Source organism: Physcomitrium patens, chromosome 20 (assembly GCF_059467195.1).
Source record: "Physcomitrium patens ecotype Gransden chromosome 20, ASM5946719v1, whole genome shotgun sequence".
NCBI lineage: Eukaryota > Viridiplantae > Streptophyta > Bryopsida > Funariales > Funariaceae > Physcomitrium > Physcomitrium patens.
In genome coordinates, this window is record NC_143429.1 from 1,748,303 (window position 1) to 1,809,250 (window position 60,948).

The 60,948-nt window shown below is 35.9% G+C and overlaps 6 protein-coding genes across 18 annotated transcripts; 5 read left to right on the top strand and 1 right to left on the bottom strand.

Moving 5' to 3' along the window:
• Nucleotides 1-6,593: 6,593 nt before the first annotated feature.
• Nucleotides 6,594-10,887, top strand: LOC112273550 (uncharacterized). Of its 4 annotated transcripts, none has more exons than XM_090245412.1 (7): nucleotides 6,611-7,456; nucleotides 7,690-8,421; nucleotides 8,696-8,819; nucleotides 9,158-9,345; nucleotides 9,471-9,533; nucleotides 9,866-9,934; nucleotides 10,154-10,887. In XM_090245412.1, the coding sequence occupies exons 2-7, from the start codon at nucleotides 8,230-8,232 to the stop codon at nucleotides 10,214-10,216; spliced, it is 699 nt and encodes a 232-aa protein (XP_090101538.1). In that variant the 5' UTR covers nucleotides 6,611-7,456; nucleotides 7,690-8,229; the 3' UTR covers nucleotides 10,217-10,887. The 4 variants fall into 4 exon arrangements, with proteins under 4 accessions (XP_024358238.1, XP_090101538.1, XP_090101539.1 ...); XM_090245413.1 differs by having other exon boundaries at nucleotides 6,734-7,456; nucleotides 7,694-8,421; XM_024502470.3 differs by lacking the exon at nucleotides 7,690-8,421 and having other exon boundaries at nucleotides 6,594-6,779.
• An 8,796-nt stretch (nucleotides 10,888-19,683) lies between these two features.
• LOC112273534 (putative glucan endo-1,3-beta-glucosidase A6) lies at nucleotides 19,684-21,177 on the bottom strand. The gene has a single exon (XM_024502437.3). It carries the CDS (start codon nucleotides 20,765-20,767, stop codon nucleotides 19,949-19,951), a length of 819 nt encoding a protein of 272 aa, XP_024358205.3. The 5' UTR covers nucleotides 20,768-21,177; the 3' UTR covers nucleotides 19,684-19,948.
• Nucleotides 21,178-22,867: 1,690 nt separating this feature from the next.
• LOC112273598 (uncharacterized) lies at nucleotides 22,868-26,146 on the top strand. The gene is made up of 5 exons (XM_024502538.3): nucleotides 22,868-24,344; nucleotides 24,589-24,867; nucleotides 24,977-25,084; nucleotides 25,294-25,373; nucleotides 25,571-26,146. The coding sequence occupies exons 1-5, from the start codon at nucleotides 23,304-23,306 to the stop codon at nucleotides 25,590-25,592; spliced, it is 1,530 nt and encodes a 509-aa protein (XP_024358306.1). The 5' UTR covers nucleotides 22,868-23,303; the 3' UTR covers nucleotides 25,593-26,146.
• A 9,107-nt stretch (nucleotides 26,147-35,253) lies between these two features.
• Nucleotides 35,254-42,618, top strand: LOC112273564 (uncharacterized). 4 transcript variants are annotated; one of them, XR_016498940.1, is made up of 13 exons: nucleotides 35,362-36,066; nucleotides 36,349-36,642; nucleotides 36,824-37,141; nucleotides 37,572-37,695; nucleotides 38,139-38,217; nucleotides 38,686-38,826; nucleotides 38,977-39,158; nucleotides 39,387-39,489; nucleotides 39,689-40,633; nucleotides 40,799-41,005; nucleotides 41,158-41,350; nucleotides 41,437-42,090; nucleotides 42,269-42,618. XR_016498940.1 is itself a non-coding variant. In XM_024502494.3 (11 exons), exons 1-11 carry the CDS (start codon nucleotides 35,952-35,954, stop codon nucleotides 41,878-41,880), a joined length of 3,231 nt encoding a protein of 1,076 aa, XP_024358262.1. In that variant the 5' UTR covers nucleotides 35,348-35,951; the 3' UTR covers nucleotides 41,881-42,618. The 4 variants fall into 4 exon arrangements, 2 of the variants coding, with proteins under 2 accessions (XP_024358262.1, XP_024358265.1); XR_002967066.3 differs by having other exon boundaries at nucleotides 35,254-36,066; nucleotides 41,158-42,090; XM_024502494.3 differs by having other exon boundaries at nucleotides 35,348-36,066; nucleotides 41,158-42,618.
• Nucleotides 42,619-43,434: 816 nt separating this feature from the next.
• On the top strand, nucleotides 43,435-45,702 carry LOC112273324 (UDP-glucose 6-dehydrogenase 4). Its single transcript, XM_024501962.1, has one exon. The coding sequence runs from the start codon at nucleotides 43,811-43,813 to the stop codon at nucleotides 45,251-45,253; it is 1,443 nt and encodes a 480-aa protein (XP_024357730.1). The 5' UTR covers nucleotides 43,435-43,810; the 3' UTR covers nucleotides 45,254-45,702.
• Nucleotides 45,703-52,244: 6,542 nt separating this feature from the next.
• Nucleotides 52,245-56,913, top strand: LOC112273679 (RNA pseudouridine synthase 5). 7 transcript variants are annotated; one of them, XM_073529542.2, is made up of 15 exons: nucleotides 52,245-52,499; nucleotides 52,792-52,926; nucleotides 53,149-53,206; nucleotides 53,406-53,433; nucleotides 53,532-53,578; nucleotides 54,003-54,093; nucleotides 54,333-54,531; nucleotides 54,859-54,943; nucleotides 55,042-55,126; nucleotides 55,432-55,507; nucleotides 55,643-55,713; nucleotides 55,820-55,889; nucleotides 56,065-56,164; nucleotides 56,488-56,581; nucleotides 56,787-56,913. In XM_073529542.2, exons 2-15 carry the CDS (start codon nucleotides 52,833-52,835, stop codon nucleotides 56,850-56,852), a joined length of 1,164 nt encoding a protein of 387 aa, XP_073385643.1. In that variant the 5' UTR covers nucleotides 52,245-52,499; nucleotides 52,792-52,832; the 3' UTR covers nucleotides 56,853-56,913. The 7 variants fall into 7 exon arrangements, with proteins under 7 accessions (XP_073385643.1, XP_073385646.1, XP_024358497.1 ...); XM_073529545.2 differs by having other exon boundaries at nucleotides 52,245-52,431; nucleotides 56,770-56,913; XM_024502729.3 differs by having other exon boundaries at nucleotides 52,245-52,431.
• The last annotated feature ends 4,035 nt before the right edge of the window (nucleotides 56,914-60,948 follow it).

Genomic DNA, 60,948 nt, shown 5'->3' on the forward strand with positions numbered 1-60,948 from the left:
AATTTAAGAATACCTTATATATATATATATATATATATATATATCACGGATGTTAAATAGACCCATGCTTTTACTAAATAGACCCACCTTTGGTGAAGAATATAGTAATCACTACGAATGTGGTTGGTTTTTATTGATTGTAGATCTAAGAATGGAGAAATGAATCCAAAAATCATTATTCATTTTCATATAAGTTATATATATATATATATATATATATAACTTGAATTAGTTTTTTTTAATTAAAAGAAAAAAAAGAGTTTTCCATTTCAACTAAATGACTGGGATAACATAGAAAATTAAAAGAACTTTGTTTACTGATACTCTAATCAAAGAATGTAAAGTTTTAGTATAAACTGTGAGCCTCAGTAATCTAGCTATTAGATGAAATTATACATACACATTATTTGATAATATAATTGTATAAAAGGGGACACAGAAATGATTTTACTAAACAGAAAAGGAGTAAAGAGTGGGATAAGCGTTTCTATAATAAATATTGATAAACAAATAAATACATAAATGAAATTCTAAATTTTCTTTTCTTTTCCAGCATGAATTTATTCAATGCAGTGGTTGTGATTTTAATTGCCATACATTATAAACAACATTCAAGTCATCTTTCTAATTAAAATTACGTTAATAAATAAACATGTACATATTTAATGAACTTTATGAATTTAGTTATTCATTTATTTATCTATCACAGAATTGAGTGAACACAAATCTCAAAACCACAGCCACCACCACCACAATACAATACACAAAAGGAAAGGAAAGAGGAGGGGCTGCCTGAATAATAATAATAATAATAATAGGAATACTAATAATAAGAACGAGGATGTAGTCCCCCCCCTCTCGTTCAGTACTTCGGTACTGGAACACAGACAGCTTCCTTACTTTTACTTTTTCACCTCGCAATGGTCCTGCTGCCTGCTCCTACCACAACTGTTACAGGACATAGGCTGCATATTCCCAACCCACTCTCCCCCACCTTCCCACCTTCCCTTTCATTGGGTGCCACAAATATCCCCCCCCCCCCCCCCCTCTCCCCGGCATACAGAGAAGTGCTCGTAACCGTCGATCGGGCCATCGAATGCAGGTCGGAATCCACTTGACCCCTCGTTTCCACGGGTGACCAATTCCGCATGGTATTGTCTCCTCGTGGTTGGAAATGTCGCAGGCCGCCACAAAGAAACAAACCCACGAATGGCTGAAGATGAATGAATGTTGATAAGTTTCTCTCGTTGGAATTAGATGAATGATCTCGTACAACTCAATACCTCGCAGGCACTGCTCGTGCCCTTCCGGGGATGATGCCAGCTGTCATGTGGAATGCTCGAGTGCATTCCCTCTATTTGGGCTTTGAAACGGAAACGTTCCCTGTTCCCCGATCTACGTTCCCATGATGAAATATCTGAGATGCCAGGGAAGGGGAGCGTCTGTCGCCCTTCGGGTGACGTGGCAACGGCATTTCATTTCAACATGCGACCCCAAAGTTGCCACTTGAAAGGGAACCAATCAAGGAACATTCATCCTATGGATGAATGAATGAATGTGTGAAATGTGCATGAATGGTTTAACGAATGAATAAGATTTGGAAGTTGGATGAATTCTCTCAAAAAAAGGAAGAATGTTCTTAAAGGAACTTCCTCTTATTTTCCCTTATTTTTATTATTTATTTTTTCCCGTTTCAAAATGGATCCTAATGATGACATTTGATACGTGACCTACCTATTGACATGGCATCTTTTCATTGGAAAGTACGACTAAAAAAACACTACACACACACACACACACACACACACACATACATATATATATATATATATATATATATATATTGTGACATATCCATACCCATTTTAAGGCCTCCTTTCCTTTTTCATTCATTCTCATACTTGAATCCATGTTGCATGGATATAGGATGCATGAGTTGTTAAAGTCTTATTTTATTTATTCAAAAAACAAAATGAGGTTCTTTTTCTTCTTGCTGTTGCTCTTTGTTTTGTTTTTTCGTTAATTTCCTTGTTTAAGGAATCATCAAGAGTTGGAAAAGAAGATGGTAACTTAGGAGGAAGATGTTTTTCAATCTTATGTTTGTGAGGAATAACATGTGTACTTTACATAGATAATCAAACTTTTCTTGTAAGACATATTAAGATTATAACATTTTTTTCAAATTATGAGTACTGAAAAAGTTGCTTTCTCTCCTTCTTTCTTTTTGAAGTTTTATATTCATTTATTGATAATATTGAATTAATTCATAATACCTTTGAGGCTCCTGGAATAAGAGACTAATCTACCAATGTCCCATTATCTAAAAACAAGTTTCCAAGGATCCAAGCAATTAAAATATAAGTTAAAATAAGTTAAGTTAAAATAAGTTGTTAAAAAATAAGTTATAAGTTATAAGTTATAAGTTAAAAAATAAGTTAAAATATAGGTTACTTGAAAGTGATTTAAAATAATGTTTTATACTTCCCAATTATTTTCAAAAATTGAGTTGGTGGATAAGTATGTATATACACCAACACACACACACACACACATATATATATATATATATATATATATACAGGAATGAAAGAATGAATTGTGCCGATCCTGATAAGAATAGGCCAAATGCCTTTTGTTAAGAGTTTATGACTAAGATATTTTGTAAAAATATATTTGTAATTGTATATGTTTCACCCTAATTTTGAATTAAAGAAAAAACCTTGTTTTAAAAAGAACCTTGTCATTACATTCCTTCTCTCCCATATATAATAAATCAAAGTGCCTTATGAAGATAAAGTAATTGTGGAAACAATTACTTTACATAGACTTTGTTTTGTTGATAATGAGAAAAAGAAAATCGAAAAAGAAAAAAAGAACCCGTTTGTAATTGATATTATTTGGATCCAACTAAGATTATTTCAGTTAATAATTCAATTGGATCTAATTAATTAAAATATGCTCTCTGGGGACAAGATAACTAAAATGTTGGTCAATTGTTCAGATTTTGAATTAGCAAATCACTACATGTGAATAACCTATATCTTGTATAATAAGAAAATTTCATGTTTTATGTTTTTATAATTGTGATTGAAGATTTTCAAAGAATTATCTGAAACAGTATTGGAAGTTTACTCATTACTTTAATTAATTCTTGTACAAATAATTCCATCTTAATTTATGCAATCTTACATGGAAACCTATAAAAAGTATATATTTTTTCACTTTAGTAATTTTAAGCATGTATGATTAAAATTTTGGATCACATATACTATTTTTTAATTTTTTTTTAATGCAAGTTTAAACAAACTTATGAGGGTGTTACATTCTGGTTTCAAGCCTTACATGGTCTGTATTACAAGTTTATGATTTGACAAAATAATATGTAACTTAATGAAATACTGGCTTTTAAAGTATTCCTTCGTAATATGAAAAATGTGAAAGGCCGAGTGAACCAAATTTTTAAATAAGATAATCGAACACACGCATGACCATTACAATTGAAATTGTACTTGAACAGACAAAAATAGAATTGCATTATCTTGAGGGCTCATCCTCTCATCCTACGTGGCAGCTGAAAGTTGCCAACTAAGCAGCGAGATACTTGGACAACCCACGTGGATGGAGGTATGGGTGGGGACGTGGCGCAGTGGAGCACTGGGAGTCATCCGTCTATTGATGGATGCGCGGATGGATGAATACATGAACTTTCGTGGATGAGTTAATAATAACCGGTCGGTCATCCTTTGCAGAAGAACAAACCTGTTGAAGATTCGGCTTCGCCCAGCCGGAGATGTTCCCCAAGTGTGAACGTCGTGAGAACGGGGGCTTATAATCTCTGTCCGTTTCTTCATTGTAAAGACTTGACTTGAACAGTTCTCCAAACCCATTATGCAAAATTATCATTGTCTTATCTTTAATCATATCTAAAAATACCACGTATTTTTGTAGAATTTATACAATTTTGAAAGTCACGAATGTTGGGTCCAAAATGGCCCTAAAAAACTACTAGATGGATGGCAAAGTTGAACCCCATAATCCTACATAGGTTGGTGGTTCAAATCCCAATTATAATATTGCAACTATGCCAGAAATTTGTTCAAGGTTAACTTATCTAATGTCAAAAAAAAGTAATATAAAATAAAATAAACTAAAAAATAAAGCCACAATTGTTACCCCTTCTCAATTCCTTGTAAAACATTTTGAATAAAATAGATAAATAATCCATTCTAATGTACTTATATCTTTCTATTTTATTTATTCGTTTAATTCTTTTTCACACTTTTTCTCATGCCTCCAAAAACTTAATAGATCTCCTAAATTATATATGTACACAAGTGTGTTTTAAAAATATATATATATATATATATATATATATATTATTATTATCATTTGTGATTTTAAGCTATAAATTACAGTTTTGTTTTAGAAAACACATAACATATACTAAGATTATTGTAATCAATTCGTTTTAAAATAATATGTCTAAGTTTGTGATTATTATAAATGTTGAAGTTATTTAGAAGAGTGACCAGGTTTGGGGTTTAGGGTTCAAGTTATCAAATAATTCTACAACAAGAGCCAAGTAAGAATACAAGTAGAAAAAAGTGTTTAACGAATTTGAGGGATTAAATTTTTAAATAATAAATATGTCTTCTGTTTTCTTAACAAGGTATATTTGATTAAGTGAACTATAACCTTTGGAAAAGTTATGTGAGATATGCATACACACATATTTCTGTATTTTATATAAATAAAAAAAAGGAGATTTCCTATTAAAAACTTGACATATTACAAGTTGTCATGGTTGAATATTTCATAATTTCCTTGCAACTCATTTATTTGGACATTTATACAGTATGATTTGCAAAGCAACAATAATTTTGATATAGATTTAAGGAACCTGTAGGTAGACACCCCTGTTTTAGTGCATAGATGTCCCCCTTGCCATACATCAATTTAATGAACAACTAAATTGAATGATCATCATTTGAAATTGTGTCTGAAGATTGTTGTACTCTGTTTGTTACCTGAATTTGAAAACAAACAAAATCAATTCTGTTGACACCCATAAACTTGTAATGGAGTTGAAGTTCTCTAAAAAATTTATTTTTAAATTTTCTAAAAATAAGATAGAGTTGATTTTGTTTATATTGGGCTTCAAGTACCAAACTTGTTACAAAAGTCTTCAATCATAATTTCAAATAATGATCATTCATATTATTTATCCATTAAATTAATGTGGCAGAGGAGGGTGTCCACCTAGCAATTCCCTATATTTATTAAATACCAATTTAAAAAAAAAAATGGTCTAATAAGTGTCTCAAGAGAATTTGAAAACATGCAGGGTTTATGTTATTTTGTTTGCTGAAACAAATCCATTAACACTGAATAAATCACAAAATAATTACATCTTTTACAATTACTACAATTTTAAAAACACCATCTGTTTGCATCATTGAAAATATAATGCAACAGTAGTAACTATTGGCTACCCAAATAATATCATTGTATGTAATAACAGATAGTAAAATAAACCTCAAATTTATTTCATATTTGTTTTGTATAACTCATTTATATATTTACTTACTCATTAAATACTTAGATGTGGAGTAACAATCCGATTTAATGTGAAAAGAAGTTGCAATGCAATAATTTCACAGATTTCCCCTAAAAAAACCATGTCTGCATAAATGGTTTACTACAATTTTTTTTCTGAAATTTTAAAAGATATGCCTGTAATATGATAAAAAAACAACAAAGGAAATTGGATAGATGGAAGGACTACAGTATGAAACTAAGTAGAAATGAGGACAAAGAATGAAGGAATGAATGAGGGGAGGGGAGGGGAGGGGAGGAATGGGAGGAGAATGCCAAACAGCGGTGCCCATGAATTCTAGCGGAAGCCATGAGAGTGGGAGAGAGAGAGAGAGAGAGAGAGAGAGAGAATGCAGGATTATTGCAGCCAGCATTGGAGGGTGGGGTGTTGTGGGATAGGTGACGTTGATGATGCCTTTCTCCTCGTCCTCCTCCTCGTCCTCCTCCTCCTCCTCCTCCTGCTCGTCTTCCCACTATCCTTCTGCCCCTCCTCTGCCTGTCTGTGTGTGGGTGTCTGAGTGTGTGAAGGGGAGAGAGAGGGAGAGAGTGGGGAGGAAGTAGTGGGAGTGGGAGTGCGAATAGCAGGCAATATGATGCATGGAATGGGGAACCGCTGGCACCACACCACCCACCACCACCACCACCAGGTGGGCGGGGGAGGGGGAGGTGGAGGGAGGGAGGGAGGGAGGGAGGGAGGAGTCGTAGTTGGAGGAGCAGCGACTGCTGTAGCATGCATGCATCCATCCATCCATCCCCTCGCCTCGACCAGGGGGACCACTGGACCCTCGTCGTCCGTCCGCCTTCCTCCCTCCCTCTTCGTCACCCTCATCCACCCATCCATCTCTCATAAATACATCTATCCGTTCCACATCCATCCATCCCGCACCCACCCACGCCGCTGCTGCGGGTGTCTCCTGGTTTCTCACCCCTGCCTGCCTGCCTGCACTAAGTTAACGAGTGTGTGTGTCCTCGCTTGCTTTCTTGCTTCCTTGCTATTTCTCTTCTTTCTTTATTATTATTACTATTATTTATAATTGTCCCCGCCCCCGGGCTTACTGAGCTATCTCCACAAAGCTTGCGCTTGTATCCTCCTCCGCAGATTCTGTTCGTCAATGGGGTGGTCAACACACACACACAGGGTCCTCTCGTCAGCACACAGCACTGCACAGCACTGCACAGATCTAGTAGGGCTCGATTGAAGCCTTCCTTCCTTCCTTCCTTCCTTCCTTCCTTCCCTTCACAGCTTGCATCCCCCCTCCCATCCTTCGCTTGACACGCTTTATTGCTGAATTGACGATTTGATTCTTAGTTTCGAGGTGGCGTTGTTTGAAGATTTTTAGAGCTTGATCCAGTATGTCCTCGGTTACAGCGTAGTAGATGAGTGCGGGTGTTTGGGTGTATTGCAACAGTTAGCGAGCCAATTGTTTTTGTTTTTTGTTTCGTTTTTCATCCTTCTGTAGTGTTTCCTTTGAACGATCGTTTGTTGGATCGAGTGGAGGGTTAGAGGGGTGCCTGTACGAAGCGGATGTTTCCAGGCCGGAGTGGGTTATATATAATTCGCGAGTGGATCTGAAATGTGGGGAGGACTGTGTTAATGAGGTTTCCTCGGCGCATGTCATTGGCATGCGATGTCTGCGAAAAGGAAGGACCCTTGTTACTCTCCTATCCTGCCAAATTAAAGGTCTCGGGCATCGGTTTCATTTAGATTTGACCGGCGTGACAACGCCTTGGGCGTGTGAGGGAAAAGAAGAGGTGTGCCTTCTTAGAAGGCAACTATCCAAGTCTCTGTAGTGGAATCAAGGCGAATTAGTCGAAGCTATCAAAGAGATCATCAGTCCCATTGATGCAGAACACTCTCCGGGTAAGCAGTAGTAAAAAATTGGCCGTTAGAGACTTCCTTTCAATGGGTCTGACATTGATCCTCTTAATTTCTTTCTCCGACATTTTGCTTGTCATACCGGCTTTGCAATTTGCCAATGCGTGGTTTGCGCTTGAGCACTGTGACAATCCTTCCCTTTCAAGTCCGTCATCTGTTAGTTTCTTCCTCTTTGCCGTAATTGTTGGCTGTTTTCGTTTGTTGGCCGATCTGATCAGTCAGATATCGAGAACTCGGGTGAGGCGAGTGTATACAACGTAACTTCAATCAGAATGAAAGAGGGTGAATTACTGGCCGTGACGCTGGTGGCAGGAAACGATCCTGCGTGTTCGAGCGTTCCGTGACGCGGTGGGACGAGCTTCTCGGTTGGTAAATGCCAGAGGGGTTTCTTTGATCTGAACATACCCAGCCGTCTTAAGTTTTTAACTTTGACTCCATTACTCAACACGTAGGGAAATGCAGATTTGATCTTGATACCCTTCTCTGGGTTTGAAATTCATGGCCGTGACCCGACCCTAAATTGTTTGGACGATTAACGTGAGATAGCATTGAGCACACTAAGATCATGACCGGGGTGTACTTCCTTGCCAAAGGTGGCTTGAGGGTGCCGAGTAACTAAGTCTGAGTGAGTGAGAGGTACAAGGTTTGAAACAGGACAAAAATTTGAAAAAAATAAATACGAACTCTGTGGTCTGGAAGAGTAAGAGCGAAACCATTCGAGCAGGTTTACAATTCTTGTTTGTTCCTTTGAAGTGGAAATGCTCGATACCGAAGAGGGCCCGCCGGCCGTGCACTACCGTTCCGGCGAGGATAGTGGTGAAGAGGGGCTTGCCGTTCTACCCAGACATACCAAGGTCCTGGTCACGGGCAATAATCGCACCAAGTCCGTTCTTGTGGGACTCCATGGCGTTGTTACGAAGGCTGTTGGTCTCGGAGGATGGCACTGGCTGGTGGAGCACTCTTTTCTTGAGAACCAATCTATCTTTGCATACAGCTAGATCATGAAACTCGCTTATTTCATACCTTCTACCATTTTTATAGCAGCTCAGCGGAAAGCATTGATTGGCCTCCGCACTTGCGATTATCTCAACACCTCTAACAATTAATCTTTACATGTTTATAGGATAACGAATCTCAGATTGGTCTTTGGCTCCCTATTACAAGATTGACTTTAAGTGGTGGCGAGTCGTAGTGAGTACTAAGTCACTCTTTCCTGATTCTCAGGTTCTCACGAATGGTGATGAAGTCAAGCTGCAGCGCAATGCGTTGAGTGTAATTGAAGCCCCTTCTGGTCACGAAGAACATGATGAGAACGAAGACAATCCATTTTCTAGTGGAACAAGTTTAGGTGTGTGATTTGGGAATCTATGTCCACCGAAACAGGGTTCTCCTTTGTTATGTTGAGCTGCGCACCAATAGTCCTTTTTTTTTTTTTTATCTTTTCTTTTCTTTTTTCCTTCTTTTTCTTCTTCTTCTTCTTCTGTGTTAGTTATCAGTGTTTTCATTTGTCATCAATTGGAGTCTTGTTAAGTTTTTGGTGGCTCATTAGTTCTAGTAAGTCTTTGTTCTCTACAATTGTCGGGACAAGCGGGGCATTCGCGGAAATAGCACTTCGACGTAGGGTCTGACAAAAAGCATTACTGCACACATTCAATTAACTGAATTTTAGTTTGTATTGTTGTGCAGAAGATAATATTCCTAGGAATGCATTCAAGCCCAGGGTTCAGCCGCGGAAGCCATCCGTGACAAATGCACGCAATGCAAGTATAACAGATGAAGACGCTATGGCAACTGAACATGCCAATTTCAGCCGGATGTTTGAGAGGAGGGACGAGGTGGATGAGGGGTCGAGTCCAATATCTGCAGTTCTACCGGTACGAAAGCTCGAGTATCTATGGCTATGATTGGCAGGTTGAGATCTTTCCAGTTGCTAAGTGCAAGCTACGGGTGTTAACTCTTCTTATGCTGATGATTTGCTGCATGCTTCTTGTGGTTGTAGTCAGTGGATCTTAGCAAGCTGGAAGTTGCTGCACTAAAGAGGTACCGCAGACATTTTAAACTGGTAAACTTCATCGCTCTGGATAATAGTGCTTTCGGTCTGGTAGCCAGGCGTTGGTTTGATTAGAAAGATCTACTACTAGTGTTGGTAGACATGCATTTAAACTTAGTCGATTTCTTGTACAGAGGAGGTGAGTGGACACTTAGGGACGCTGTGATAGCCGCTAGTTGCTGATCTTACAAGTACCTATCAATATGATGAAGAATCAGCTGTAAAAGCTCTTTCTTTATTATTCGCTTGACACACTATCGTCATATTTTAATGAACTTAAGTCCTCATCTTGGTGCATATTCGGTTTATAGGGTATTGATTGCCATCTATACTCTGTCTCCCAGGTGGAAGTAGGTCCAAACTCAACCAAGGAGCAGCTCCTTCATGCTGTTGGCCGGCACTTCATGTCACAGGTGAGAGTTTCTCTTCTGCAGTTACATGCACCTCTGTAAAATTTGCTCCGGTACTGCGAGGCAATCAATGCGGCGATTTCAGTCGAACTTCCTCTCGTTGCAGTTTCCTTTGTACAAGAAATGGGCTGTACATATTCAATCTCCATTGAGTAGGGTTTGAAAGTGTATTGATACGTAGTGTCTAAATTGTGGTGAGCTGTCTTGTTCTTTTCGGAGCAGGAATTGGACGAGACACAGGTCATTTCAGCGTTTATGCAAGCGGCGAAGCGTCCGAGGTCTTAGAACAGCGCAATGCTGCCATGGCTTCTACAATTTAAGCTCTTCGCCGATCTCATCAAGCTTGGAAATCAGGTGGGTGGTGGCAAAAGGATGAAGAAAACGACATATGACGACGATATATATATATATATATATATATATATATATATCTACATATCATGGAGTGGTACGCCAACCCCTGCTGTCGAAGGGACTGTAAAGAGAACCCACCTTTTCTCATCTGCTTGCTCTTGTATCATAATCAAAGGATTCTCTACTATGTAAAGCCTAGAGGCTAATATCCAGTCGTAAGGTTGGAGCCTCGTCCCAAAGGGATTTTGCACGTAAGGATTTCATCGGGTAACCTTTTTTTGGTAACGTCATTTGTTCCATCATTTGTACAGCAGACGAAGAAGAAGAAGACGAAGAAGAATCTCGGACAAATAGATAGGGTGGTCCTAGTTTTCTGGCTAATTAATGCCCTAATTTTTATCCTCTAATTGCAGTGTACAGTATCATTTCATGCTCTTGTGGCACTCTGCTTCACGTATCACCTGTTTCATAGAAGTGGATGTCCCGTACAGGTCAAGCCAATTTATGCCACCCTTGTTCTATTATGGAATCTTATCATCTTGATCCTCAAGGTTGTATATTCTTACTATTTTAAAGGAATACCTTTTTTCCTTCTTTATTTATCCATATGTACGCCCGAGTCTCATTTTCTCTATGTGCACAAAATTAATGGTTTTTAGTTTTCGTTTGATTTTTATGTAATTCTCACGAACCGATATTGTTTTTTGTGTTTTTATATTTTTGTTATAATGGCGAACGGCAGTGCCTACATCTAACCTATGTGCTCCTTTTAAATCGTTCGCTTGAAACTATTTACGTGTGAATCTCTATTTGATTGTAATGTTCCCGAACATGTGAAACTCAGTGTGTTAATGTTGAAGTCCGTTACGAAATCCTGAATTTCTGCACAGTAGGGGGTGTCAGGCTTCTGGTCGCTCTGGCCAATGGTGTCCCTTCTCTTCCTTCCAGCACCTAGGTGATAGCGATCACGCTGAATTCATGCAATAATAAAGAGTGGCTTTTCTTGGAAAAGCGGCCTCCTAGGGTATTGAAAACAGCGCCGTCCTACGTGCGGAAACGATTCCAGCGATCAGATCTACGGTGAAGATGCTAATGCTTGACGTGCCCGGAAGAGGGGGGGGGGGGTGGGTGTGTGTTCAGATCAGGGGCATGTCCCGGTCCAGCAGTGAACGCTGAGAGAAGAGCCATGCTGCTGCAGATTCATGGAGCACAGTGATAAAAATAGTATGATACCCACAAGATTCGAGAACCCATTGCGCCCAAGTTAGTGGGTGAGAGAGAGAGAGAGGGAGGTGCCGAATCCACCCCATCGCCTCCGCATCACTCCCTCCGCCGCAAAAGAATCTCCGCCGCAAAAGAATCTCCGCCGCACTCCCACCACCCCACCCGTCCCCTATCACCGTTGTCCCCTATTACCGCTACCCTACCCATTCATTCCCCTCCCACCGCCAATCTCACGAACTCACTAGTGAAGCAAGCAACCAATTGGTTGCTGACGTGTAATGCTTTGCTCATGCATGTGACTTAATTCTTAGTCACTCATGATAATGGGATATTTAATGCTTGTCATCAAGGGTAGATACATTTGGAGGTGCATGACAAATAGAAGGATGGATTCGCGTTTATTTAGTAAACTTGGCCATAATTGATAAATAATACTAGTATTTTATAAACCTTCTTTTGATCAATCTTATTTGAATTATATATATATATATATATATATATATCACTTGGATAAATCATAATCTTTTATTTTTTTTAACTTAACATAGTAATAAAAACTTATTTAGATTTTTTAATCAACGTTTTATTTTCTTCTCTAAAGCATGTTTCAATTTTTTTACTTCATATGTATTTATATATGTATTCCACTATCTACTCCTAATTTTTTATTCTGTAATTTTGGGGTCCTTATTTGTTTGTTATCCTTCAACTACACGTCAATTCCTTACAATGTCTGATTCGATCTCTAATTCTATAATAAATTAAAAAGAATTAATAGTTTATATATCAATATTTTTTTATTCCTATTTTCAACTGTCTTAAGTACTTTTTTCTTTTTGCCATTGTTAGGAGAATTTTTTTGTTTGGCGATTTTCTCCTATTGTTTTTAACTCCAATTATAGCTTAAGTTAGATAGTCTTTGGCACAGTTGCAATGTGTTTCTTTAATTAATTCGTATAAATTATTAGTTATTACTTTCTTTCTAGCCACAGCAATAACTTCTTTTCTCACAATTTTTTCATTTTCATATTTTTATGTTATTTTTATTTTTATTATCTAGATATGAAAAATAGTGTATGTCCACGAATCAGTGATTGGTTGAGGCGTAAAATCAGAAATGTGGGGAAGGAGGGCCGTGTCCACCACTCTGTGTTCCAGTACCCCACTGCACACGTTCCCACCCCCGTTCCCTGTCCTAACCAGCCTCCGTTCCCCGTCCCAACCCCTCTGTCCCAACCCCATGTTTAACACATCTTCCATGCATATTGTGTACAAATTTGGATTTTTTGAACAACATTTTCTAAAAAATGAATTCATTTTAAAATAAAATAAAATTTATTTTATAAAATTTATTTATATATGTGTGTTCATTCATCAATTTAAATTGTTGAGAAGGTTTAAATTATTATAAAAACTTAATTTTCAACAAAAAATATATTGTAAAACTTTTAAAGATTGTAATAACATTTGGTAACTTTTTTATAATACATTTTCATTACAAAAAAAGCTCTATTATCTCCAACTATCAGTTATTTGGTAGTTTTTTGTTTTTGTTTTTTTATAAACTGAGGTATAAAATATGAGAGATGATATACATTATTAAATGTGCTATTTTTAGGGTTTTTGTATTAATATTTTTTAAGATACCAATATAATTTATATTATTAAATTTAATTTTTGATTTGATTTGATTTTAATTTTTTTATTTATATTTTACATCAGTGTCATGTTGTGAAATAAGTTTTTTGTTGCTAGAAAAGGACATTACTTGTATTTTTTTGTTTTTTAATTTTTAATTTTTACTTATTTCTTATTGTTGTAAATTTAAAAATTAAATTAAATTTATTAATAACCAATAATTTTTGGGATCTTAATTAGAATAATTTTGAGTATTTGACTAAAATTTCAACAAGCACTTGGAAAATGTAGGCCATGGTTTAAAAGCATGTATGATATACTATAATTTAGATTCAAAACATTTAAGGATTTAAAACATTCATGAGAATATCTATACATACCAAATTAGAGGATTAAGATATATATATATATATATATATTTTTTTTGCATACAAAGAGAATTTGATGAAATCTATAAAAGATTAGGAAGAAAGAATATAGTATTGACTTGTTAAATAGGAAGTATAAGCAAGAATCAAGTATTTTATCATCCAAAAAAATAAAAATATGATTAAATGCAGTTACAACACAAGAATAAAGTATTTTGTATCTCATATCTATTAAATATTTTAAAAATCTACTTATTTCTTTGTATTTTGATTAATAAATTAAAATTTAAAAATATACCTTAAAAAAATAATAGTACAAAATTTTATTGACTTATAAATGTATATTAATAGATAAAGTATTTTTTCAACATATGGATTTATAAATTATTTAATAAATACAGCTTCTAAAATATCAATATTATTCATAAATTAATATGACATGAAGCATAAATTCAAAATAAGTGATTTATTTTTTTTTATTTATTAAATTTAAGAAATAAAATCTATAATGTTTTAAAAAATAGTTTTAAGGTCTTAATTAAAATTCAAATTGTTTTTGGATTAAGAATATAGAAGTAATCAAATATCATGGTTTAAAATAAGAGTGCCTATATTTTTTCTAAATCATAGAAATATTTGCGAAAATAATTTTAATTTTTTTATTAGATATATATATATATATATATATATATATATATGTGTGTGTGTGTGTGTGTGAGAGAGTCTTATTCTCTACATTAAGACACCTATTAATTTTGCTCCTTGTCCTTCCTCTGCTCATCAAGTATCCTAATCTTTCTGCAGAGCCCACCCTCTTGATTCAAGTAACTCTTACTTTATTGCTTCCAGATCATTTTGCCGACCCTCTTCATGCTCTCGAATTTCTGCAACAAGACGGCGCTCTTCAACAAAATTACATCTCCATGACATCCAGACTTTCATTTCGTTCCTTCTCAGCTTCTCTGTCAATGCTCAACACTTCAGCTCTAAACTTCGATGTGAGAGCCTCCAATTGTTGTTCTCTAGCATTGAGCTACGCTATCAATTCCCTCTACTTTAGCTTTCAGAGATAATTTTTTCCTGCCTCCAAATTCCTGAATTTTGCGTCAGCCTGCTCTAACTTGTTCTGAAACACAGTCCACATTTCATCAGTTAACGTTAGTGAACAAGAAAATTTTCTCTTAAGTTCCTCTTTTTTCTAGAATGAGATTCTCTATGTAAACCATCCCAAAGTCTGGTCCTGCATCGTGCTCATCTACTATCGCGTCAGTAGCATAGACAAACGTCTCAGCATTTTGATAGCTTTCTCCTTCACTTTCTTCCGAACACATCCCTGCTTTGTTACTCTCTTCTGAAGTATCAGTTTGCCAAAAAGTTTCTAGCATCTGTTTCCACTGATCATTAGCCTACGGAGGTAGATTCTCTAACGCCTGCTTGATAGTTTTCAAACAAGGTCTCCAATTCTTCCAATTCAGTTTTGACAGAATTCAGTTCTTGATCGTTGGGATCAAGCTTCTCCAACACCGCCGTGATCCTCAAGACATTCCCGCAACGCTTCACATGTCCACATTACGAAACGCTCTACGATAATCTCATTACAAGACCAACTCCGGAGCAGGCTTCACAACCTCTACCTGGGCTACCAGCTCTATCACACAATGAGGCATGAATGTCTCCGTGGGCGTGGAGGCTTCGACATGAAATTGTGGTTTGTTTTCACTTATACCTCCTCATAATACCACTCTTGCCTTCTCATTTTTACCTGCAAAACAACAACAACAACAACAACAACAACCACCTGCTGGCTGGCAGTTGTTACCTCTCCTCTCACTGGCACTTACACCCTCTCAACCATCAAAAAACTAATCTAGTCACCAATCCTCCAGCAGTGGGGGGCAAGTTTCCAAGTGAGAACTATTCTTACTGTGATCATGTTTCACTTTTTTCTCAGTTTAGACTTAGTCTAAACTTATTTTTCTCTAATGTTCTTCACTCAATGACTTGTGGAAATCTATTTAATCAATACACAATTTATTTATTTTGTGAAGGTTGACTTGATTTTGTATTGATTTGACCACTAAGATCAATTTTTATCTATTAATCAATTCTTATAATTACCATCAACATACTATTTTTTTAATAATAAAATATTTTTAGTAACTCAATGAGACTATATTAAATTGATAATTTTGATTCTTTAATTTATTCTATTTGTAATAAAATCTTTAAAAAAAACGTCTATTCAAACATGACAACTTTAGATTTTAATAATAATAAATTCTAGTTTACATCAATAAAAGTAGTTACTAAATAAAATTAGTCAAACATAAAAATTTATGCCAATATATATATATATATATATATATATATAAATTATTATTAAAATACAAACTTATGCAATAGATTTACTTTGTTGTATATGATTATAATTTTTAATCAATATATTTATAGTAATACATGCAATAAGCTTGTTGTAAATTTGTTATAATAGTTGATTAAAGTCTAATCGTACTTAAAAACTTCACTAAAGTACTTACAAGTATGTATGTACATATATATATATATATATATATATAAATATTTGTTTCTTTTAAAAGATCAATTCTTCTTTTATGTTAAAAGTCTTAATGAAAAACTTGTCAATTTAATCATCAAATATGATATTTTAAAAACTTGACAAAAAAATATATTTGCTCAATTTAAACAATTTGAGGATACCACTTTGATGTGGTAAGATACATCTCCCAAGTAAATATTACTACTAATATATTTTTATCTATAATACTAGATTTTAGTTTATGATAGTTTAAAAATAATGTCTTTTGAAAGTTATATCTTCATTTATAACTTTGATAATTCAACAAGACTTATAACTTATTATATTTTTTTTTAAATAATTTTATTTTTTACTAAATATTAAGAAATATTTAGTTTTTTAGAAATATTCTTGTATTTTTGAAGGTTGATAATTAACTACTTTTGAACTATTTTTAAAAAAATATTTATTTCATTCTTAAAGAAAGTCGACTACATTTTTTAGTTAAATTTTTATTTATTTTTAGAGGTTGAAAATTATCTTCTTTTTATTAAACTTGTATGTATATATATATATATATATATATATATATATATGACTGTATGTGCGTTTTTTTTTTTATTTTTTTTTATTTTATTTTTCTTTCAAATAGATTTGGATTTGTTTTTTTTTTTTTTTTTTTTATATTTTTATCCATGATTTGGATAATAAATAAATAAAATAAAATAAAATTGATGCTATACTTAATTAAAATAAGAATTATTTTCAAGTCTTGTAATTTTTTATTTTTTTTAGATAATATTATGTAAAAAAAATGTCATATGTTAGCAATTTCAACCATAAAATTACCATTGCTATGCCTGTAAGAAGTTAATAATATATTTTAAGATATATGCTAAGAAATTATGCAATTAAAAGAAAAAAATATAAATAGATCAACTTTCAAGAAAATTTTAAAGTCCTTGCTACTACAAATATTTAAGAGCCAAGGATCGACTTACTAGAGAAGTTTGATGAAACAAAATCAAAATTTTAAGAATTTTATAATTCTTTTTTATAATTATATTTTTTTAATACTGTTAATATTTTTTATAATTATATTATAATTCTTTTTTATAATTAAGAATTTTATAATTCTTTTTTCTAATTATATTTTATTTATCAAATACAAATTTCATGCTACCCTTAAATTCTACACCTTGTTCCAATCTTCTTGTAATTTAAAAAAATCTAAGTTGCAATATTTTAACTCAAATGCTTTTAGGTACTAGAGCCTCAATATGTTTTATAAATATAGACTTTATAATAGAACTGAAATTGATATTTTAAAGCAAAAATCAATCAATTATGAATATTTAAGATTCAAGTTTTAGAATTTAAAACTTAAGATTTTGAAATTAAGGTTGTAAGATTTAAAGGCTTAGGTTTTAGGATTATGTGGATATTCTCAATTTTTTAAATATTATAGGTTTTTAATTTTGTCTTTACTTACCTCTATACTTTTAGGATTTAGGATTTCAATGGTATAAATCATTTGTTCTATAAGCTTTTAGTTTATAAGATATAATTACTTTGACTTTGACTTTGATATAATATTTTTGACTTTAATATATGGTGTCTTTTGCAAGCTCTAGATAAGCCAAGTTTTATAATTTATGATCACAAAATCTAAATATTTATTTAAATTTATCTTAAAATATATACATATAAAAACATTAAAGATTTAATTAATTTACTTTTTGAGTCAGCTATACAAATAGTAAATTTTTTATAAGTTTTGATTTAATCTATTCTTTTATTTTTGGACTCTTCAAATCTAATAATGTACTTAAAATACTATACAAGTTTTTTTAATTTTTAGATATACGAACTTTGACTTAATATATTTTTTTGATTTGTTTACTTTGTCTTTTTTAAGTTTAGGATTGACCAACTTTCTAATTTTTTGTGCATTACATTCTAATAATATGTATAAAATCTTTAGAATTTATTTTTGGATCAAATATTAATAAGATATAAGTCTTTTAAAATTATAAAATAAATATTTTTATAAAATGTGAAAAAATGAAATCTAATCTATATATAGACTTTTAATACTATTAGATTAAAGTAGATAATTTATGTAATAAGATGTTTATATTGTGGTTGCAAATTCTCAGAGTTAAACTAGACTTCAGCATTTTAGATTTTAAAATTTAGAATTTGAAGAATTTTGGATTTAGGATTTTTAGAATATAGGATTACAAGGGAGTCCTTGGACATTTTGACTTCTTTTTTTCTGATTTTGAAGTGAGCTACTTCTCGCTTCCCCTTCTTCTTGATGTCTACAATTCTTGTAGCGAGTTTAAAATGTCTTACAAGTTGTACAAAAAGTTAGTTTGTTTTTTGATTTATGATTAAGGATTTAGAATTACATGGGTGTATAAGGTTATTTGAAACTCTTGTTTCTTTAATTTTTACTTGTACTACTTCTCTATTTTTAACATCTTTTTGAAAGAGTTTCTAATGGTCTACATAATTTGTTTTGTAAGTTTTTATTTAAAATTTTAATGAATTCCATAAGATATTTATTACAAAGCTGAGAAAATTATAAAATATAAGATCATTATTTATTTATTTATTTATTTATATTTAAAACTTAAGTATTAATGTAATCTTTTATGCTTTATCATTGTACTTTCAAAGTCTTTTATATGGTAAGTAGTAGTAACATTGCTTTGTTTATATAAAAGAATTAGTATCTCATAATTTTTTAATATTTTTTACTTTTAACTTTTAACTTTTTATTTTTTTATTTATGATTTTTAAAATACATAAATAAAATTCTTTAAAATCTATTTTAGATTACTTAATATTAAAAATAAAATTTACATCTTTAACTTAAATTTAAACATGTGTTTTAATTCTTTTAATTTATTTATATGATGATTTTGTAAAGTATTTAATTTTTATTATATTTTGATTTTTCTAAAAATATCTAAATTGGATTATTAGGTAAATGAGTTCTTGAACTACAATCAATTAGAACAATTAGTTTTACAACTGAAAGTCATAATACACAAAATGATCTATAAAATTATAAGAGAATATAATGATTCGTGCAACGTCTTCGCACACAAGCTGAGACTCATTTCGAAAAAATGCTGACTTGCTTATTATAATGCTGACTTGACCAACATAACTGGACAGACTTTGTAATATTGTTTCGTTGGAACTTGGCACGTCAGCCCAAACAAGATGAGATTGAAATCAAACTGTTGTTAAATGTCTTAAGATGGACCCAAGTCCTGCTTGTTGCGGCTACGCATTGTGTTGCTATCGACTTGTCGCAAAACTCAACATCCAAACAACTTGAACTTGTCTCTGTCGTCCTGATGGATATGGCGACTTAGCAGGGAATCTGATCGTGCGGTCTAAACCTGATCACTCTAACTCTTACCACTGGGTTTGCACATCTCCACTCACTCATGGCTACGGAAGCCCAACTTGACAAGCACAGCAAAGCTCGCATACACCATTAGGCAGTGGATGCAAACTCACTGCCGCTCTAGAGTGGAACCGATCACGATCACATTTACGCACTCGCAAGTATGCCATCATTCAAAATATTCTTAGACAAAGAGCAGCAGGCCTGGGTACACATCCAACTTTATTCACACCGTTAAAGTTACTATTGAATTTTTCGTTCATTACCAAACCACTTTTCAGCTCTTTGCAATGTTCTACAGCACTGCCTCGACTTCCTAATCCGACCTGCATCCGATCGCAAATGAAAGTTCTCGGTTGAAGTCTTGGGCGGACACCGAGAACTCATTATCATTAGCTGCACACGGCCTCAACTAAACAACCGATATCTGCCGAATGTTGCAGAATCGCTAGGAATCATTGACAGAGGTCCTACACGGATAGATTGATACTGTAGACTGGAGTCATGTTGGGGTGATACAAACCCCAGTTGTTCTCGATCCCGCCACCTTTCAAGTTCTCGTTGAAAAGCGCGAAGATATACGTCGGCATTCTGACGTTGCGACGCATCGGGGTACCTTCGCTGCTCAGCTCATGCTTCACCAAGTTGTTGTTGTATGTCTGCGCATCCTGGATGTTGACTCCACGAGCGTTGCTTCCGGCACTCGGCCATCCGGTCTCCCCGATGACGAGAGGAAAATCGGGGTAGCCAATAGCGGCCATAGCGCTCCTGTGAGTGTCCACCTGGGCATCGAACAAGTTCGTGTATCTCCTTCCCATGTCTATCACATGGTTGCTGTTTGGGTTGAAGACTGCATATTCCCTGTTTACGTTAGCATTAACCTTGTAAGCGAAGAATGGGTAGACGTTCAAAGTGAAAGCAGACTTCGTGGTCTGGAGCAAGTTGAGGATGCGTTTCATGTCCGCGGGATACGGGAACCTGCCCTTCGACGGGGGAAAGCCTATGGCGTCGAAGGCGTGGGGTGTTGTCACTTTGATTTTGCTAAGGCTGAGTTTGACCAGCGATCGATGGATATTCTGCATCGCTAATACAAGTGGAGACACATCTCGTTTGTGTCCATGAAGCCACTCGTTTCCAACGGCTATTCGGTCGATGAAACTGACGAATGGCTTGACGTGGGTGCGGACCCACCTGTCGGCCTCTTGCTGGCTGCTGGCGACGGTTGCCACAGCGTCGTTCGGAACCGCCACAGTGACTTTAATGCCGGATCCTTTAAAAGCGGTCAGCATCTTTAGATCGGCATCGTAAATTCTCACCTTGCGGCGTTGCAGCAGTTCGACGATCCGACCCGGGCCCGGCAAGTTATCCCCAACGCGTCCAACATTGATCCCCCCGTTGCAGCCGCAGTGAAAACGGGTGCAGCGGCGACCACCAAAAGAGTAGCCACAAGCACAATCCCTCTCACGGTACCCATGACGGTGATCTACGACAGACAGTTCACCGGTATCCAAAACTCCACGCTCAATGAGCAAGCAGATACGGAGCCAATTCAATGAGCGCAATCGACACCACTGTCTGGTCTGTTCCACATTGAAACCAGATCAACTTATATACATCCCCCTCGAGACCAGCGCACGTAACGATTGACTTGCTGGAAGTAAAGTATGAAGCAACTGTGCCGATGGAACTGTCACGACCGAGTGAGCATTAATGGTTCGAGGAAAAATGTCGCCGATTTTCCTAAACGGAGGCATCTGTCGGCTTGTAAGACATCTGAGGAGTTTCTGGAGAGTGTCGAGTACGCCGGAGATCGTCGAAGAGCTGGTTTAATCTTTTATCGATTCGCCGAGGAATAGCGAATGACTTCGATCTTGACGTCACATGGCTTTGACGTGAAGAGGGCCACGCAGCGGCTGTGAGGTGGGGACTTTGCCACTCGGTCTCACTCTCAGTCTCACTCCCGGTCTCACTCTCGGTTTATATCGCTACACAGTTCCTCGCGGTTTCTGAATCCGGTCGGCGACCCTTTCCAGGGCATCCAGTGGACGCCGACCAGAGATGATTCCAAGCAAAGCGATACCAAGCCACCAACCTTCACATTTGTTGTTGTGAATTATCACATGTAAGAACAAATGAACAGCGTGCTCTTGAGTTTTGCAATGGAATATTGGGTGCTCAAAAATAGTAGAATTGCGTTTCCAAGAGAACGTTTGATACTTTAAAAGCTGAAATGAATTTTGCAGGATTTTCAGACAAGAATAAGAAGGTGTGATTCCAAATGTTGGATTCCAGTGATATTTTATTTTATTTTTGAAATACTTGAAGTTGTAGAAAGTCACGAGTGAAATTATTCAGAGCAATAAGTTTTCGATTTATCTTTAGTATATCATTTAAATTTAAATCAGTGGTACATAATGTCACCAGATCAAATTTTGAAGGTTGCATCTTTGTTTTTAGGGATTGAAACTTGGTCAACAGAAGTATTTGTAGAAAATATTGCAAACGTCTTCACAAATTTTTGATAAAACTTTGCACATTATTAGTGTCCACCTAATGTTTTTTTTAGTAAGCATGAGAATAGCAAACACGTTCTAATTTATAGAATGATTTTATCTGTGGAACAACAAATTTAAAGTAATGTACCACTGTAAAGAATTATCCTATTGCCATTAGAATTAAAATCTTAAGTGTGTGTGTGTGTGTGTGTATATGTTTTATTTTTTATTTTTTATTTTTTATTTTGTTATCTTTTTATATTTTAATATTAGATATATATATGGAAAAAAAATCAATGTTTTCATGTACATCTGTATAATATGGTAAAAAATAATATCCTACAAGTTAATTGTGCTTCATTTATTCACTAAATCCATGCAATCGTTGTTGTTGTAGGTAATACTTGGGCTGTGAAGTTGATGAATAGCAATATAACCAACCCCTCATTCTAAAGTTCACCCCCTAATTCCAAGTCCATGAAGAATTCACCCCCATTTGGATTGCGTGCATGCCTACGTGGCACTACAATCATTGGATGATGACATGGCAATCGAAGAAAGCATGCTCAAATGGATGCCCATCTCACGAAGCCCTCAAAACGCACGTGGGCACTCACCATTGTCCAGCTGTATTCATCCCTTGTGGCGGTACTGTATTTGGATGAGGTTCAAGATGATGGATGACGAGGAAGAAGACAGAAACTTCCATCTATACACGCATGCATGCATTCATCTATAACTTCATCCATCCATGTGCGGGGTGGAGAGAGAGCGAGCGAGTGAGCACGAGGGCGTCGAGTTTCAAACGAGAGAGAGAGAGAGCGAGTCAGAGGTAGCGGGGAGGGAGGGCTTTGATTGCGCGGGGTGCTTGATTGGGGTGGTAGTTGGCGACGGGCTTCGTCGCCTTGCAATGCTGCCGTGTTAAGCCCTCTGTCGATACCAGACTTGCGATCTGTCTTCTGGAGTTTTTCGCGAGGGGAAGGGGTTGAAGCGAAGGGAGTTGGGACTCGGAGAAGATTAAGAAGTCCTGTTCTGTTTTCTTATTTCTTTCACGCGTTTCCACTTTGCGCAGAGTCTGATTGGGAGCTTTTTGCTTGGTCTATGAGGTAGAGAGGGGTCAGCAGGGATGGACAGGACTAGAAGCAGCAAGGAAGCTGAGGGGAAGAAGGCTTTGAGGTGGGAAAGCATATTACGAAGTCATGAAAGCGAGAGTACTTCATTAAACAGTAGATTTTGTTGTCATCGTTGTTATTGTTGTTGTTGTCGTTGTCGTTGTTTTCTGACATGTGGTTGAGGAGGTAAGTGTGAGGTAAGAGAGAGCGAGAGGAGGATGAGAGAGAACTTGGCGAGAGCAGTTGTGCGCGATCTGCGACACCAAGGGCATGAGCATGTGGTGCTTCGGCGGGACGGAGTGACCGCGGTTCTTTACTGTTCCCTGTGTGATACAAGATGTTACAATGAAGCGGCTCTCTGGGATCATCTGAACGGTAAGAGCCATTCAAGGCACTATGAGTCCGTGCGCGCGAAGGGAGAGGCGTGGGGGAAGCAGGCAAAGAGAGAGTTTGTTGATGTCGATGCGGACGACGACAGCTGGGCCACGACGGCGACAGGGGCGAGGGAGAGGTGGGATGCGGGTAACAAGGGATCGACCCTGTCGGATGAGGAATCGTGTCTGGAGGGAGAATTTGAGGGACATGGTGTGTCTGCAACGTCGTCGACGACGTCCTTGAAGTGGATTGGCAGCGGGGAACTTCTTCTTAAAACCAAAGCCACGGGTAGTGCTTACGTGGAGGCTTCTTGGTTTTTCTGGCAGGGGATGTATAAGCTTACAGCGAAGAACTGGAATAAAAGCGGCGGTCCATCCGGAATTGAGTATGCTTTGGTTGTTTTCCCCTACAGTGATGGTATTGGCAGGGGAGGCAACTGGCCGTCCTTGAGCCGCTCTGGAACGAAAGGTTCACGGGTTTTGGAGAGCATAAATTTGCGTAGAGGACACAAAATGTCTCGCAAAGTTCCAGGGAACTACAGGTTTAAGACGCAAGTTTCTCGAGAAATTATTGCTTCAACGGGAACTTCGCCCTCCACGGCTCGGCACAAAGCCCTGTCGCCACTAACATTGACAATCAGAACAAACCCCACGAAACTGGTGACTCCAGAAGTGCTGGAAAGTGACGGCGACCCAGCGAAAAGCGGTGTCGAGAATGACGGACCAATAACCACTTATCGAAGAATATGGAAACAGAAGCAAGTTAAGAATCCAGATCGCATATGTTTCATTTGTCGTCAGAAGCTGCTCCCGATCCAGGATGTCGCTGCTTTGGTGAACGTAAAATCTGGGCAGATGATCTGTGGAAGTCGGAACAGACGAGGGGTGCGTGTTTAGAAACACTTTATGATTACCATTATCTTCTCTAAGCATGGTTGTCTATTTGGAAATGCAGATAATTCATGGGTCGTGACTGCATTGTTAACTGAGAAGTAAGGCGTGGATTTTTCATCTCATTTGAATTGACAGTCAAGCATCTGTCCATCATCATGTACATTTACAAGAATGTCATCTTGCTTTAGCATCGAATTTCGTCCAAGATGTGTTTAACAAGTTCCTACATTTGTAGGTTTTTCATGTTTTTCACAGCGCCTGCTTGATAGAGTGGATTGCATTTTGCGAAGCAAAAACTTGGAATGCTTCCCTGGCTATGAGTCGAAAGTTGAAGCGTCGCAAAACTGTGCATCCTAGTGCGTGCCAGGAAGGCCACACTAACGACAGACATGGCGGGTTTGGGAACGAGACTGAGTTCACGTCCGAGACGGCCATTTTTTGTCCTGAATGTCAAGGCACAGGTGTAAAAATACATGGTCCTGAACTCGAACGTCCCCGCTTCCGTCTGAATCAAGTAAGACGGCTTTGGATCCATAGTACTGTCATTTACAGATGAAATTAGTGGTATTGGTATTATTTCGCTTCACAGCATTAAATCTAATGAGATTTTTTCATGGACTCAGGTCTATGAATGGGTCATGGAACTCATTGAGGCTAGAAAAGCCTACATGGAAGATCATGGGAACCCATTGGGGCTGTTATTTGTGAAACCAGCCAACTCTAAATCCCCGGTACTTTCCTTGCACATCATATCTGATGGAAGCATAATTGAGTTTGTTATTTTTAGTTTACCTTGGGCGATTCATCGCTTGGGATCTGCGTACTTAATTGATGTTATAATTTATTTGTATATTCTTGTTTTCGCATCATCCAAAGTTTAAAATGGGGTTGTTCAGTATTTTAATGTTTTTGGTTTGCCAATGTCATATTGTGCTGATAGGGTGTTGTTCAATCAAGAGGTTTCATACATTGCTATTCCGCTCGAGGCTATCCCGACTTGATGGCTAACGCCATGAGCAGGTGATATTTTATGTTGCAGCTCATGTTTTCATACTGGAATGGGTCTTTCAACTCTGAAGCAGGGAGGTTTTGTGTCTTTGGATTAATACCTTGAGAACAACTTCAATTCTTTATGGGAATTTTATGAATAGTTCGAGTCGTAAAGAAAAGTTATGATTGACGGACGTGGCTAAATTTATTCTTTTTTGATTTTCCAGGGAGGTAGAATCGCGCAAGTAAAGTGTATGGGTATTCTTCTGTACAGAGCAGTATTCATGTACCATACTTTGATCCTATTGTAGTTCCAAGCCTGCCGCAGGACACTTAGCATTATTTTTATTCTGCCAGAGTCCTGGCCTTTGCAGTGCCCCCAACCTCTAAGTACAGTCGATGCGAGTTACAGTTCATGATGAAACCAATCAGTTCAACGCATAGGGTATTCTCTGTCGATTTTTACGTATGGTTGCATCTGCGAAGCATGCAAGTGGGGTTTGGGTGCAAAGATGCAAACGCTTTGCAAGGATTTGGTAGCCAGTATTGCGAGGGCTAATCTGAAGCCCCGTTTATTTGGGCGGCGAGATCCTCAGATGACAGTCATTGTGTACGTTTCTGTAATGTCGATCGGATCAGATAGTGATACCCTTCCATGTTTAGATTGCTGTGCGTATAATTACTGTTTCTGAGAACTATAAACTTCGATGGTATGTTCTTTCTTGCATCAAGAGAGAATCATCAAAACAAGTTGTGAAGCGAATTGCAGAGGCAATATGAACACATGAACAATATACAAGGTCTCTGCTGTTTTGGAAGCAATCAATAAGAGAATGCACGTCACATCCAGGCGAGGACCAATAATTCTACTGTGGTCGATAACATATCTGCATAAATTTCTCAGTCTCAACAGAAACTATTCCTTACATTACTCTCCCCATTTGGATGGCAGAGACAACATGTGGTGTGGAGGGGCAAGTCCTCTGAATGGAAGATCGAAGGATGAAATGTAGAATCCTTGTTCAATGTCGTTAATACACCCGAGGCCAAAGGGGTGATATCTTACTAACCCCCTTGCTGAATTCTTGTTCGAGTTTAACTGTTACAAAGGATGAAAACATGAAAGCAGGATGGACATCATTCATTGCTAACAAAAAGTTCCGAAAGCCAAGGAAAGGGCACTTCCAAAGTCTTAGTTAAATGTTGGTTAAGGCATAGCTTTTGGTACATATAGTATGAGACATTCAACATTCCTCCTCCAAAACTAGGACTTAAGTTTCTACTAAAACAAGACTTGATATATCTCTAAAAGCTAAAAACTTATCTCTAAGGAGAGGTTTTGTAAGGATGTCCGTTGCTATTTGTTTTATGGGACAATATTCCAAATCAATGTCCTTTTTCCACACATTGTATTCCAATGCTTTGTATGGCCATGATATGTTGGATTCTTGGCAATAGCAATGGTATTCTCATTATCCTTATAAATAAAAATTCTTTCCGGCTCAAGAATGTCATAATCCATAAGTACTTTACAAAGCGACAAAGTCTTTCTTGCTATAGCAGCCAAAGTTGCATATTCGCCTTCTGGTGATGAAACAAAAATTAAAATTGCTTCTTGCTTGACCAAGTGATAATTGCCATGTTCAATGTAAATGCATAATCTCCTATAGAATGGTGCATCTCCACACAACCTACTCCATTTACATCACTCTAACTTACTAGTTGCAAATTTGCTTCTTTTCTTCCATACTGCAGTACCAAATATTTTGTTCTTTAGAAGTAACAAAATATTCATTTGATTCCTTGTCTATGTGAAACATGTGGATGTGCCATGTATTGAGCAAAGTGTTCACAAGCAAATGGAATGTCATTTATAAGGTATAATAACAAACCTAAAGCTTTTTGATAAAACTTTATACCTTCTACATGAAAAAAAATTATCATTTTCATGCTTAGTGATATGACTTAATACCATAAGTGTAGCAATTGCCTTTCTATCTTTTATCCCAAATTCCTTTAACTTTTGACAAATATACTTAGTTTGGTTCAAATTAATATTAATTTTTTTCTTATCTTATAAAAAATCAATGCCAAGAAAATCATTAGGTTCATCAAGGTCTTTCATATTGTAGCACTCTTGCAATTCATCTTTGTATTTTACAAAGATATCAAAGTTCTTGCCACCAATAAATACATCTTTGACATAGATAATTAGTGCAAGAACTAGTCTCTCAATGTACATTGTGTACAAACAAGGATCTAATTCTAAGCGCTTCTAACCAAGATTCAATAAAGATTTATCCAAACTCACGTTCCATCGACATAAAAATTACTTCAAATTGTATAAAATCTCTAGCAATTACAACAACTTGCCTTTGTATTCCAATGGAACTTCCAAATCTTCTAGATTTTTTTTATAAATGTCCTCATCTTTAAGTTTACCATTTAAATAAGTTGAAGTAACATCAAGTTGCAACATATTTCAATTAAAGGTAGCGGCAATTGCAATAAATATATAAATTATTACAAGGCAAGTAAGTAGTGTAGAAGTTTTTAGTAATTAAGATCTTTCACTTGTGTAAAATCCTTTGCAATCAATTAAGCTTTAAAATATTCAATGCAACCATTATTAACAAGCTTTTTCTTAAAAATCCATTTTGAATCTATAGCCTTCCAATCATTGGATAAAAATGAAAATTTCCATATACCATGATCTTTCAAAGAATTGAGTTCTTCCTTCATGGCATGATTCCACTCTTTGCAAAAAAGTGAATTCATGGCTTGCTCAATAGTCTCTGATTTTGCATATTCATTAACATAAATCACATCCATTATTTTAATCAGTAAGTCATAATCTCTTCAAATAAAATTGTTATTTTTTTTTTTCAAGGAGTGTGACGCATCTTACTATGGCTTATAATATTTTTTAGGTGAATGTGACTTACATAACAATATCTTGGTGGTAGAACTTGAGTGATTATTCTCTCTTTTGATTGATAGAATTCTACTACTTCTATTGATATAGAGTTTCTTTCTTCTTCAATTATTTTTCTATCCAATCTATCATGCATATGTAACCTTGAGGCTTGATGTTGCAATATTTTTAATTCATTTGGATGTTGAAAAACTAGTATATCAAGATTATTTCTATGATTCATATCTTTTTTAATTTTTTCTTAAGGGATTAGTAGCTCACCAAGTAATTCATTCTTATTATCAAGAAAAATCAAATCTTGACTAAAGACCACCTTCTTCTCTTCAAGTAGAAAAAATTTATATCCTTTTGCCACTTTTGAATACTCAACAAAAATTTCCTTCTTTGCCTTTGTATCAGACTTTTGACATTTTTCTTTTGATATGTGATACCAAGTAGGAAAATCAAAGTGATGAGCATTTTGAAGAAAAGATTTTTTACTGTAAAAAAACTTCATGTAATATCTTATCATTGAGTCTTGCTAATGGAAGGCAATTGCAAGTCCATGTTACAAATTTTGCTACAAATGCCTAATACTCACAATTCAACTTGGCATTGTTTAAAAATATTTATACTTCTTTAAAAATAGTCTACATTATATATTGTGCCATGTTAATAATTTTATGTATATATGTAAGAGTGATCATATGCCAAATGCCTTTAGCTTTGAAGTAAAAACCAAGCTTACTATTCAAGAATTCAATGCCTTGATTAGTGAGAAAAGTTTTTATCTTTCTTCTAGTTCTTCTTTATACCCTCGCTTTCCAAGTCTTATTAAGAACATGTACTTGGTCCTTAATTTGAAGAAATAAAAAGCTATAATAGCTAGAATATTCATCAATCCACACACCTAATCATTTGATGCCACCAAAGCTAGTTGTATCAAAATAACTAAGATAAGACACTATTACATCTAAAATATCATTGATATATTTGTTCTTGTATGAGAAAGATTGCATATGGGCCTTGCCAACAATGCATAACTTTTATATAGGTATTTTATCCTTCTCTTTGTTGATCTTTAATCCTTCAATACAATTCACCTAATATGCCTCCCTTACTATATGCATTGAAGCATGTGCAAATTCTTGATGCCATTCAATAAGTATATAACTTAAAATAGATGAGCTAAAAATTGTAACAATCTCTTCAATTTCACAAGGCTTAAGATAAGCTTTACTTCCTAACATGCCTTGTGTAAGTAAGTTACTTGAAGGTAGAATCCAATCAATTCCATTGACATCTAAGTTAAATTTGTAACCTTTCTTGTATAAAGTTGGAGCTAATAATAAAATATTATGTACTCTAAGAATTCAATGGATATCCTTCACAACTATAGGAATGTGTTTTTCAATAGGATCTAAAACTATGAGATGCATCTCACATGAGCCTCATGATTTGTTAATATCACTATTATAGCCTTGAAGTTAGATAGCCACATTTTATCAAAATTGAGAAGCTTACTCATATCTCATTAGATGTCTACATCCTTTGTACTATCAATGCATACATAATGCCATAATTGAAATAATAATACAATCATTGTTTTTGAATTAAATGATGTCTCTTGAGTTGAAAGAATAACAATAATACTAGCATTTATTACACCACTACTATTTATTTTAGAATATTTTACATCACCTTGATGATATTACTTCTATCCACAATTCCTATAAGTATTTCTAGACTTATTAATCTTAGGCTTCTATTTTTTTTAAAGATGGTACTTTTTTAAGACTTGCTTTTCTCTTACAGGCACTGCTAAAGCAAAAAATAGAGAGCTAATCTTTTCTTTCTTTTATATCTCTTCTTCAAGGAAAATAGATCACATTACCTCTTCTATGATTTTTTTTCTTTTCCTTGATGCAATCAACTAAATAAGTGAATTTCAAGATTTTGGTAATGTGGTAAGTATAAGAAATGCCATGCTCTATTTGCCTATTTGACTACCAACTTCAATATATTGATTTCTAAGGTAAAAAATCTTTAAAAAATCTCCATGGATTTTCCATCTACATATTAAAGATTATATAATTTCTTTATTAAAAATATTTGAGTAATAACTCTTGAGGACTTGTGGATCTTAGCCAATACATTCCACATCTCTTTTGTAGTATTACATTTGCATATATGAATTAATTGCAAGGGCTTAACATTGAATGAAATAAATGCTTGTGCTTATGCTTGTACTTTGCTTGATTTTTATTTTAAATTTTTATTAATATCTATAAGACATTTTAATATCCGATCTATATATATATATATGTGAGCTTATAAATGTGCATCAAGTATTTCATATTAAATTACTATTTGCAATAATTTTTTTCATTTAATTGATCAATACGATAATCCATTGAAGATGCCATTGTCAATTCATTTAATGAATAATAATAAATAACTATAAGATAATAATTAACAAATAATCTATAAAATATAATATGTGGAGACTGAAAGTACCAAGCTATATTGGAGCAAAAAAAACTTGTCTTTATGACTAGCAACAAATAGATTATTATTTAAGTAAAAACCAACATCAATAGAATTAAATTCTAATCCTAACAGCTCCAGTAATTCGTTGGCTTTAATAATGTTCTAGTGGCAATAGAGCTTTGGTAGTAGGCAGATCATCTAGTTTTTTCATCTACATAAAACATTTAATTTTATCTAATTTGATATTCATCCATAATACTATTCATCTAGATTGATGTTTATTTGAAGTATTGTTCATCTAGCTTTGATATCATATTATTAAAATAGGATGAAAACATAAAAGCATAATGAATATTATTTCTTTTTAACAAAAAGTGTCAAAAGCCAAAAAAAAGATACTTTTGATGTTTTAGTTAAATATTATTTAAGTCATAGCTTTTGATACATATAATATGAGATGTTCAACATTAACATCTCCTTGATAATGGGCTCTAGCATAGTAGTGGCATAGAATGTTGGATCCACAAATATATTCAAAGAATTTTAGAGGATCTTTGAAGTTCCGACTATAGAAGAGTGTCTTTCTATTGTCATAGCAAATGGAATTATATAATATTAGATTCATCTAAAGTCACAATGTACTCATAAGAATTCTTTTATTGCTTTGACTGTCTAAAGATTGCACCCCACTAATATACAACATTCTTTTTTAGAGCAAAGCTATTTTGGATAGATTTTTTTCTATTATTATTTTGTCTATTTTTAGATCTTATATTAATTGAATTTGAGATCTAACGACCATTCTATTGCCATCAATTAGAGCTAAGATTGGAGTTGTGGACTTTGCTCATTTGTAGTGAATCTTTGGTATGATCTTAGCTATTAAATTAAGTAGTGAATTAGTCATGCCTTAAAAAATATTCAATAAATTTAGTCAAGAAGAAATTGCTAATAGCCTTTGTAGTTCTTATTTTTTTATTATTTATTTTAAGATTGTCTTTTGAAAGCTATGTTATATTAAAGATGACAATTTGTAGGAAATGTATCAAAAGTTATTTTAGTACTACCATAATAGAATATGCAAGTGGAACAAAAGTTTTACATTTTTTTGGTTTGAACTTGCTTATAGATCTCAAATATGAATAAGACATGATTCTTTTGTACAAATTATATTATCAACATGGTTGCTTTTATCTAATTAAATACACATTAGATGAGTTATTTCTATTGGAATTTTTAAAAAGCTATGTTGATTTATTATTGAATATAGAATTATAAAAAATTATAATTAATTGAGAAATTATGAGACAAAAAGTAAAAAATCATATTATAATACTACTATAGATTGTTTTATAAGTAGAAAATTAGATCAAGTTGGCTTTAGAGATTAGATATACTAACTCTAAAAATTGGTTGCAAGTTTCATTTTATTTGAAAAAAAGATTAGCCATAGATATAATTATTTAAAAAAAAAAATCTTCAAAAAGTTTGTTTGATATATTTTAATTCAATTACTATATAGATCTACTATTAAAAATATTATATGCATGTTAAGGACATGAATTAAGTTAAAAATTTGAAAAGAAAATATATTATTGTGTCACTAAAAACAAATAGATAAATATGAGTTAAATATAAAATAAAAAAAACCAATTACAAAGAAGTATGAAAGATTAGAATACAATAAAGGTGTTGATAAGACTAATGATAAGATCAATATTGGCTTTATATATATTAGTTACTAAGAAGGTTTTGTAGAAGCTCCTTAAAAATTATAAGATTTAAGGTCCAAATATTATGTTACAAGTTGCTTCTAATACAACTTTATAAAAATAAGAAACTTATAGAATAATTTTTAATAGCCACATGACATGTCTAATAGAATCTAAATATTTTAAAATTAAGTTATTTCAAAAAATCAATGAAGTCTAAGATATGTTAAATGATACTAATAACAAACTATATTTTTTTTTACACAAAAGTAGTTAATATGTTAATTTAGCCATTAATAATGTTTTATATTAAGACAAGAAGACTATCCAATTATTTGATTATTATTGAGGCCTTTATAATTACCTTCAAATATTATATTTTGTATTCTAGTATGTATAATATTCACTCCTAGTAGTATTATTAAGCATTGAAAGTCTCTTCTAAGATTATAGTATCATACGTATTGTGTGTTACCAATAATTCAAGAAAACATATATTTCTTTTTAAGATCTCAATTTCAATTTTGATATTATAAAGATTGAAACAATCTAAGTGGTTTATTTGGAAAATTTACAAATGACAACTTTGAAAGTGAATTTGTTGGCTATTGGTTCTATATATTGCAATTGAGTTCTAATGCTAAAAACTTAGATTGTTTTCTCTTTGATTTATATCATCTTATTGTCAATGGTTGGTCTTTGCTTTTGATTGATATTATTAATGAAGAACAAAAATAAATCAAATGTGGAAAGAAGAGTTTTTATTGCTGGAAATTTGATATTAAAATTGAAAAAGGAGGTTTCACTTAATATTTAAGTATTTAAGTATTTCTCAATATTTAAGTAGTTCTTTGGTCATTTTCTTTCAATTTTTAAATTAGATCTTGTCAAAATTTATGTGCTTATTTAGAAAAAACGTATTTAAGAGCATGCAAGATTTGAAGTTGTTAAACAATAAAATCAAGAATTATAGCTTATTCAAGTTATTTTTTGAACTTTAGGATTTTTTTAGGATTTGATAGCATTTGTTTATGATTTATTTAGAATTTAAAAGATTTTTTTAAGGATTTCTATAGAAAAAAATTTAAGATATATTTAAGATTTAGTAGATTTTTTTAAAAAACTTTGCAAAAAATTTGTTTAGAATTTGATTATTATTTTAAAAGATTTTTTTTGAGATTTCTTAAGATTTATTAAAATTCTTTTAGGCTTTTATTAGGATTAACTCAATTTTTAAAATTTTATTTCAAATTAATAAAAATTTAGATTTAGAATTAATAGGATTTAAGTTTTATACTTGATAGTATTTAAATATATATATATATATATATTTTAATCTATAGAATACAAATCTTTACAGATATCTATAAGTCTTTTTGTAAAGAATAAGCTTCTTTAAAATAAAACCTTTCATTAAACTTCAAGGAAAATTACAACATGTCTATTTGAATCTCTAGTCTAATAGCTCAAATTGTATTATTCAAGTTAATCTTGAAAAAGATTAATTTTTACTTTAATCAATTTAAAGCTTAAAAGAAACAAGGCCAAAGAATATGTATAAGGATTAGATGGTGGCAATTTGATAATAGTAGTAATAAAGAATTATTTGATGTACTCAAGTTTAAATACCCAAGACCTATTGCTATTAAAATAGAAAATTTCAAGGCATACTTTAAAAGAATCCATATGAATCAAATAGAATTTGCCATAACTTCTGTGCTTAGCTTTACAAAAAGTAACAAGTGTCTTTAAAGGAATTATATTTTCTATTAAATATTATATCTTTCAAGGTTAGAAATTGAAAAAATGAAGAATTAAATCTTAATTTTGAACTTTAATAAACCAAAAAAAAAACAACAAAAAGTATGAATAATCAAGAAAAATGATTGAGTTTTTGAAATTTTGGATTTTTTTTGTATTGGTGAAGATTATATTGCAATAATTAACCATGCTTTAAAAAACTGCCAATTTCCACCAAACAGCCAAGTGTTGTAAAATGCCATATTACACTTCTTTATAAAAGTAACAACAAGACTAGACTCAAAAAATATATCATCTTCAATTGGTTGTGGTAGCTAAAAATTGAATATATTATTGCTTAAATATAATTCCATTAGAAATTAAAAAATATATATCTTATTGATAAATTATGTTGTAAATTTCCATTTAGAAATGAAAAACAGATAATTCACATTGTTATGTTTTCATGTTGTCACTTTGAATTTCATCTAATTTGATAAATTTCTACTCAATCCATAGATTTCTTAAATATTAAATTATTTTCAAATTAATTTTTTGATTTCACATTTAGAAAATAGTTTCTATATATGTCCACATTAACCTCAAATTAGATCCACAAATATTTGCAACATTCTTGAACAAAATATAACAGTTTTGAAGGAAAATTTTTATACTTATTTATTTTTGAAATAAAAAGAGCATTCCTACCAAGATACCCACCCGTCAAAATTTGAAGAGTTTAAAAATAAATTCAAATAAACCTGCTTGAATAGGACTCTCCTTATGAAACCAGTGTGTTGCTCTCTGGGTCTTACAATACATGCTCCATGTTGTCCTCTAACAGTATTCCGTGCCAGAACAGTCGCTAAGAAGCTCAAGCTCACACGACAATTCCACCCGGAATGCGCTAGTCTCTTTGAGCTTCTCAGTGGACATCACATAACCAGCGCGCTCCACCGAGTTTGTGGCTCACACCGACGACGATCCATTCCATGGAAATTCTTGAGGACCAGCATTCCCAGGCCTATGTAAGATTCTCCTCTCTCTCCGAAGATTCCTCATCTTCCTGATTCGCTGCCAATTCTGTCGGTAAAAACTGTGTTTTCTATGTAGAGTTTCGGTGCCAGGGAAGGAGTGTTGACAGCTTTTTCTTAAATCGATCGATGTCCATCGTGGCGGCATTCTGAATTTTGTATATGCGCGTGGAGATAGGATTGCGCTGTAGGATGCGATGTCGTCGCATTACCTTGCAAAACCTGGACCGGAAATAGTGATGATGATCATTACTGGCGAATTTTTGATAGTTCTACGAGAGGGATTTTTTAATTCGTAGATAATGTTGTGACTCGCATGGTCGAACTTGATTTGTGAGTGTATAGTATTGTTACTCACAGCTCAGGTCGTCTTCAGAGACTCGGATGTTAGGCTGTTCAAAGCTGCCCGACAAGGCTTCCTTCTTTGCGCTAGGGATTAGGATACAGACTGGATTATCTGACTCGGTTTGTAAGGTTCTCAATATCCACATTCTAATCATGAGGTCCCCGATTGTTCAATTCGCATATAATTGATGCTGCACAATTAGTTTTGCAGTAGAATGTACTTTTTCAATGTCAAATTTTAAACGAACGAGACTCGTTTCAAGGAAGCACTTGGTTCAGCACTTGAGAAAGAATTAGTCGAGCTTTTAAATGAGAAAAGCTGCTCGTGCTGTCTCAAGTGCTGGGGACTGGTAAGGAACGACGTAGCGGAGTAATGGAAGATGAGACGCGAATGAAAGAGAGTTTACATCGGAGAATACTAGGGGATAATGAATCTTGTCATCAGTCGTTGTTGCCGTCCACGATGCCGCCACTTGGTCTTGGATCAGGTTTGTGCCTTATTTCCTCGTGAAATTTCGATTTCTTGACCTTCCTTGTTTTTCGACGTTTGTCGTCATACCATAGACTACGCTAGTAATAATTTGGAATAGAGCAAGAATCTACAATCTCAGCTTTATGTCAAATTCTGAGTGCACCTAAAATGCAGAGCTGTTTACAGTTCATGCAACCTTGTGTATCAAAATTTCAGCGAATGATCGGTCTTTTTCCACCTAGATCGTGCATGTTGACAACGTCAAGTACTGAGAATTATCGCTCCTTTTGTGGGGTAGGTTCGGGGCTTGGAAACCAGAATGGTAAAGTGAACAAAGCATCAATATCCCCTTTTAAAGCGGCCAAAACGAAAACCCCTTGTGCGGAATCGCGGGATTGGGGAGTGAATGCACGAGACGAGAAAGGCCGGACAGCTCTGCATTTCGCATCCCGGATGATTTCAGCAGATTTTGCGCATCTATTGTTGGATGCCGGTGCAGACATACATGCGCATGATAAGGATGGCTATACTCCACTGCACATGGCAGCCAGCTATAGCCGGTGTGATTGTGTGAAACTTCTCCTAGAGCATGGTAAGCTCACAAAGTTCCGGCTGATTTGGCTTGCGCTAGGACTTGTAATGTATCGAGAATTTACAAATCTTGGTCATGAATTTCACGTCATTCAGGGTTGCTGTAATCGATTAACAGAGTCTTTATTGGCCAATGACGTATCTCTTAACTATTTTGCTTGTTGCTGATGTTGTTCTTCCAGGTGCTAACGCACTTTCTCACGAGCGAGAAGGGCGGACTCCTCGAGAACTCGCAGTGAAGATCCGCGATGACTGTAATCAACCGCCAGAGGCGGTGAAAGCTAATCGAGGTGACATTGACCTGACCATACAATTGCTGACTGATGCCGAGAGCAAGTACAGTGACACTTCTGTACATGAAAAAGGTCACAAGTCGTCTAAAACCTCGTATTCATCTGCTCCCGCTTTGGGTGACATTGGAGAGTCCCGTTCGAGCGTTCCGAACAAACTCGGCAAATCCAAGTCATTAGGCTCAGTGGCTTTAGGAAATGCTCTCACAGGTTTGAATTGTTGTTTCATTGCTGCTAACAGTATTGATCTTGCTTGTGTCGTGCCTTACTGAATCCCTCATTGGATGGTAGTCACGAAGTGTTTGGAGTTCCTGTGGAACCCTGTCTTTATCAAATAATGTACAATCAGTACATTAAGTATGTGTTGTTAGAACTTCAATTATGAGGCACTTAATATAATGTACATAGTGACTCGGGTTTAGAACTCGATACATGTCTTGATTTACTCTCTCCAATGGTGAGCTGGAGAGCCGCTATCAAATTTCTACAGATTGCTGCATTCTTTTCGGTGAAAGGCGCGGTAGCTGGGCTTGTGTCACGTTTACTTCTTAAATGATTTAGATTTTTGGTCAAGGTAGCATGCAATTCAGTGCACACTTTCCACAATTGGAAAAGAATCTCAGTATACATATTTTTGCAGTGGCCTGCAGAGGTGGTCATGTCGATGTCGTGACGTTTGTGCTGTCAAGTGGTGCTCACGTAGATACCCATGATCCAGATGGTGCGACACCCCTTCTGGCAGCAGCTGACGGTGGGTTTTCCAAGTAAGTTTTCGATGGTTAGAGGTCGAATGTCTAAAAGACGCTCTTGTTCACTATCTCTCGATTGCATTCCATGCTCTGGATGTTTGTTGAAACATTTCGAAAGAAAACCCCTCCAAGGCTTATTTAAGCACTTCGTGAGACAGATGGCTCATGCTGTGGGACAAATTCATCGAGAACTAAATTGCAATGGCACTAGTTTCTCTTGTTACACCCATTTAGCACAAGTCTTTGTAGCTTAGATCCGCATGTAGGATGTGATTCTTCTGTGAAATTTTTCTAGAACTTGGCAGTGACATATTTTTGCATGTCTATATGAGATACACATCCCAAATTTTTGGTATTTAAATCTTTCTCCAGTCAACTTAAGTAAGCATGATGAAGAGGCAGTACCTTAGAAAGGTATTAAATTGGATCCATGTGGAGACTGAGGTGGGATATCGCAGTTGTATCCAGTTGCTACTCAAGCACGGAGCTAATGTAGATGCCAAAGATCGTGTGGGTGTTACAGCACTTATTGCTGCAGTAAGTAAAGCTTGACCATGTATCTTTGACTAGTTCTCGCGTAACTAGCAAGTTCGTAGAACTCGGTCCTCACCATGCATGCAAATTCCATGCATAGCAATAGACAACTCATCTTTTTAGATCAGTACCCTGGATATAGTACTAGTCTCAATCCAAACTGTTCAAAGTACACAACTTGTCATTTTCGAATACATACAATCCCAGAGACTGGAATGCATCTAAGGTTTTACACTCACCTACAGCGGTTGAACCCCGTCAATAGACGCAGGTATGTCCTAGAAATTAGGTTCTTCCATCCACTCGCATGGTTACTAACTTCTTGTGCCACATGATTAGTGTATTATACTGGCATAAGTTAACTTTTATCACCTCTTCTTGGAAGTGAAAAACTTACTATTATTTGCAATCTTTTTTTTTTAACCAATAATTTGGTAAAGTTCATTGTTTCTTTTGGTTTCTGATGGCCAGGCATATAATGGACACTCCGAGTGTTTAAAGGTTCTTCTCAGCTACAATGCCTCGGTAGATGCAAGATCTCACGGGGGTGTTACAGCTCTTATTGCTGCTGCAGAGGGCCGTAATGGCGATTGTACTCAAATTCTTCTTCAGGTAATTCTTTTAGAACTTTTTAATTTTTATCTTACATTCTATACCTCTGGAGTTGACACATCCGTGTAAACATCCCTAGATTTTTTTTCCACAGATATGTCACCTAGCTGAACACACGGCACTATCCTCTTTCCTGTGTGATACATCCAGGCCGGTGCACAGGTAAATGCAAGAACCTCAGAAGGAAAAACTGCTCTCGTTCACGCTGTTAGTCATAACTGCGTAGGAGCTACAGAAGTTCTGTTGACTGGAGGGGCTGAAATCAATGCCGCTGATGGCGACGGTTGCACAGCACTTCATCACGGAGCACGAAACAACTCTGTTGATTGTCTGTAAGAGCTTTCTTCAGTCCGAATGTCCTCCTGAACTTTAATTGGAAGGAAATGTAGAAAGTAGGACAAGAGAAGGACATGGGATCTTATAGGCAGGTGTAAGGAAGGATCAATTGGGTCCTTGTCGGTGTAACTAGTATTTTTGGAATGATTGTTACAAACCGAATTCTAAATAGTTTCATAACGTGATGTTTCTTGCATGTCAATGATTTTGCGTCTCTTCAACAGAGGAATCTTGCTGGAAAGAGGGGCAGACGTCACTCGAAAATGTCGGCGGGGCCGAATGCCAATTCAAGAAGCTCCGAAGGGTAGTCAAGCTGCTAAGTTGCTGGTATTCTCTGCATATCCTACTTTTATGACTAAAGTCATTCATCTCATTCTGTCCTGCCTAAACAAACATGTGAAGGAAAAGACTTTTTTGATGACTCTTTTTTCTACAATTAAGTAGTATTAGGGTCTGTCAAAGATACCCAATGCTTTGCATATAAAAAATCAGGATTCGTCTAATCTGATAAAAAGTACGTAATCAGGAGGAAAGTTGGAAGAAGCTGGAGTCCGAAATCGCAATGCGGCAGATGGAAGTTCTCAACCTCTTTGCAGAAGACAGAAACGACCATAAGTCCAATACATCTAAAAGGACAAGCACACGTCATGCACGCGAGAAGAAGAGCGGGAGGAGGAAGGATCCACTAGAAAAGACTGACCGAGCTAATCAAGACCTTCCGAATCGAGGTGCAATAATTAAAGCTGACGATGAATCCACCTTTGTGGATGAGTTGTCTTCATCTCTAGGGTCGGGGGTTGTAGTAAACCAAGCCCCTTCAAGACTTATGTTAGGAGTCGAGGAGGATTCTGGTCCTGGTAAAAGTGTGCATCTTTATAGTGGAGTAATCCCAGACAAAATTGGTAAAGAAGCAAGCTTAGTGTGCTCACCGATCATCAGTAGCGTGAGTTACAACTCTGAGGCTTCTACACCTTTCTCAGCGGCTGAGAATGTCTTTGAGAATCGGGACGAGTGGATAAAGGTCGACGGAAAGCGGACAGCAGCTGTTGGGTCTCCTCCTAAGACCAATGTATCTCAGTCCGAAACTCGAGGCGTTACAAGTACAGTATCGTTAATGGGACCTGCTGATCATCTTTTGACCGAAAGAAAGATATCTGGCGGTCAATCCAAAAAGTATATTCAAGGAGCATCGAAAATTTTGAAAGAGAATGATTGTAGGAATGCTGAGTCTTTGCCCTGGGTACAGGCTCTTTCAAGAAGAACGCACTCCATTGAAGATCGAAGTGCAAGACCTTGTCTTGATGCTTCCTCGAGATCTGATTCTCTCTTGGAACGCAAGGCAGAGGACAATATGTGGGAGATTGCAGGTGAAAATCAAAGCGGTACAGAAGAAGTATTGTCTAATCGCGTGCAGCGTATTGAGCTTGAGTTGGAGCAGGCAAGACAAGGTATTCGTGCTGATATGCAAAAGGTTGGTATTGCTACGCATCTGATCAGGAGCAGCTACTTCATTGTATAATGGGTCTCTTTTGAAACTTTTCCAGTTTGCTTATAGGCTTGATTTGGCATTGTTGCATTTTCTGGAGTTCATCTGAAAAGTGGTAATTAGACCTGAAGGTGGAATCTGTCGTTGAAGGTGAAAGAACTTGAAAGATTGTTGTCTGCACCCCAACTTGGCACATCGGAGACCAACTCCGTGCAAGTATTGGATTTGACGCGTTCATTAGAAATCCAAATCAGAGCGCGTGTGCAAGCTGAGAACGCAAATATGGACACGGAGTTGCGCATTCGTGATTTGGAAGCAGTTGTTTCATCCCAACGAAAGGCCCTCGAAAGTGTGCAGGTATGCGGTGCTATGCACCTCTCGCAATCTATTAATGAATGGTTTAGATCATCATTCGCTTTTCACCTGGATACATCCATTGCAATTTCATTAGAACCATTCAAGTGCCTTGTTGGCAGAGTATCATAAATGTTCCCTTCATCTGAACACAGACGGAAGTAGCTGAGCTCAAGCTGCAAATGCTACGAAGGGAAGAACAACGTAAACAAGAATGTGAACTCCAATGGAGAGAATCCATAGCAGCCGCAATGGCAGCAGCCGCAGGCAGTTGTCGCGCTTGGGAACTTCACCATTCTCGGGAAAGCTTGCGAGGATGGATCTCTGAGAGTGCAGAAACATTACGAAGTGAGTTTGCCCTCCTGTTGCTTCGTTCAGGCTCAGGATACAAGATGGATGGGTACCCTTTGACACCCGCTTTCTTTAAATGGCAGAAGAAAAGTGGAAACGAAAGGAGCAGGGAAAATAGCATTGAATGGAAGTCCACAGCCACCGCTGCAGCTATGGCTGCAGCATCCATGATTGGAATCAAGAGTTGCTCAGGATGTTCGGCTCTGGAATCACATTCCTCAAGTCTCCCGCATAATGTATCAAGGATTAGCTTGGTGTCTGAGACTCTGTTGCAATCAGGTGTACCAGAATGCACTTGCAACCAGCATGAATGCGACGTGACTGAAGCTCACGAAGCTCCGACTGACCAGGAGTCAAGTAAAGTCGGTAAAGGCATGGTTCGTTCTGCAAGTGAAGGCTCGTTGCAATTTGCAGATAGCGGGGCTGATCAACGAGCTCAAGATCTCCTTCCATTCATACCCATGGCAGGTCTCAAAACAGACCCAGTCACTGGCTGGTTCAGCCTCGTTCCCAGCCCAGTGGAGTAACGTTTACATCGTCTGATCTGACAACAGCGTCCTTTTCGCACCATTTGTTCACCTACATTCGACCTCTTCATTGCTAAGATTTTGTGTGGAAGCCATCGAAGTATGCCAAGCGGATAAAATTATCAGAACATGTGAAGGTTATTGCTGGCACGGTGTGATCATGTGCTCCGTTGAAAAGATCATTGTTTGCGGTTTTTCGAGTGTGCACAGGTATTATCTCAACTCAATGATACTGGTTATGAAGTTGCTGGATGGAGCACAAAATCAAACCAAATTGAGGCTGAATTTTAAGTGAGAAAGTTTTTGTCTCACCAGAGCATGTCACAATGCAGTATGTCTTCACTCGAGTCATTCGATTTAATGACCAAGTTCTCTTCTGGTGTTGCAGTTGTTCAACCCACACAATGTGCATAGAAATTTTATACAGCAGAAACTGGTAGGATGCCCCCCGTTTCTGTGTTAGCACCATCTCCTGTCCAATTGCTCAAGCGTGGCCAAGAGGAAGGTGATAGCAGGACAAATACATGACATATACGCAGTCATGGAAACTTCATTTTTAACAATGTATAATCGATGTACAACCAGAAGAAAAATGATAAAATGCTTAGGGTATGTATTTAAATACTATTTTGAGAATAGAAAAACATCAAAACCAATGATGCAAAAGCTGTTCCACAAGGTGCAAAATTTACATCATGATGTACAAATTTTACAATTCAATGTTTTTCCATTGATTTATATTTATGCATTTCTTTACTAAAACATTTCTTCTAAGATTTCCATGTTTTTGTAGCACAAAGCCTTTATAACATACATTGATTAAATCTAGGTGAAGTCATTCTTATCTTCTTCTGTAAGAATAAAATAATAACAAGTAAAATATGCTAACATAAACAAAGAAGACATGTTGGTAATTTTTTTGAAGTGGCACAATCAAGTTATTAATAAGTTATTATTATTATTATTATTATTGTTGTTGTTAAATTTTAAGTAAGTCTACAATGTACATACAATGTTCAAAATATCCAGTCAGATACCTCCCTTCTGCATAATGTTATTAAATTTATGCCTCACCAAGTAAAAATTATTCGCAATTTCACAAAGTTTCAATTCACAGGGTTGACGTCAACAACCCTACAAAGTCATTATTATCACATGCACACCAGAAGATATGGAGTTTCACAATTTATACACACGTTAGTGCATACATACATTGAATCACCAAGTTAACATAATTTTCCTCTAAACCTTCAGAAATACATGAATGCGGAACGGTAGAAAAACAAACCAAAATTACACAATATTCAAAAAAAGAAAAAAGAAAAAAGAAAGACGTGAAATAAAACAAAAAAAAATACCCCACAGGTGTCAAAAGGAACCCTATAGCCGTGATCCACGCATATGGGGGGGGAGAGTCTAAGAGCGCCGTAAAGGGGGGAATCTGGTGGCAGAGGGAAGCTTCATGATCCCAGAAGAAGGAAGGCCCAAGACCACAACCACAACTCACCGCGTCATGCAAAAAAGGGCCAAACCCTAAAAGGCTCAGATTAGCTCCCGAGGCTCAAGTCCCATAATCACAATCAATCATCAGCCCCGATCTGGATCGCCTTTAAAGGTTAGATCGCCTTTAAAGGCACGCGTCCTTTACAAGAGCCCCGTCGTTCGATGGTTTGTTCGCTCGTTTGCCTCACGAGGGACAGCCCATAGCCACCACTGGTCTCGCCCCTCATCGCGAGGAAACGCGCCTTTGCACGCCTGCCTCGCTTAATTCCTTGCCTCTGCCTCACCTCCGGGGTTTATATAGCCCCTTTTGCTCACTTGGGTTTCTGTGCATTTCCCTTTTTGAGTTCTGCATCTGGAGTTTTAGCGAGGTTTGGTTGTGAGTTTGTGTTTTTTTTGCTTCAAGGGTGTTGTCTAGATCTCGGGCAAGATGGTGAAGATTTGCTGCATTGGTGCTGGTTACGTCGGTGGCCCAACCATGGCCATGATTGCCCTGAAGTGCCCCGACATTGAGGTTGTTGTGGTAGACATTAGCAAGCCCAGGATTGCGGCCTGGAACAGTGATGAGTTGCCGATTTATGAGCCGGGTTTGGACGATGTTGTGAAGTCGTGCAGGGGTAAGAACTTGTTCTTCTCGACGGAGGTTGAGAAGCACGTCGCTGAGGCGGACATTGTGTTCGTGTCTGTGAACACTCCAACCAAGACCCGGGGTTTGGGAGCTGGTAAGGCTGCAGATCTGACTTATTGGGAAAGTGCTGCGCGTATGATTGCTGATGTGTCGAAGAGCGATAAGATCGTGGTTGAGAAGTCTACCGTGCCGGTGAAAACCGCAGAGGCGATCGAGAAGATCCTGACGCATAACAACAAGGGGATTAACTTTCAGATCTTGTCGAACCCGGAGTTTTTGGCCGAGGGTACCGCCATTGAAGACTTGGACAAGCCCGATCGTGTGCTGATCGGTGGACGCATGACTCCGGAGGGACAGAAAGCTGTGGCTGCTTTGAAGGCTGTGTACGCACACTGGGTGCCAGAGGACCGCATTATTACTACCAACTTGTGGTCTGCTGAGCTCTCCAAGCTCGCCGCGAATGCCTTCTTGGCACAGAGGATTTCATCTATCAACGCCATGTCTGCCCTTTGTGAGTCTACTGGCGCTGATGTGTCCGAGGTTGCTTATGCTGTCGGAAAGGACAGTCGTATCGGCCCCAAGTTCTTGAACGCCAGTGTTGGGTTCGGTGGTTCTTGTTTCCAGAAGGATATCCTTAACTTGGTCTACATCTGCGAGTGCAATGGACTTCCCGAAGTCGCTCATTACTGGAAGCAGGTTGTCTCTATTAATGACTACCAGAAGACGAGGTTTGTGAAGCGCGTCGTGTCTTCCATGTTCAACACCGTGTCTGGCAAGAAGATTGCCGTGCTTGGATTTGCATTCAAGAAGGACACTGGTGACACCAGGGAGACCCCTGCCATTGATGTCTGCCATGGCCTCCTCGGCGACAAGGCTCAGATCAGCATCTACGATCCTCAAGTCACTGAGGATCAGATGAAGCGCGATCTGGCGATGAACAAATTTGACTGGGATCATCCCCAGCACCTGCAGCCACAGAGCCCTACCGCATTCAAGCAAGTCTCTGTGGTGTGGGATGCTTATGAAGCATGCAAGGACGCACATGGTATCTGCATTATCACTGAGTGGGACGAGTTCAAGAAACTCGATTACCAAAAGATTTATGACAACATGCAGAAGCCTGCCTTCCTGTTCGACGGGCGCAATGTCCTTAACGTAGAGGAGATGCGCAAGATTGGCTTTGTTGTTTACTCCATCGGCAAGCCTCTCGACCCATGGGTTAAGGATCTCCAGGTGTCTATCTAAATTTAGAATTGTAACGCATTATTGACTTATTCATTTACCACCTGGTCGATTCTTTATCCCCGACCGATTGTGCACCGGGCAGATTACATCCTAACCTCTGTTCGCGATCTCGACGACCTGGGATCCTATTCTCTGGGTTTCGGAACATGTGGGTAGTTAGTATAAAGCAGCATAGTAAGCGATTCAGCGCCGAGTGCCAAGATGAGTGAGTTTTATTATGGACAGGTAGTGTCAGTTTTGATATGTGGACATGCCACGGCAATAGATCTGAGGTTGTTGGGCCTGGCGCACGTATACTCTAGTCAGATGAGGTTCTCCTAGTCCGAAGACGTCAGGCCTTCCAGAGTGAAGGAAGCCTGTCTACTAGCATAACGTACGATGTTAACAAATGCGTGTATCACTTTGTGCTGTGGCCATTTAATGGATACTTCATCCAACATTTCACAGAAGCTGAGTTTGAGTTGTGTCTTGTTGACCCCAGTGACTGTTGATTCACCCTTGTCCGCACCCGAGGTCGATCATAGGTCTTTTTTGATGTCTTATTTTTAACTCGAATGTTAGTACCTATTTGTCCAGCCGAAAACTAGTTCTCGTGAACACTTCGAACAGACCTCTGTTTTGCACTTTTTTGTTGGAACTAATGAACTGACAATAGGTGTGTGAACAAGAAAAGTACATTTGACACTAGTTGCAATTGTAGTTGTGGAAATATCGCACGCAGTTCTAGGAACTAGCCCTTGCTCACTGTGATTTGAAAACCTCTGCAAATATCCTTACAGTCGTCCAGGCCTGCCAGAGAGATTACTGAGATAAAAGCAGATCATCTTCTCTCTCCCATCATCACAACCTTCTCTACGTGGATCTACCTGGTAACTCTGGCTACAAGTATGTACAATAGTGACGTTCACGCTTCAAAACATCTCCCCCTTATGTTGGAAACGGCATAAAGAAATAATGCAGAAAGTAAAGCTTGATGCGAATGATGCAGGATGACGGTCAGCAGCAGACAGGTAAGGAGTGAAGCCTGGCACACTTTTTCCGCGAATGTGCATAGCGACTCTGGTTGACAGGCCGCCAATTCGTCTGTCAGTCGCGTCCACTACGTCTCATTGCTTTCCACGTCCTTGTGATCATCTTGCATTTTAACGAGAAAAAATAAACCGTCCCTTTGTTATGACATATGTACATAGATGAGTAGTCTTCGCGAGAAGCGCCTGCAGGTATTTCCGCTGATCAAGCTGAAACAGACCTGAGCAATAAATTAGATTGATGGATCATGCCCCATGGCCATGACAGATGCAGAAGTAGTGGCAGCACCATACACAATGAAAAGGAAAATGACGAAGTCTCCGTAAAAGAGTCAGTCATGAACAACTCTGCACTCACTCAACACGGGATAACTAAGAGCTCCTTTATACTTGGACCTAACAAGAACAAATGTCATGTTCATGCTGAAAGACATCGACTTCGACAACCCCAAGGATGGTCCAAAGTTGAGACGTATGTTGAAAAATTGATGGTGTGTTTCTTTGGTGTATAGGCAACCTCAACTTCTCTATCAATGACAGGCACGAATTATATTCTTCATGTGTTTTGAACCGACCGAATTTGTCAAGCAACCCTAGAGGACCCATAGTATAGAACTTTCAAAGAGGAAAGATCACGCATATCGAAGCAAATTCACCGCTCATTACATAAACTCGAACACTGAACAGTGAGATCAATGAAGATGACCCGAAGGAGTTCGCTACCACGTAATGCCCCTTGAACCACTGTCAGTCGAAGAAAGGATGCGTCTTACATACCCACTAAATTGTGTCTATCTTTCAATTAGATAACGCTAAATTTCTGCGAAAACTGCCGTCGACTAGTCTCTTTCTCTGGAAACAGATCACAGCTAACGACATCGAATTCCATCTGAAATTTTACGTTTCTTGTGATACTTTAAATTTTTTTCCATCTTCTCAATAGCCTTCATACACCTACTGGTAAGCAAGTATGAAGCCGCCCTCCGCTTGAACGATCCAGTTACAGGGCCGCACAGCTGGCACTACCACTCGCCTCTGAAACAGCAGAAACATAGCATTAAAGCAGAATGACGAAGTAAGCGACTGGAGACAAAATGGGCCACCATGGCCTCGGCTGCAGTGCTTCTATCCTCCGAGCTCAGCAAGAATTATACGTGAGAAATACCAGACTTGAAACAACATCTCATAGTATTCTCCGAGAATTTGCAAGCAGGACGCCAGATGGATAAGGTGCCCTCATAAAATCTTCACATACGCATGAGTCCTCCGAGGTCGAAGTCAAGTGATTGGGAGTGGTTTCGTATTGACGGACACTGGACGGATTGCTGCAAGATTCTGCCTTAGAATTCGGTTACTGCAAAACCATTTGTGGATTTCCGACACTACTTTCATGCAGCCTGGAAAGAATCATTCGACAGAAAAAGTCAAACAATCCTGACTAAGGCAAGCACATTTCACTCCTTCATTCTGGATACAAGGAACTTGCACAGAAGCTTCTTAGGTTCCAGTTGTCTGCCGTGATGCGTCTCCCTGACATTTGTAAACAACATTCGGTACCGACTATGTCCCACCAGCCGACTGAGAAGCTCGCCTATTCCCGGTTTCACGTACATGATTGAAATTCGAGCACAAATTGAAGGATACTCTGTCTATAAATTGCTTTCTTTACGGACTGGCTATCAGTTGCAGGCCTATGTTACGATGATTTTACAATTAGTTTTTGCACATACTTTCCAGAGTTCTGATCGTTCTTTGCACAATGCAATCTCCGGGGATAGTTGCAACAACACAGACTTGTGTAGTAAGCCATGCTCACATCGTTAAAGTCCATTTCCAGGCGCCACTCTACATACGACGCGTTAAAAATGTTAAAAGTTGTCCATGGTGTAGTGTTCTACTTTTCACCCTATTATTCTTCATTTCATATTTAGTCGGCTGGCCGTGATGGGTACCAATTATCACAGGTAGCTGCCACTAAACGCCAGGCATTTCATTACAGACAATGAGTATTCGCAACATGGCCGTCAACCAGAACACCACCAACTCCGAGTGGCTGCTGAGCAGCGACTTCAACCTGACGCTCTCGACACGAAGTCCGAACACGGTGCCGAAATGCTTCACCACGTTTCGCGAAATGATTGTGGCCGTCATGTACAGGGGCGATCTCATTCTGACACAAGAAGTAACAGTGAGATTCTCCTTGAAGCCGAGGGAGAAAAAGGTATTTTCGATGGTGGTTAAGGGGGAGCAAGCCTCGCTGCGGCAACAGATAGGGCCGGTCCTGAGGCAGAGCTACGGAGCAACGCCGGAAAAATCGTTGTGGAGTTTTACTTTGACACTCGGTTCTTGATCGCGAACAGGAGATCCAAGAGGACTCGCTTTGGGTGCCAGGTGGTGGCGACGATGCTGCAGAAGAGTTCGGGGGCGGGCAAATTGCTGAGCCAGAGATGCGTCAACAATACCCATTAAACCCCCCTCCGCTTGGGAATGCAACATGTGACACGCGCTTAGAGGACGGCGAATGCGCGTGCAATAGTTTAGGTGGCTGGAAGCTCAGACCCGACAACAAACGATGTTCATTCTCCTAAAAGAAAGATTAGGAAACCCACGAAAATAGAGGAAGTCCAATGTTGAATGTAGAAGGAATAGTTTCCAAGTTCCGTTGTAACTCCCTTACTATTGGGAAGAAGAAAAACGAGTGAGAAGGATGTTGTATACTGTCTGTAGGACGTTCCAAATTGCACAGGAAAGTGACCTCATGCCACACTTTTCAACTCCATTTAAAACTACTGCAACTGTAGCTTAGCTAAAATTATGTTTACCAGAACGGCTTGCCGATTACACCAACCGAATATTTAATCGCTTCATCCTCCTTTGCGGTGCTCTACCTCTTGTCTTTAGGTTCCTGGTTGAAATTGTTGCGTAAGAGAGATTGATGTAGACGAGAACTAGCAACCTACACCCCTGAAAACTCATGTTCTCATTCCTCCAAGGGCTGCATTCATGGTAGTGTCGGAATACTGTGTTATAAAACTAATGTCTGCTCAGACCACACTAACCATTCATAAATGGAAGTAGGATTAATCTCTTGAAGAACTCACAGGCTCGGCACATGGGTTTGCTTCCTAAATGGTGGAGTACGAGAATGACCTAATTCCTCAATGACAAGGAGTAGCTCATCAGGATGTGCTAAAAAATTTCCAAAGGTCCCTAGAGAATCTACTCTTCTTCATTAACCCATTAAGTTTTGAATAATTTATTATCATTGACGTTCAACATTCATTCTAAATTTATACAATGTATATTTTTGGTACATGAATTCATTATACTATAGATACTAACAAATAAAAAATATGTATCTTGTGCATTACTAGTTTATACATTACATTTTATTTTTATTTTTTTACTAAGTTTCATATGTTTTAAAGAACTACAAAAATCATTAAATTAATTTAATGTTTGTGTAAAGGTGTGTGAGTGCTTGTGATTTTATTTATTTATTTATTTTATTTGTTTGTTTATGTTTTGTTTTTGCTTTTATCATAAATACAATGATTGATACTACTTTTATATACTCAATACTAATAATAAATTAAATATTCTATGGTATGAGATAAGATTGACAAAAACAATAACATATAATAAATTAAATCCCTACATAGTAGTTATTACGTAATAAAGTGTTGTAGTATTGTTTTTTAATACTTTGTCATAAAAAGATCTTAATTGATAGTTTATAGTGGAGATATTTATTTAAGTTTATTTCATTTTTATACATACAATCAATAATTTAATGTAAAGACTTTAGTCTCATTTATATTATATATATATATATATATATATATATATTATGGTAACACTGATGTAATAGTGTATTTGATATACAAGAAAATATTTATTATAATTAAAATAAATAATTATTTCTAAATATAAGTCAATAAAAATTTAAAAAATGAATCCAACTTTGTATTAATTTTTACTATTGCTTTAATCACATGTTAAATAGACTTATAAACCTCTATATCAAAAATTTATATTAAAGACATTTATATTACCTAAGTAAATGAAAATAAGCTAAAATAAAATAGAAGTAAACATAAATAAGTAGAAACAAATTAGATACATTAAATCTTTTTTAGGAAGCATCATAAAAAAATTTTAGATGCAAATTGAATTTTTAAATATCCTTAGATATGTCAAGCAACTATAGAATCTTTTTGTCAAAGACTTGAATCTTATAGAACTAAAAGATCAAGACACTCTTGTGTCACTTGAAAAAATTAGATAATCACTCAAAGATGATATAATATTAAACTAGAATGGCTATTGCAAAAGACAAGAATACTAGAAAGTCTTGAAAACAAGACTAAGGATTAGAAAGCCATTGACAAGAGTGAAGAAGGCTTCATTCTTGCCTCCTTATATACTCTTAACTAGGAGCTACGTGGTTATGTCCTATAGGACCTCCAAAACATGTTGACTTTGCAAGGTTTTTATCTTAACTTACAAGGCAAGTTTTCTATTTGTGCACTACATAGTTATCTTGTTCCACAAACTACTAATATGTGGTTAACTTGTTGACCAAGTTTCTAACCTACCAATCAATTACAAACACCTGTAAAGTCAAAGCAATGTTTATGAAGCTTCTAGGAAGCTTTTCTAGAAAATATTATGAAATAAATCTACTTTTATTTACTTCTACTTAATCATATAAGTAAATATTAGAGTAAGTATGTATGTTTGTGACATCTTCTCATAGAAATATTTACGTTCTTAAAAAGATAGCACAAAAGAATACCACAACTTAAATACTTATCTTGCAAGTCTTATAGTCAATTAGAAATTTATAAATAATTCTTCCATTAACTAGTATATACAAAGAAAAGAGTAATGTGACCATTGATCTTATAAACATTACTATTCTTAAAAATTCTTTAATCCAATGTTTTATTTACATTGAGATTATATGTATATATATATGTATATAATTATAGCTTCTTATCAAATAAATTTTTAATTTTTAATTTTTTTTTTACCTTATTGTACAAGCTATAAATTTTTATTATTTTTTCTTTTAAATAAGACATTTGATATTATATATTTTTTTAAAATGACTAATGAATTAATTTATAATTTTTTTATAAATATATACATAATAAACTTATAAATTAATATATATTTATAATTTTTTTATAAATTTAATATTTAATATATGTATATATGTGTATTAAGTTATAAGATTTTTCTTTTTTCAAGTATTATGACTTAATTGATATATGAATTGAAATGTTTAATTTTTTAATTTTTTGATGGAAATTATAAATATTCATTTTTTTAAAGTGATTGTTTATAATTTTAAAAAATTATCACTCCATAAAATACTAGTTAGTTTTGATTTTTTAAAAATTACTTTATAAAATATTAAATTAGAAAAACAAGAGATTTTTTTCATCCAAAAACTTGTATTGATTTATTACAAACTCATTTTAAGATAATGAATTAGTATATGATTTAAAAAAAATGGTAGTTATATTCTCAAAATATTCAGAATACTTTCTCTTTTGTGTTTTTCTTGTAGAAAAAATAACAATAATAATAATTACAAACAAACAAACAAACAAATGAAAAGAAGAAATTGTTGTAGGACTTGCTTCACACTAATATCAACTTTTGTCATTGAGTTTGGAAATATCGAAATATGAACAGCAAGAATACATTTTAAGTAACTATTCTTTTTGGTCTAAGTTAGGTACTTCTTGAGTCTCTCCCAGCTGAATTATAAAACACCTCACATTCTGTCATACCCGGACATTCGATATCCGGACCAGTATCGTCATTTTCCTCATCGAACGGAAGAACGGGTATCAATAGGGCATCGAAGATTGATAACCTGATAAATCACTTCGAGATCGCGAATTCTCTATTTGTTCCACCAGAAAGCCTGCTTTGCTGGTTAGGTTCACAGTTGCTCGCACATTGTTGGATTTCAAGTTTCGATTGCCTAGACATATTTGCATGTGAGTGCGATGCTTGCACAATTACTGGCTTGAAGCCCTCAGGATGAACCATTACTTGCCCTAACCGAAGATCTGTTCTTGGAGTTAATTTCGAGTCTGATAGCGGTTGTTCTTGTCCGCGGGTGCTTTCCTGGTATTTAATTCATGCGTGGATTTATCAACATTATCGTCACTTGAATCTTATTTTCGATAATATTTTAGGTCAGGTATTGCGAAGCTGTCTTTAGCTGAAATATTTAATCAGTCATTTAGAGAGTTTCTCGAGTTTTCTTTTATTTTCATGAAATTTCATGGCGACTGGGTGAGAGCATTGTTGAGCTAGTGTTTATGAGTGCCTAAATTATAGGTTTGTAGAGGGATTTTTCCTCACGGCGTGTGGATTTATTTCTGGATTTTTGCTTCCGTTGGTTCAGGTTAGTAGTGAAGTGGATGTGTTGTTCGCACATAGGGCGATGAATTGTATTGATTTTATGGTCTTTTGGGAAATGTTCAGGTGGATGAGAAAACGCAAACCTCCTCTATTGCTGTGAGGACATGGATCACATAGGGTGGATAGGGAAGCCATGGCCAGAATTTAATGAAGGAATTCAGTACATCAATGCTTTCGAGTGCTCTCCTTCCTCCGCAGGTTCTGAAATTCTCGTTTTCTTTGTGTTGTGATATTTACAAGTGCGTTAATCCCGCATATGCCACTACAGCTGATCGAGTTGGATGTTGATTTGCCATCAGTGCTTTTGTGGCCATGACTTAATCCACCTGACATTTTATCCACGTATAGTGTAGCTCATGATCGTTAACACTACTGGCACTGCATACATTCAGCTCTGATTGTTTCATTTTCATGTTGCAGTTCCAAGCCTGTTAGATTATTATTCCGCAAAGTACAAGGAATCGGCATCTGAAAAAGGGTGCTGCTCTCTCACTTAAGTTTTCGCTCATTTCTGGGGCATTACTGCATCCACTTTTTTTTACCCTTTATTTTCTTTAAGAATACAAGATTATGTATGTGTACTGGTGCGTTCTGTCTTGTGTTTTGCAAGTAGTCTTTTATATCTTGTATTGGACGGGTTTTTACTTATTTATTTATTTATTTTGTTCATTTCGCAGATGGTTGCAGCGCATTCAGAATGGTCAGGTTGTACTCACGACTGCTTACTTACACGTTCTGCTTGACCTGACTTTCTGGCTCTAACGGACTTATCATGAGATCTTTTTTCGTAATTGTACAAGCAGATTCGTGTTGATGGAAACGTGATTACAGATCCTGGCTTCTTACTCAGGTTTCTCAATATATTCCTAAGACCCTTTACTTGATATTATCGTATTTCTAAACCTCATAATTGAATGACGGCGTTATTGGCTAATTGTATACTTTGTAAGTACTTTGCGAATCACAAGTTCTATTTACAAGGCATTTCTTGGTAGTGAATGTCAGGCGTGGTACTTCCAGGCGCTGTAGACTTGAGTTTTAGTCATGAAATTTTGATGGTGATCTCTCTTTTCCTATGATCCAGTATTGTTATCTTGCAGCGAAGGTAATTTTTGCAAATAGCCCAAAAGTTCAGTGCCATACTAATATTCTTGAGGTTGCAAATTATTAGCTCGGTATTTGTAACATACACTTGAAACCATGTTAGCATTAGATGTTTGATGCGATTACTCATGTCCGAGATTGCTGCTGGATGTTTTCTCTGATTATGTCAGGGATGGAGTTACTTTAGTATACCAAAGGCTTCCGTGGCGGGAGCCTGAAGTGCCCTACCGTCTTGGTGTCCTCTATGAAGATGATCATCTGGTAGATTCCTGTATATTTTGAATCTTTTTTTTATGCTTTTCTATCATGAGGAGAGTTATAATCCGATATCATTGGAGTTAATGCAATTTCTTATGACGATGGTCTTTTAAAGGAAACTTCGGTCTTGTATTAGTCAAACACCACCTAGAGAGTTCGTATCCACAATACTTGCTGCATCAGAGGGCATTTGATTTGCCCTTGTTTCATAGGCTGTGATGGTCTGTGCTATTGTTCCGCAGGTAGCGATAAACAAACCTTCAGGCTTGCAAGTTCTACCAGGGGGACTTTTTCAGCAAAGAACAGTATTGAAGCAGCTGGAATGGGATAATGAAGAGAAAGAGAAACATCTGCAAGCCTGCTTAGCGTCGGTGTCATCTTCAGATGAGACAAGGCTCTGGAAACCAGCTCCAGTTCACCGACTTGGTCGAGGAACTTCAGGTTTCTTCATTTCCTATGGATTCAATCCAACACGAGAAAACTATTATTGTAATATTTTGATGGCCTGCATTACGGTTAGCGCATAATTAATTCTTGATTAATACTAGTGATGATCAATGCTACTGTTTGAAGATTAAGGTTTTCGACACCAATTACCGCATGTAAGATGCCCATTTGTAAATATTCCAATGATTGCAGGAGCTACAAATTTTACAGAAATCATCAGTATACTGGTATTTTTCATCTTATTTGAACACAAATGAAGTGATAAGTACATTAGAGTTGAATTTCTTGGGTGAGATATTTTTCCACGATGTCATCTTGCAGGAATTCTGCTTTGTGCAAAGTCTCCAGCCGCTAAGTCGAAGCTTGCTGCTGATTTGGCGGCAGGCACTTCTGTAAGCATTGACAGGTCAGCTTTGGTTCTAGTTGGCTTAGTTTTCTGCGAATTACGTAATCACATGTATCACATAATTGAATCCTGGCCAACGCTGTTTGGATTTGATACAGGATGAAGAAAGGGGATGGAGAGATTGATCGAAAAATTACCAAAACTTATCGTGCTCTAGCAAGTGGCATCATTATGGAAGACGAGGTAGCTTCTTCTGTTTTCTCTTCTTATAACTAGCTTTACAATCACATGCATTCTAGATTTACCAGAGGAACCAACTCACCAGAAAGTAACTGTGATGGTAAGTTGGTAGCTGTACGAAGCGTTCATTGACTTTTTTGCTTGCTGCTTTGAATTACATTCCTGTTTAATTTCCACCAACAATTGTTTTGTTACTTTTATGAATACCATAGTTCTAATCTTCGCTTCGGGAGGGAGCATACCGTATCTGATCCTTTTACCTTCAGTAGACTCTAGTCAATTGCGCTAGCTTCTTGATACATTAACAGGTTTTTGCAGATATACCAATTGGAAAAGTGAAATATTCAGGTGTTGCAGGTGGACTCAACATGGCAACAGAGATAGGTGCAGTTCTGCAGATCCTGGATCGAATTTCACCTGCTTGATGATTGGAAGCTGCCAAAATCTTCGATTTTAGACACATCTAAGATTGTCTTCGTTATCACCTGTTTCTCAGCGCATCCATGCATGTGGTTGCAGGAGGGAAGCCATCTCAAAGCAAAGTCACCGTACTGTGGCGAGATATTGTAGAAAATCAAACACTAGTTGAGGTAATCTTGTGCAGGACATCTGAATGCAAGCCACATCCACTCTGCCTAGCCTAGTCACAGTAACCTTTTCTCACAGAGCAACTAAATTTACGTGCATGTGCTGCAGGTACAAATTTACACGGGGAGGCCCCATCAAATACGCATTCACCTAGCTGCTTTGGGTCACCCCTTAGTAGGTAACTAGCTGCTGAAGTTGGAATTATATTTCCATTTACTAATCAAGAAACGGCCTTTGTATTCTCTCGTTCTTGTTCAACCATTTCCACCTGCTTAATTTAGACTAGAAGCATCGGACCTTACTCAAGTGCTTACTGTGAATGCTAACTTCGCTGGTTTCGGTCGACCAAAAAGGAGACCCACTTTACGTCGCTGGGGGAAGACCACGTGAAGATTTGAACACTGTCAATGCGGAAAATTGTGAGGACAAATCTATGGATCCTGCTGATGATGGGTAAGTCTATTTGCTGTATCCAGCTTGTACGTACGTACTTAGTAGAATGAGTAAAAGGGATTTTCATTTACTGAGAAGCTCGTGAGAACTTCGTTATGTTGGGCCAGATCTTTACTGCTGTATCATTTAGTTGAAATGCACTTGCAGATTATGTCCAAATCCGTGAGATGTTTAAAATATTTTGGGGGTATGGTGATCCTGATTTTCCTTCATTTTGGATAAAGTTGAACTGCTGACTCTATTTCTATAAACTTCGAAAAGTTGTTGAAATGAGGCTGAAGAAATTTAAGAGTTCTCATTGAATGTAGATCTGGTGTCTGCAGTGGGTACCAAAGACCGAAATCTGTGTTGCCAGGTGACTGTGGTTATCTGTTACATGCTTGGCGTCTTTCTTTCTTTCACCCAGTTACCAGCCAGGTAGAATAATATTCCTCTTTTTCCCTGTCCTTGAAGGTAGTCGAAATCACGTGGTCTTTTTTTATGTTCGGTGTTTTTGTTCTAATTGGTTCCAGTATGTCTGAAAATTCTAGTACCGGTTGGCCTTTTTTACGTATTTCTGTAATACCTGAGGAAGTCTTCAGAATATCAACTGATTGACATTACAGTTTGGTATGCCGTGCAGGAGATAACTATTATGGCCCCTGCACCACCACAGCTTCAGGTTCCTGTTGAGAAGGAAAATACATGATTGTTCGATTGTATTCTGTCTCGATATCAATCAAAACAGTGCAGTTCTCTTTTTCTTGCTATTGCTATGTTAATCAAGTCCTTTGATTATGTTACCTGGATGTAAGAGATTGCTGAAGCATAGAATAGTGTCAGAGATCACTTTTCTGTTTTGACCGAATATTGCTTCCACAATTCAACCCCAAATATTGTGCTTGAATTTAACTTTGCGACTCATCAGATTAGTAGCTTGAATGTTTTCTAATTCACACTTGGAACTTTGAAGGTACGTGTCAATTCAATTACGTTGGAATCCCACAATCAACATTTACAACAATTATTTGTATATCACTATTGTACAAATGTTGTAAACTTAGGTGTATCAATATTTAATACGTTTTTGAGTGACAAACTTTGAGAATGGACAGGAGGATACAGTCCTGGACGTAAATATAATTGTAAACATAATTGTAAACATAAAGAGTCTGAAGTTAAAATACATATATCCAAGTTAAGTGTTTTCAACCTAAAAATCATGTATATTCATACACATGGTTTTGTATATCATGCATATATGAGCTCCATTTTGTTGAATGAGTGAAACTTGAATTTCACAAAATATGACTTTAAAGAAGTTTTATGAACATAAAAATAGAGATTTAGAAACAAATTACATATGTTATAAAAAAAATGATTTATTTTTAAAAATATATTATCATTTTTATTATTTACAATTGAAAAAATGACATAATAAGATATGCTCTTATCCACCTCAAATTCCAATGTTCTTATTTATTTGAGGTTGGAATTTAAAAGATGCACCAAAATATTAATTAATAAGGTAATTTCTTTTATTTGCATCTATCCAATAAGTATTATCTAACATGGTTTAAATCTAGCAAACATTGTGCATAAATCTCACAACAAATGATTATCAAAATTGGTACAAAAAACAATCAAATTATTAGAGTACAAATTTTAAAGTGGTAAAAAGCAATTAGATTTATTTTTAGTAGGTTATATATATATATATATATATATAAATCTTTTTTGTTGTATGTGAGATATTATTTCTTTAAAATATTAAAAAAGTGTTACATATCAAAAATAACATATAGAAACACATCATATATGAAATATGTAAATAATAAGGTGTTCAAATCACACTACAAATAACACAATTGATTCTTAGAAAAAATGAATAAACTAAATGAGTCTCCAATTCTTGAACATACTATATAATAATAATAATAATAATAATAAAATAAGTAGAAAAAAAGAAGTTAGTTGAAGTTAATTAATCAAAATAAAAAATAATCAATATTTATAAAATTTTAAGAAATGACAATAAATTTATTCTTTGTCAACATTTATACTTCATTCTTATTTTTGAAGATATTTCTAGATTTGTTTTAAAAAAGAATATTTTTTTACTACTTATAAATTTTATTGATTGATTGATTATTTTTTTGTTTGTTTTTTTCTTTTTGCTTTATGTAAAAGCATTTTTTCTATTGTAAATTTTTTATACAAATGTTGAGTAAAGTGCATGCAAATCTCTAGAGAATTCAATAACTTATTTACATCATTAGTAGTTTCTTAAGTCAACGCAATCCTATTTATTTTATAAACATGGAATTGTAAAATATTAATGTCATTTTTTCTATAAAAATATCTATACAATTGTAAGTCTTGAATCCAAAAAATTATTTGTATTCATTCATAATCAAAATAAAAGCTTTATTATAAATATCTATATTAGTTTTTATTGCTATTATTTTTTACATTTCCATCTTTTAAAATATTATTAATTAGATTTTAAAATTTAGCAATTATGGTTATCATCTATAACTTGATAATTTTGACTTTTCAAAAGTTGATAATCCCACAACAAAAGATTTGGAACATAAATGAAAAAATATTATTTTTTAATAGATTGAATTTATACCTTTACAAAGATTGAGGTTTTTACAAGAAAGGATTCAAAGCAAGGGCATTGCAACTAAGGTCTTGACAACCTTAAGAATGTACTTTAAAAATTTGCTAGAGAGAGGTATCAACAATTTCTTCAATTTTTTGTTATAAAAGAAGAACTAACAATGTTTAATGAACTAAAATGCCAATATAAGTTGACATAGGTATATCTAACATATTAAGATTTTAATTAGAAAAACTATATATGTTTACAAAGGACTAAGTACATAATTCTAGTAAATTGGTAAAAGTTTGTTTCTACAATCAAAGTGATAATATTTACAAGTACTTATGATTGAAAATTGTTTGGTCATTTTTAAAATTGATATTCAAGCAAAGGAGAACAAATGGCATCTTAAATTATTTTCATATTAAACTTCTTTAATGATTGATAGATTATCAAACTACTAAACAAAATTAGAATCCATTAAATATAAATTCTATTCCTTGAGCTTCCAAATGTACAAGAATTACAACAAACTTGGTAACTTCAATGATTCCAATGAATATCTTATATTAGTTTTAGAAATCTCAAATAGGTTGGTATATCAACAACTTTCTTTTGTCCCTATTAGATTATTCTTAAATATTCGAAGTAGGTCATAAGATACATCAATCATCATAAATTATCCACACTCTTCTTGACAGAAGCAAGAATACTACCTTTACTATTCTACTACAAATTCCATTCTGCAAAAACCTTGAGATGTATCTTTTTTATATAAATGTAAATAAACAACAATTATGTCTTTAAATATAGCTTTTGGACATTCATCCCTATTCATCATCTACATATACAATTATTATAGAAGTAGAATTAAGATCTAGAAATAATAGCCGGACATCCAACTTCTAATATGAAATTAATTATATTTGTTTTTAGAAATTAATAGTCATAGGTAAAAATTAGATATGTGTGAGCCTAAAATCCACCACTTTATGGATTTAGTACTACACAATGAGCTCAAGAGGTAGAATGGAAGAACTCCCAATTGTGAAATTGTTAGATTAATTAAAATGTGGGTGTTTGTAATTCAATTAAAATTAACGCCATATTTAAATTAAAATATCAGATGAAATCCACCACATAAAAAAATGATAAAAGTAAGTAATTAAAATTTTCTTATTAATTCACAATAAGAATAAAAACTTAAGTTTAAATTAAAAGTTAAAAGTTAATGTTAAAAGTTAAAGTTAAAAGTTAAAGTTAAAAGTTAAAGTTAAACTTAAATATTAAATTCAAAAGTTAAAGTTCAAAGTTTAAAAATTTAAGTGAGAATATTATAGGTTAAAAGTTAAGAGTTAAAATTTATTAGTCAAAAGTTGAAATGTGGAGGTTACGAGTTACTGTGAAGATAAAAGTAAAAATAAAATAAGAGGGGTAAAAGCGAAGGTACCTTGACAACGCCAAGGATTGAAGGCAGCAACCCCCTTCTACTCCAAAATTCGCCAAAAATTTTAATTAGCTCCAAATTGAATGATTCGCAAGTTTTTGCAAAGTTAACTTATAGGCGCTCCTGCTCCAACAAATCTCATTGCAATCTAGTGATCCAGTCGTGAGAATTGCTCCTTTGAAGTTGAGTGATCCAAACTGCTGCGGCGACCAACCCCCTTCACTTGGAAATTCGCTAAAAATTCAAATTGTCTTCAAATCCAGCGAAGCTTGTGCCCTTCAAAGCTTAGCTTATAAATCTTGATGCTCCCAAAATTTCAAACGAATCCAGTTATCAGGCACTGAGAAATGCCTTCCCAAACTCGATTAATCCAAACTGCAAAGGCAGTCGACCTCTTCACACTCAAAATTTCACCAAAAATTCAGTTCAACTCCAAATGGAGCGAGCCTTACCTTTTTGGAAAGCTAACAACAAAAGCTACAACCACAAAAAAAATCACATTGGAACTAAAACAATTGAATGACTGATGGAGGGAAATCTGAGGCTCTTGAAACCCTTAGAGTAATTGGGAGGCCAAGGGAGCTATTCACCACAATGAAACGTGTTTTAAGACCCAATGACTATCATTCACAACTTGAAATCCATGCACACCCACCCACAAAATTCACAATGAGATTTAAAATCTAAATAAAATTAAAATTAGGGTTTTTGGCCAAATTTTAGCATGGCTTTGCCCTTCACCAAAAGAGG

What these genes read in the sequence shown, in the direction of transcription:
- LOC112273550 (XM_090245412.1), top strand. Translation starts at nt 8,230, where the DNA reads ATGCTCGATACCGAAGAGGGCCCGCCGGCCGTGCACTACCGTTCCGGC. An exon ending in ACCGCAGACATTTTAAACTG is followed by an intron (nt 9,534 to 9,865) that starts GTAAACTTCATC and finishes TCTGTCTCCCAG; the next exon opens with GTGGAAGTAGGTCCAAACTC. An exon ending in GCCGGCACTTCATGTCACAG is followed by an intron (nt 9,935 to 10,153) that starts GTGAGAGTTTCT and finishes TTTTCGGAGCAG; the next exon opens with GAATTGGACGAGACACAGGT.
- LOC112273534 (XM_024502437.3), bottom strand. Translation starts at nt 20,767, where the DNA reads ATGCTGACCGCTTTTAAAGGATCCGGCATTAAAGTCACTGTGGCGGTT.
- LOC112273598 (XM_024502538.3), top strand. Translation starts at nt 23,304, where the DNA reads ATGAGAGAGAACTTGGCGAGAGCAGTTGTGCGCGATCTGCGACACCAA. An exon ending in CCCGCTTCCGTCTGAATCAA is followed by an intron (nt 24,868 to 24,976) that starts GTAAGACGGCTT and finishes TCATGGACTCAG; the next exon opens with GTCTATGAATGGGTCATGGA. An exon ending in CAGCCAACTCTAAATCCCCG is followed by an intron (nt 25,085 to 25,293) that starts GTACTTTCCTTG and finishes TTGTGCTGATAG; the next exon opens with GGTGTTGTTCAATCAAGAGG.
- LOC112273564 (XM_024502494.3), top strand. Translation starts at nt 35,952, where the DNA reads ATGGAAGATGAGACGCGAATGAAAGAGAGTTTACATCGGAGAATACTA. An exon ending in AACAACTCTGTTGATTGTCT is followed by an intron (nt 39,159 to 39,386) that starts GTAAGAGCTTTC and finishes TCTCTTCAACAG; the next exon opens with AGGAATCTTGCTGGAAAGAG. An exon ending in TTCGTGCTGATATGCAAAAG is followed by an intron (nt 40,634 to 40,798) that starts GTTGGTATTGCT and finishes CTGTCGTTGAAG; the next exon opens with GTGAAAGAACTTGAAAGATT.
- LOC112273324 (XM_024501962.1), top strand. Translation starts at nt 43,811, where the DNA reads ATGGTGAAGATTTGCTGCATTGGTGCTGGTTACGTCGGTGGCCCAACC.
- LOC112273679 (XM_073529542.2), top strand. Translation starts at nt 52,833, where the DNA reads ATGGATCACATAGGGTGGATAGGGAAGCCATGGCCAGAATTTAATGAA. An exon ending in AGCGCATTCAGAATGGTCAG is followed by an intron (nt 53,434 to 53,531) that starts GTTGTACTCACG and finishes TTGTACAAGCAG; the next exon opens with ATTCGTGTTGATGGAAACGT. An exon ending in TCTATGAAGATGATCATCTG is followed by an intron (nt 54,094 to 54,332) that starts GTAGATTCCTGT and finishes ATTGTTCCGCAG; the next exon opens with GTAGCGATAAACAAACCTTC.